Source organism: Taudactylus pleione, unplaced genomic scaffold (genome assembly GCF_031769625.1).
Source record: "Taudactylus pleione unplaced genomic scaffold, aTauple2 ptg000551l, whole genome shotgun sequence".
In the NCBI taxonomy this organism is placed as follows: Eukaryota; Metazoa; Chordata; class Amphibia; order Anura; family Myobatrachidae; genus Taudactylus; species Taudactylus pleione.
Genome location: NW_028284953.1, coordinates 1424609 through 1496697, shown reverse-complemented (window position 1 = coordinate 1496697; position 72089 = coordinate 1424609). Strand labels below are relative to the sequence as shown.

The 72089-nt window shown below is 44.9% G+C and overlaps 1 protein-coding gene across 1 annotated transcript; it reads left to right on the top strand.

The window, feature by feature from the left end:
* The first annotated feature begins 22171 nt into the window (after positions 1-22171).
* On the top strand, positions 22172-57799 carry DSN1 (DSN1 component of MIS12 kinetochore complex). Its single transcript, XM_088452492.1, has 9 exons — positions 22172-22650; positions 24205-24278; positions 25414-25486; positions 34758-34845; positions 38473-38532; positions 46685-46756; positions 48357-48504; positions 57330-57417; positions 57536-57799. Exons 1-9 carry the CDS (start codon positions 22416-22418, stop codon positions 57601-57603), a joined length of 906 nt encoding a protein of 301 aa, XP_088308618.1. The 5' UTR covers positions 22172-22415; the 3' UTR covers positions 57604-57799.
* The last annotated feature ends 14290 nt before the right edge of the window (positions 57800-72089 follow it).

The window sequence follows — 72089 nt, the reverse complement described above, 5'->3', positions numbered from 1 at the left end:
TGAGATGAGGGCTAAACAGGGTAATCCAGAAATGGTGTGACAAAGGCTGGAACTCAGGTGCAGGCTGGATAGGGTAATGGAAATAACAGGTTCAGGAAGGAATGGGTAGGTTTGGGATTTTAGGTTCAGGGAGGGAGTGGGTAGGTAGAAGGAGCAGAAGTTGATCCACAGGAGGAAGCACGATGCAGGTTTGCTGGGTGCCAGGGACCAACCAGGAGTAGGGCTAGCAGAGCGCAGGACTAAGGTCAGGAGCACAGGAACTCACTATTAGCTGATGCTAGCAGGATGTCTGGATTGATAGGTATTGCTGTAGCAGGTTTTCTGGATGCATCGGGGGTTGCAATAGCAGGTTTTCTGGATTGCACCAGGGGTTACTGTAGCAGGTTTTCTGGATTGCACCAGGGGTTGCTGTAGCAGGTTTTCTGGATTGCAACAGGGGTTGCTGTAGCAGGTTTTCTGGATTGCAACAGGGGTTGCTGTAGCAGGCTTTCGGGATACACTAGGATACAGAAACAGCACGAACCATACACCACAGAAGTAACAAGATGTTCAGGCCCAGAATGCTATCAGGGATGGATGTATATACCCTGGGTCTGGCAGCAATTGGAGGATATGGACAGGTGGTCTGGCAGTAGCATTCTGAGTGGTGGAAGGCACAACATGCAGAGGAAGTATTCTTCTCTGCAGCACTGAGTCAGGACTACACCTGTGATTCCAATCAGGGCTAGCAGTGTTCACAGACAGGAAATGACCCAGGTGAAACAATCACTGTGGAAGGAATGCACAGAGAAGTGCTGCAGCAGCATGATCAGAACAGATCCTCCAGGCAAATTACACACAGATCCATGGAGACAGCTGGCAGTGGTAAGTCAACAGGCAAAAGGTGAAAACTAGACATGGTCATGACAGTACCCCCCTCTTTATGGGTGGACTCCGGTCACTGAGAAAAAAAAACTTTCTTCCAAACATGACATTCCAGGAGCTTCAAACATAGGGACACCATAACTCTGAAAACATCTCTTCAGACATCTTCATCCTCAGAGTAAGTAGACCATTCTTCCTCACTACTGGTGGAACCTTCATCACCTAGGAAGTCTTTAATAAACCAAAAATGAGGACACTCGTTTGGAGGTGTAGTACACAAAGATTTGGTATGAGAAGATGTAGAACCGGCATTATTTCGCTGGTATCTTTTGGAGGGAAGATGATCGTCTCCCCCGGAAAACCGTAGCTCTCTCAGGCAACTCCTGAGGAAATACATGACTAGGAAGGACAGGGTGAAGTGATAGATGGTCTTCAGAGAATGGAGTATTATCGTGTGCATGTTCGAACTCAGATTCCGAGTCAGTGTCTAAAGATGAAATGCAAGAATTAGTATGGCTTGAAGACAGATAGGACACCTGGGAGGATCTAAGCGAAACTTGACCAGTTCTAATGGTGTTAGAAGGTTGGTTCCTAAGGGTCCTTCAAGACTTCTTCTCTCGGAGTGTTTCATTCTGTACCATACAAGCGGTATATGGGAGCATAACATCAGAGGGTGACAACCTCTTACTAGAAACTTTGTCAGAGTCTATATTTTGGGAGGTACAGTTGTATGAAGTAACAAGGAGGTGTGCGCACATCTCATGTTCAGGGATGCCGATTCTGTAGTACTACTTTCCTTGGATGCTTGGAATTCAGCACGCTGGCCCTTTAAAACTTGACCTTGTTCGGACTTCAGGGGAGTGGAGGACGAATTCTTGGTAGCACAAACAGACTGTTTGGACAATATTTTGGAACTGAGAACTTCGCTACAATTTTGGTTTACAGGGTAAAGACCAAATTCATTGACAACAGCTTCACTGAAAGTCTTTATATTTAGAAGCATTGGCTCATTGGAGGTGTAAATAGGGGCAACCCAGTCCCAAGCTTTACCTTGAAAAGATGGGATAATAAACTCTACAATAATAGTAGGCTTGACTCCACTTGGCAAACAAGAATTCATCATAGCAAAGAATTGTTTCAATAAAGCATAGTATTGAGATAAGTCCCCATCAAAATAAATGCATGGTGGAGTATCCAACGAATCCTGTGTGTTCAAGGACTGTGGAGCACATTCAGGTGCAGGGCTGGAAGAGACTAGAGGATGCTCCGATTGATGAGGAGTCAAAACAACTGAAGCTGACAGATTTTGGTATTCAGACCAACTGATGGGACTGGGAGGGGTCCAGAGAAGTTAGAGACAGTAGCATCAACAATCAAAGCTGAGAATAGACTACAGAGATTGTCATTTTCTGGAACGATATTTGTAGGAGATGGTGAACAGGAACCATGATCAGGATTAGTAGTACACGACACTCCTCTCTGGGGACTGGAATCTGAAACCCCCTCCAGGGGTGTGAGACTTAAGACCCCCTCCTGGGGTGCCAGACTTGAGACCCCTTGCTGGGGTGCCAGACTTGAGACCCCCTTCTGGGGAATGGGACTTGAAAACCCCTCTTGGAGTATGAGACTTGAGACCCCCTCCTGGGGTGCCAGACTTGAGACCTCTTGCTGGGGTATGAGGCTTGAAACCCCTCTTGGGTCTGAGTCTCTGGAGACCCCTCCTGGGGTTGCCAACTGGAGTCCCCTGCTGGGACAAGCAGAATCTGGGCTGGGACCGGAGCGGGCAGAATCCGGGCTGAGACCGGAGCAGGCAGAATCCGGGCTGGGACCTGAACGGGCAGAATCTGGGCTGGGACCGGAACGGGCAGAATCCAGGCTGGGACTGGAACGGGCAGAATCCGGGCTGGGACTGGAATGGGCAAAATCCGGGCTGAGACGTTGACACTTGGAACCACTGCTGGAGTAGCAAAGGGTACAGTCTTTAATGAAGTGGTCTGAACCCCCACAATAGAGACAGAGCTGTAAATCTTTGCACCGCTGGTGTTCAGCCACAGAGAACCTGGGGCGTGGGAGATGTCTGACATTACTTGGTTCAGAAGAATCCTTGTTTCTTAGGGATTCCAAAGCTGAGATTTTAGTTAAGACAGGGGTAGCTCTAAGAAACTCGAGAATGATCTGAAAAATTTTGATGAGTAAAGTCTGTAGCTGCTCCAGCAGTTGATGGAAGGTAGTTAAAGGTTCAGGTGTGATTTGAGTACCATCTAGCCGATTATTCAGGATTTGCAAAAGCTGTAGCACTTGATGCTGTATGGCCTCCTATGAATCCGAGCGAGTGACCAGGTTACGGAAATAATCTAGTCCCTTATTAGATGCTTGATCCGCTCTATTGCAAGATTTATGTAGCAGTGAGAACTGCCTTTGATGATGAATGACAGGAACTTGACTCTGGACTGGAATAACGTGGATTGAACTGAAGAACTTGGAACTTGACTAGGGACTGGAATAACGTGACACTGGCTGAAGGGAAATCAGGTAATGCTGAGATGAGGGCTAAACAGGATAATCCGGAAATGGTGTGACAAAGGCTGGAACTCAGGTGCAGGCTGGATAGGGTAATGGAAATAACAGGTTCAGGAAGGAATGGGTAGGTTTGGGATTTTAGGTTCAGGGAGGGAGTGGGTAGGTAGAAGGAGCAGGAGTTGATCCACAGCAGGAAGCATGATGCAGGTTTGCAGGGTGCCAGGGGCCAACCAGGAGTAGAGCTTGCAGAGCACAGGACTAAGGTCAGGAGCACAGGAACTCACTATTAGCTGATGCTAGCAGGACGTCTAGATTAACAGGTATTGCTGTAGCAGGTTTTCTGTATGCACCGGGGGTTGCTGTAGCAGGTTTTCTGGATTGCACCAGGGGTTGCTGTAGCAGGTTTTCTGGATTGCAACAGGGGTTGCTGTAGCAGGTTTTCTGGATTGCAATAGGGGTTGCTGTAGCAGGCTTTAGGGATACACTAGGATGCAGAAACAGCACGAACCATACACCACAGAAGTAACGAGATGTTCAGGCCCAGAATGCTATCAGGGGTGGATGTATATACCCTGGGTCTGGCAGCAATTGGAGGATATGGACAGGTGGTCTGGCAGTAGCATTCTGAGTGGTGGAAGGCACAACATGCAGAGGGAGTATTCATCTCTGCAGCACTGAGTCAGAACTACACCTGTGATTCCAATCAGGGCTAGCAGTGTTCACAGACAGGAAATGACCCAGGTGAAACAATCACTGTGGAAGGAATTCACAGAGAAGTGCTGCAGCAGCATGATCAGAACAGATCCTCCAGGCAAATTACACACACAGATCCATGGAGACAGCTGGCAGTGGTAAGTCAACAGGCAAAAGGTGAAAACTAGACATGGTTGTGACATCCGCTGTGCAGCTGGGTGTTTGCTGTCATACTTGTTTGCAAATGCAAAGGACTGTGTGACAGTCAATTGTTTGATTGAACTTCCCGAATTACTAAAAGTAGTCAACAGCAGCAGCAGCAGCACCAGGCGTAACTCTCAAGGATCCTTCTAAGGAAAAATGGATAGGAGAGGAGTCAGTCCTTATGATATTGGATGCAGGACTACTTCCGATCATGAATGAGGATGTTGATGATGATGCAGGTGTTGGTGGTGGATATTGCAGGCACTTGGATCCAGATAGAAGGGAGCAGCTTGGGGAGACTGGACTGATTGTTGTTTGTTTTTTCAGCCCAAAAGTTTCAATACCTTTTCCGATTTGATGAATGCGCTGCAAGTGATGTAACAGGGAGGTTCCAAAATGGTTAAGGTCCTTACCTCTACTCACTGTTACTTTGTAATGGTCACAAATGGCTTAGCAAAACTTGTCCGGATTTGGATGGAAATAATTCCACACATGAGAAGTGGATTCTTTGGTCTTTTGACCAGGCATGGCAACAATTGGATTTTTCCCACCATGGGCAACAACTGTTGCCTGATTTACAGTTTTTACATAAACATCCTTGCCATCAACATCATCAGCATCAACATCCTCATCATCCCTGTTGTTATCGCCAACTAGATAAATATCCTCCTCATCCCACTCGTGAAATTCCACAGAAGCATTCTCGATTTCTACATCAAAAGGCACACAAATGGTGGAAAGCGGATCCTCTTCAAGTACAGTATTACTAGAAAGGTCAGGCTCACACATGGCAACAGCGGACACACTTGGACTCTCAACGGGGATTTGTGATTTTTCAGAGCACACAGTTGGTTCCGGTGTCTTATTCGTCTTAACATTTTTTATTTTTTTTGTACCTCTCCTACAAGCAGAGGGGCTTAAATTATTATTACAACAATTAGTCATCATAAATATAGGCCAATGCCTTATACTTTCCTTGCCACTTCGTGTAGTGAATGGCATATTGCCAATTTTTTGTTTCTCTAAAGCTGACTTAGCTTTACATGTTTTTTTGCTTTAACAAGGTAAAAGTTGATTTTTTTAGCCTAACTTTTTGGCCTGACTTAAGCCCTGGTACATTGGCCTTCATAGATGACGTTGATGGCTTTGCACTGTCATCATAATTGTTGCCGGCAGCTACAAGACAGGTATGTGGATCCTGCTCTCTGGTCATGTGACTGCCCTCCATACTCTCTACGCACACAACCACACCCAAAATTGTTTTTCACTTTCTATGTGAACACCGGGGTGAACCCCTGAAAGAGGCAGCAGCCCCTTAACAGACAGCAGCTCAGCACCCCTGCGCACCTACGCCGATGACAGGTGAGGCTAACACACACACATATTTTTATTTTTTTTTGGCCAGCAGCCCCTTGACAGACAGCAGCACAACACCCCTGTGCACCTACGCCGATGACAGGTGTGGCTAACACTGGGGTGAACCCCTGAAAGAGGCAGCAGCCCCTTAACAGGCAGCAGCACTGTACCCCTGCGCTGATGACAAGTGTGGCTAACACAATTTTTATTTATTTTTTCACACTGGGGGTGTCAGAGTCTGTATTTGTTGTGGACCCGGGGTGGAAGCAGGAGCAGACACAGGTTTAAACTGAAAGGTGGGTTGTTTAATGTGACTGTTAGAAGACATGAATAATGATTAACTAAAGTCCAGTAATAAGCAAACTGATATATGTGGCTGAAGGGAGCTGTAGTAAATGGGAGTAACGAATGTCCAGATCAGTGACAGAGGTGAATCCAGATAAACTGTGAGAGTGAAGTGGGAATCCTGGTTTGCTGAATAGTGGCTGAAGGGGATATCCAGTAATGAGGTGATGCAGGCTGAAATGGAAATCCGGAAATGCTGTGATGGGTTGACTGAGGAAACAGGTTCAGGCAGGAGTGGGTTAACTGTTGAGACAGGTTCAGGCAGGAGTGAGTCTGGTGCAGGGCTGATCTCAGCAGTAAGCAAGGCAGAGTGGTGCAGGCTATGCAGGGAGCCAGTGGCCGACAAGGAGTTGGAGCTAGCACCGGAACACAAGTCTAGGTCTCAGGAGCGTAGAGAAGTCTCTCACAGCTACGCTGTGAACACGTTGCACTTACAACTACAGGGAGCTCCAAACACCCTTAAGTACCCATTAGCAGAACGTTATAGGCCAGAGAGAACAGGTGACTTACAGACGATTAGCCTGCTATGTCACATGGCCAAAGACAACATGGCGGTGCCCAGACACCTGTGACACAGAGATGCTGCTAGACTTACCCTTGCCAGGACCTCTGCATACAGCCAATGCCAGTCTCCACATGCCAGCTCCCCCGACAGAAGGACCCCGCCACAACGCCCTCACTGGTAAGGACCGCAAACCTCCACCCCACGAAACCCTGGTCGTGACAGGGGGTGGGTGAAGAGCACCCCTGAAGGACAGAGCACCCCCTGGACAACACAGCACTGAAGCCAGCCAGCCCCTATGGACAGGACAACAGCCAGCCCCTATGAACAGGACTACAGCCAGCCAGTTCCTCTATAGACAACAGCCAGCCAGCCCTTATGGACAAGACAGTAGCCAGTCCTTATGGACAGGACAACAGCCAGCCCTTATGGACAGGACAACAGCCAGCCCCTATATGGACAACAGTAGCCAGCCCCTATGCAAATCGTCAGTGTGCAACAACAACACAGATCACAGATCCCTGCTCCCTCCCTCTTCACTCTCCACAGCCGGAATGAAAAAATGGCGGTGATCATGGGATCTTTATAGAATCCAAAACCTGTTGGCACCCAACAGCGGGATGATGACGTTTTGCCTCATTTTCAGATCCGAGCCAGGCGGGAAAACCCAAGCCGACACGGATCTGCCTTGGATCCCCGTAGTTCGGGTGGGTTTGGTTCTCAGGGAACCGAACCAGCTCATCCCTACTTTCAAGTAGTTTAATAAATGGTATGACCTGACTTAGACTGGCAGTGTGTGAACTCTGCATGGGTTAGAATTTCAAATGGTTTTAGTACCTCCCAGAAAACTGATAGTATTCTCCTGTGTACTGCAGTAAAGTGGTAACATGTCCCCGCTCTCCCTAACTTATGGCTTGATGTGTACATCATGATAACTTGATTCTGTTCCTCCAGTCGCTAAAGCATATAAAGGGAGGAATTCCACCTGGTCACTACCTCTTGCTTCACTAGGTGGCACGGCAAATGGAATTCTTCTTGCAGCTGCTGCAGTCTTCAAAATGTGATTGCTGTATGCTGAAAATGCCCAGAATTTAAAGAGCCAAATCCAGCATGTCCTGCATGCCCCAGTCATTTTTTAAGAAATTCTGAACCAACAAGTTTATTATGCAGGCAAAACATGGTACATGTTCTGAACGAGCGCCCGCTCTGAATCAGGGCGTGGTTTTTCTTTTGCGAGGCTGCCTCGTGATCGCTCGTTACCACCCACAGCTTATGTGAGCATCCATGATGATGGTCGCGATGGTCAAGACCATCGCGACCATCGGGCTTGCGACGAGACCCTTGCGGTAGGGTCTCATCTGCCGCAAGCCATGGAGTGATTTTGGCTCTATCAGAGCCAAAAATCACTCCCACTGACATCACTAGTGATGTCAGTGGGGCCGGCCCCAGACGGTAGGCGTTCCCATTTTGATCATGGCCCTCTGTATTACAAACTCTTCAAAAACAGGATATGATTAGCATATTTGGATATCTTGCTTCTAGGTGGTTAATAACTGTCTATTTACCATATATATTTGTCTTAAAAGCAGTAGCATTATCAGAACAATTTATTTGAAGGTCTGACCATTTACCAGCAAGATGTAGATGGATATTTTAAAATAACATGATCGTTTTTTAGTTCCATAGTGCACAGTTTTGTAGTTTCTACTCTCTATGGGCCTGATTGAGGAATGGATCGCAATATTGCATATGCATGCAGCTCAACTGCGATAGCAAACTTATCCATTGCGATCGCAATGCAAACTCAGCACTACATAAGGACACCCAATTTACCTTATGCACATCCGTAATACTTAGCAGAATAGCAAAACCATTGGTACAATCGAGCACCATCGCAGCCTCATGTACACTTGCACAAGCCCTGACCTTACTCAGAAATTGATAGCAGCCACACACGCTATGAGACCTCACACTGCGTAGGCTATCGCAGTGGATAATTTACGTATGCCCCTGAAACTTCATGAGAACGCACTGGCACGCCTGCGTTTCCCTGACCACCCCCCTGTCACCACCCAAACGGCACTTCCTGTCAATCACTTTGTGATGGGTCTGCGTAGCAGTCCTAATTGCAGTGGCTGCTTCGCGCACGCTGGCATGCGTATTACCAATTGCGATCCTTGCTGAATCAGGCCCTATTCCTGTTAAACTAACATCTTGCCAAACATTTGGCAAATTAGACAAATGAGGTACCTGAAGGCATCATAAGTGAATCTAAAAAATTGTATCTTCTCATATATTTAATTAAACCTTCAGCTGTTATGTCATTTTGTTCAGTGGCCTCTTTCCAGTGCAGCAATGACACCCACCAAGAAATCTTTTACAGACTGTACAGAAAAGTCCAAAAAAAAGCCACCTATTGTCGATCGCCATTTCAAGTTCTGAGAACTATTGTGGATTTCAGGAAAACCAGCCATTCTAACTGGGGAATTTTGAAAAAGAGAACAACAGCTGTCTTAAGATATCGTTAAATTTTACTAAATTAGGCAGCTCAGCAGAGCACTAGAAAGAGCCAGGCGTTAGTTTATACTAGGGAGGGCCAGCGGCCAGCGGAGATCCAATGGTTCACCACCATCGATGGTACCGAGCCAAGTGATAGGTTTTTTTTTCCTCCATGTGCCAGGAAACTGAGTTGTCACCCTAAACAACCTGCAAAGCCCCACCCGACTCTCTGATTGGCCCACTGCACAGTCAGTATTAAAACAGGGATTCCCATTCATGGAAGAAAACATAAGTGGTTCACACCCGTTGGTTTCATACCATCAATGTCAACATCAATGGTACCATTGATGGTGACCATCAATGATTTACCTACCGATGGTCATCCCTAATTTAAACATTGACAGCTGACCATGACTCAGCCTGTTTAATTTTTTTATAATTTTGCTACTGCTTTGTACTTCCCAGTCATGACAGCTGTTTCATCAGAGCCTAGGCCCTTGGTGGCTAACCTTGACACTCCAGATGTTGTGGAACTACATATCCCAGCATGCACTGCTACCATTTTGCTATTAGGGCATGCTAAAACTGTGGCAAGGCATGCTGGGATATGTAGTTCCACAACATCTGGAGTGTCAAGGTTAGCCACCACTGGCCTAGGCCCACTGATTTTGTTCAACCCTATATTGGCAATTTTTTACAGTTTGTTATAGTTTCTGCTTTGTCATCAATGATTGTAAATGTTGCTATAAAACTAACAGTATTCTCTTTTTAAAGTTGACAAAAATTGTTACTGTATAGAATAAGCTGCTTCAAAACTGAGATGTCAGTCGTTTCATCACACAGAACACTGAAATAATCTTCAGAATGTAAATGTTTAGCTATTTCACATCTTATTTGTGAAGCTAAGATGCCAAGCAATTCTAGCGTTATTCTTTCCTGTGTCTTACCCAGATACTGAAAGATAAAGCAACCACAGATTCTGTTAGTATAATTAAAAATTACTCAAACCAGTAGCAACAATGTATATAATAAATGTATATAATAATATACTTATTAAGACAAAGCAGCCAATGTTTATAAATTCAATAAGAACAATAAAACAAACATGTAAATAATGAAATTGCATGTAAATAATGGTTCCTAAAATATATGAATATAGAGTCCCGGACTTTTGAACAACATTTGGTGAGACCCTCTGAGGAATGCCTCCATACACAAATATATTTTTTGAACTGATGTTGATTAGTTCATCATCCGGTAAAAAAATTCCAAAGTAATAGGTGTCAATATTACCTTCCGTATAGTTGGATCAGACCCAGATCTGGGTATATGACCACAATGTGGATGATGGTTACCGTGGCTGAAGATGGCAGACCTCCCGATCTCGACCCAGCTGACGATGGAGATGCAGAGGGGAGTGGGTGGTCACTCTAGTGCTCCAGGTCCGGCACAGGGGGGGGCGAAACAATGTACTCCGTGCTCTATGAGTGAATGGGTCGTCTGACCAAGATGCACGCGCTCTACCTGACCAGCGGGGAGACTTGGGAAGAATTGAATTACGCCGCTCTGAGGCTCCGTGTCAGGGGGAAGGGAACAGAGGTCTCTGTGTCCCGGATGGGTATGGAGGATATTCCACTGCAAGCTGATAGGATGGCTTGAAGCTTGCCAGGCACGGTGTGTAGACTTGCAGAGAGAGCCAGTGATGAGACTCCAGGAATCAAAAACCGGGTAGAAGTAGCAAAATCAAGCACCAACGCATTTCAACGTCCTTCTGACGCCTTTTTCAAGGTGAATGAGGCATTGCAAGTTTGAACAGTTTAAGTATCTTCAGCAATTAATCAGCATTAGATACATGTGAGTATAGTTAATTACTGGTTTGAGTGAAAAAGCAGTTTGATCCTATTAAAGGCACATGAATGGCTCATACAGCAGACACTTTATAAATGCACATACATATATTTACTAATAAGAACGGAAGACATAAGAACAATAATTCTAGAGGAGAACAGGCAGAATCATTTGTGTATATATACATATATACATGCAGATATGGGTGCACACCCATATACATATGTATATATACACATGTATAACGAATAAAAACAATAAGCGACAAATTAGTATGTACCTATGTGAGACCAATTCTATAAGTCTTATGTTAATAAGGATGAAAAAAAAAATATATATATATATATATATATATATATATAAGAATAGCACTAGGTGTAGTCAAATAATAGTATTTAACTCAATTTGTTCATTAAGACCGTCAGGATAGAGACTATTGCTTGGGAGCGTATATCACCCTTATGTTTATCGATAAAGTGTCGGGAGACACTATGTAAAACGTTTTTCTTCAGGATGTTTCTCCTATGTTCTAGGAATCTCTCTTTTAAACCTCTAATGGTTCTACCAACATATCTAACGTCACTACAACTGCACAATAACACATACACCACATATTTAGTATTGCAATTAATGAATTGCTTAATGGTGTAGCTCTTATCCATTCCCTCAAGGTTAATATTTTTTGTTTTATTTAATGCATGGTGACATGTGATACATCTAGTAGAACCGCATTTATAGAAACCGGGAGGTCTGGATGGAAGCCAATCTAATCTGGATTCTATGCAAACGAGAAGTTTACTGGATTTTTAATCTCAATAGTCTCTATCCTGACGGTCTTAACGAACAAATTGAGTTAAATACTATTATTTGACTACACCCAGTGCTATTCTTATATATATATTGTGACACAGTCAGGTTAGGGGGTCCCTCTCCTGGGTAGAGGACTCCTTCCTTTCCCACACAGCAGCTGGGAAACAGTACGCCAGACTGGATTCGAGTACAAGCTGGTCGGCGCCAGTCTTTATTGTACAATGTCAGACATAATATAAAGAAAACATAAACATTAATCCTAGCCCTGTCGGGGCACTAACTTCACAGGTGGTTCCCTCACTACCAGAGCCTGGCAGGGCCTAATGCCCTCACCAGCAACAAAAGCACAGCACAACACTCACGGATAGGTTTTCAAGTGTCTCTGAGCAAACTCCCTGTCTGCTCTCCCAGGTGAGACAATCAGCCCTCAACACACTAGGCTTATATTGGCCACTCTCAGGTGGAAACCCTAACAAGCCTGTTACCAGGCTGCGAGAACCAAAACCTGGAGTGGCCGTGGGTGGAGCCCTCCCTCTCCTCTCACCCACAACCCCCAGGTCCCAAACCGGCTTTTCAAAAAGCCGGAACTCAAGCCTGCTACACTGCAGACTTTCTCCTGGGGGTTTAAAACACATAAAACAGGAATCTGGGACAAATGTACCTGCCACATACCACTTTACCAATGATCCTATCACATATCCCCCCCTTTGTTTCGACCTGTGGGGCGGAACAACTGAAGCCCCCAAACAATGAACACGTGACACGCGTCAGCATTGGCCAGCTGGCTTCCTGGCCTGTGTTCCACTGAAAATTTAAAAGTTTGTAACGCCAAGAACCATCTCGTAATTCTCGCATTACTGTCCTTATTTTCGGACATCCACTTCAAAGGGGCATGGTCAGTGATCAATTTGAACTTTCTTCCAACCAAGTAGTACCTGAGAGCCTCTAATGCCCACTTTATGGCCAACGCCTCCTTCTCTACTGTGGCAACTTTCTACTCAGATAGAAAATAGGGTGTTCCTCACCCTCCTTGTTCTGGGACAGGACTGCTCCTATACCTACTTCTGATGCATCGGTTTGTACTATGAATTCCCTTTCAAAATTAGGAGTCATCAGGACTGGTTGGGAACACAACGCTACTTTCAACTCCTGAAAAGCCTTCTCTGCCTCAGGACTCCATTCTACCATGACTTTTTGTTTGCCTTTGGTCAGGTCAGTCAGTGGGACTGCCATGGTGGCAAAGTTGGGTATAAACCTCCTGTAGTACCCCGTAATTCCCAAGAAGGCTCTCACCTGCTTCTTATTCAGAGGCCGTGGCCAGTTTTGTATGGCATCAACTTTATTGAGCTGAGGCTTTATCAGGCCTCTGCCAATGGTGTATCCCAGATATTTTACTTCCTCCATGCCTAGACAACACTTTTTTGGGTTGGCTGTCAAACCTGCCTTATAGATGGAGTCCAACACTGCTTGTACCCTGGGTAAGTGAGACTGCCAATCAGGACTATGAATGACCACGTCATCCAGATAAGCAGCCGCATACCGTCTATGGGGCCTTAGAATCCTGTCCATCATTCTTTGGAAGGTAGCAGGTGCCCCATGTAGCCCGAAGGGCAACATCTTGTACTGAAACAAGCTCTCTGGCACTGAAAAAGCTGTCTTTTGTTTGGCGCTCTCGGTTAACGGTACTTGCCAATACCCTTTGGTTAGGTCAAGAGTGGTTAAATACCTTGCCGTCCCTAGTCTCTCAATCAGTTCATCCACTCTTGGCATCGGGTAGGCATCAAATTTTGAAACACTGTTCAACTTTCGGAAGTCATTGCAGAAACGCACACTCCCGTCGGGCTTTGGAATCAACACAATGGGACTTGACCATTCACTATGTGATTCTTCAATAACCCCTAACTCTAGCATATTTTTTATTTCTTTCGACACCGATTCTCTTTGTGCTTCTGGTAACCTATAGGGCTTTAGATTAACTTTAACCCCTGGGTCAGTGATGATGTCATGTTTAATGACCGAGGTTTTCCCAGGTACGTCAGAGAACAGCACCCTATTTCTGATCAGAAACTCCTTGACCTCTTGTTGTTGAATTGCCGACAGGGTTTTGCCACTGTCACTTCGGGAACTAAGGGCCCTGGATTTACTGGAGGGGCTCGGACGGCCGACAGTACCGTTCTATCTTTCCAGGGCTTTAACAGATTTATATGGTATATCTGTTCCGGCTTTCTTTTCGACGGCTGGTAAACTTTGTAATTGACCTGCCCCACTCTTTCTAAGATTTCAAAGGGCCCTTGCCATTTAGCCAAAAGTTTATTTTCCACAGTGGGAACCAACACTAACACTCTGTCCCCAGGAGCAAAGCTGCATAACCGAGCATTGCGGTTGTATACCCTCTGCTGTGCCTGTTGAGCCTGTTCCAGGTGCTCTCTCACTATCGGCACTACCGCAGCAATTCTCTCCTGCATTTGAGAAACATACTCAATCACCGTTTTGTAAGGACTAGACTGCCCCTCCCATGTCTCTTTGGCAATGTCTAGTAACCCCCTTGGGTGTCTCCCATACAACAAGTCGAAGGGTGAAAACCCGGGGGAGGACTGGGGAACCTCTCTTATGGCCAACAATAAATACGGCAATAAGTAATCCCAATCCCTACCATCCTTGTCGACCACTTTCCTAAGCATGTGTTTTAACGTCTTGTTAAACCTCTCGACCAGCCCATCGGTTTGGGGGTGATAAACCGAAGTTCTTAACTGTTCAATTTTGAACAGGCGGCATAACTCTTTCATGACTTTTGACATAAACGGTGTACCCTGGTCAGTTAGTATCTCCTTGGGTATACCCAGCCTGCTTAAGACATGAACTAGCTCTCTGGCAATGGTCTTGGTTGACGGGATCGCTTCCGGGTACCTGGTAGCGTAATCCATTATGATCAGAATATACTGGTGTTCCCTGGCAGACTTCATTAAGGGTCCAACCAAATCCATCGCTATTCTTTCAAACGGCACCTCTGTAATAGGCAATGGAACTAGTGGACCCTTAAAATGTGGCCTGGGAGCATGATACTGACACTCAGGGCAGGATGCGCCAAAGTCAGACACCTCTTTATGAAGCCCGGGCCAAAAAAAAATCTGCATTATTCGCTCAGTGGTTTTCTCTACTCCTAGATGGCCTGCCGTTATATGACCATGGGCCAGATCCAACACTGTTCTTCTGTAGGCTTTGGGAACTATTAGTTGTTCCACAATATCTTCCCCCTTCTTAGTCACCTGATATAACAAATCCTGACACATTGCCATGTGGGGATAGGACAAAGGACTATCAGGGTCTATGGGTTTACCATCAACTACTTTTACATTCTCCCTGGCTTTTACCAAAGTAGGGTCATTTAACTGCTCCACGGCAAAGACCTCTCTTCTGACCTCTAAATCAGGCAGACGATCACCTGGCGCAACAACACTTCCCACCTCAATGGGAGGCACATCAGTTGGCGGGCCACCGTCACGTTCCGCATTCTCTAGTTCGCCAACCATAGTAGAAAAAGGGAATAACTCTGACTCAGAAGAAACTCCCTCCTCCACTACATCGACAACCTTCTCAAATGGATCGGGGTTGTTCACCTCTGGAACAAAACGGCTTTCCCACAACTTCCAGAAGTGAGCAAAGTCTCTCCCCAATATTGCATCGTACACCAGACCATGCACCAAACCCACAGAAACTATAGCAGAGCCACATGGTGTCTCGATGTTCACCTCGGCCGTAACATAGTATCGAGTATCCCCATGTATGCAGGTCACACCAACAGTTTTGCCTGTATGCCTCAAGGGGTTCACCAGCTCAGCTTTTATAAGTGTCACCAAGCTACCAGAGTCTAACAGTGCCTCTACTCGGTTGCCATCTACAGTGAGTACACACATGTGTTTATCAGTCTCAGCCTGCCGGTCAGCCGTACAGGCTGTCTGTGCAAAGAAAGACCCCCTGCGGTAGACATGAGCAGTATCACATTGCATAGGTTCAGTTGTAAGTGAACAATTAGCGGCAATATGGCCGAAGCCACCACATCGGAAACACTGAGTCATATTAATGTCTAGTCGTTTACGGGATATGAACCTTCCTGGCCTGGCAGGCCTGTCTCCAGGTTCTACACCCTCAGTCTTAGGTACATTCCACCGCCCAGCACCCTTCTCCCCTGGAACAGTCTTACCAGAGTCTGTGGGAGTTCGCCGGTGCGCCATCGGGGCTCGGTGGGGCATACTCATCAGCTCCTCAGCCGCCACGTACCTCTCCACCAGCTCGACCAACTGGTCCGCGGACTTAGGGTCTGCATGGCTCACCCACTTGCGCAGAGTTGCAGGTAACGATCGCAGGTACCGGTCCATCACGACCCTTTCCACGATCTGTGGTCCCATCAGCGTCTCGGGCTGTAGCCATTTTGAGGACAGATGGACGAGGTCATGCATCTGTGAACGTGGAGGCTTGTCCATATGGAACTCCCAGCGGTGGACCCGTTGGGCACGAACAAAGGTGGTGACTCCCAAGCGAGTTAGAATCTCCTGTTTTAGTTTTTTATAGTCCTTGGCATCAGCCAGGCATAAGTCGAAATAGGCCTTTTGTGGCTCCCCAGACAAAAAGGTGCCACCAGACTTGCCCACTGCTACTTGGGCCAACTCTCCCTTTCGGCCGTTCTTTCAAATGCGGTGAGATAGGCCTCCACATCATCGCCCGAAGTCATCTTTTGGAGGAAGTGACTGGCTCGTACGGAGTGAGTGGTGGTGGGAGGACCAGTATTAACATCTCTGGGCCAGGCGACCAGGTGCTGTACCACCTCTCTTATGGCCTGGCTGTTTTCCGCTAAGGCCTGGCGGGTTTCCTCAATGGCGACCTGTTGAAGTCTGTTAGTCTCCTGCTGAGCTCTGGTAGATTCCTGCTGAGCTCTGGTAGATTCCTGCTGAGCTGCTGTAGCTTGGCGCAAGGCCTTAATAATTTCCTCCATTTTGTCCTGGGGTGTAGATTGGAAGCTGAACCTTGCCTCTCTGAGCATTGGCTGATGCCTCCTCTATGGGACTCCAAGGACACAGTGTTATTTCCACACTCACAAATTGGGTGTCTGTCCCTTTAATTTTTAAATGGAAAGTTTTCCTCTTGCTGCAACTTCAGTGTGTGTGGTTGCCCGCATTCTCCACCATATTGTGACACAGTCAGGTTAGGGGGTCCCTCTCCTGGGTAGAGGACTCCTTCCTTTCCCACACAGCAGCTGGGAAACAGTACGCCAGACTGGATTCGAGTACAAGCTGGTCGGCGCCAGTCTTTATTGTACAATGTCAGACATAATATAAAGAAAACATAAACATAAATCCTAGCCCTGTCGGGGCACTAACTTCACAGGTGGTTCCCTCACTACCAGAGCCTGGCAGGGCCTAATGCCCTCACCAGCATCAAAAGCACAGCACAACACTCACGGATAGGTTTTCAAGTGTCTCTGAGCAAACTCCCTGTCTGCTCTCCCAGGTGAGACAATCAGCCCTCAACACACTAGGCTTATATTGGCCACTCTCAGGTGGAAACCCTAACAAGCCTGTTACCAGGCTGCGAGAACCAAAACCTGGAGTGGCCGTGGGTGGAGCCCTCCCTCTCCTCTCACCCACAACCCCCAGGTCCCAAACCGGCTTTTCAAAAAGCCGAAACTCAAGCCTGCTACACTGCAGACTTTCTCCTGGGGGTTTAAAACACATAAGACAGGAATCTGGGACAAATGTACCTGCCACAGACCACTTTACCAATGATCCTATCACAATATATATATTTTTTTTTCATCCTTATTAACATAAGACTTATAGAATTGGTCACCAATTTGTCACTTATTGTTTTTATTCGTTATATGTGTGTATATATATATATATATGTGTATATGGGTGTGCACCCATATCTGCATGTATATATGTATATATACACAAATGATTCTGCCTGTTCTCCTCTAGAATTATTGTTCTTATGTCTTCCGTTCTTATTAGTAAATATATGTATGTGCATTTATAAAGTGTCTGCTCTATGAGCCATTCATGTGCCTTTAATAGGATCAAACTGCTTTTTCACTCAAACCAGTAATTAACTATACTCACATGTATCTAATGCTGATTAATTGCTGAAGGTACTTAAACTGTTCAAACTTGCAATGCCTCATTCACCTTGAAAAAGGCGTCAGAAGGACGATGAAATGCGTTGGTGCTTGATTTTGCTACTTCTACCCGGTTTTTGATTCCTGGAGTCTCATCACTGGCTCTCTCTGCAAGTCTACACACCGTGCCTGGCAAGCTTCAAGCCATCCTATCAGCTTGCAGTGGAATATCCTCCATACCCATCCGGGCCGCAGAGCCCTCTGTTCCCTTCCCCCTGACACGGAGCCTCAGAGCGGCGTCATTCAATTCTTCCCAAGTCTCCCTGCTGGTCGGGTAGAGCGCGTGCATCTTGGTCAGATGACCCATTCACTCATAGAGCATGAAGTACATTGTTTCGCCCCCCCTGTGCCGGACCTGGAGCACTAGAGTAACCACCCACTCCCCTCTGCATCTCCATCGTCAGCTGGGTCGAGATCAGGAGGTCTGCCATCTTCAGCCACGGTAACCATCATCCACATTGTGGTCATATACCCAGATCTGGGTCTGATCCAACTATACGGAAGGTAATATCGACACCTATTACTTTGGAATTTTTATACCGGATGATGAACTAATCAACATCAGTTCAAAAAATATATTTGTGTATGGAGGCATTCCTCAGAGGGTCTCACCAAATGTTGTTCAAAAGTCCGGGATTTTAGGAACCATTATTTACATGCAATTTCATTATTTACATGTGTGTTTTATTGTTCTTATTCAATTTATAAGCATTGGCTGCTTTGTCTTAATAAATATATAATTCATTTATTATATACATTGTTGCTACTGGTTTGAGTAATTTTTAATTATACTAATAGAATCTGTGGTTGCTTTATCTTTCAGTATCTGGGTAAGACACTGGAAAGAATAACGCTAGAATTGCTTGGCATCTTAGCTTCACAAATAAGATGTGAAATAGCTAAACATTTACATTCTGAAGATTATTTCAGTGTTCTGTGTGATGAAACGACTGACATCTCAGTTTTGAAGCAGCTTATTCTATACAGTAACATTTTTTGTCAACTTTTAAAAGAAAATACTGTTAGTTTTATAGCAACATTTACTATCATTGATGACAAAGCAGAAACTATAACAAACTGTAAAAAATTGCCAATATAGGGTTGAACAAAATCAGTGGGCCTAGGCCAGTGGTGGCTAACCTTGACACTCCAGATGTTGTGGAACTACATATCCCAGCATGCCTTGCCACAGTTTTAGCATGCCCTAATAGCAAAATGGTAGCAGTGCATGCTGGGATATGTAGTTCCACAACATCTGGAGTGTCAAGGTTAGCCACCAAGGGCCTAGGCTCTGATGAAACAGCTGTCATGACTGGGAAGTACAAAGCAGTAGCAAAATTATTAAAAAATTAAACAGGCTGAGTCATGGTCAGCTGTCAATGTTTAAATTAGGGATGACCATCGGTAGGTAAACCATCGATGGTCACCATCAATGGTACCATTGATGTTGACATTGATGGTATGAAACCATCGGCTGTGAACCACTTATGTTTTCTTCCATGAATGGGAATCCCTGTTTTAATACTGACTGTGCAGTGGGCCAATCAGAGAGTGGGGTGGGGCTTTGCAGGTTGTTTAGGGTGACAACTCAGTTTCCTGGCATATGGAGGAAAAAAAAACCTATCACTTGGCTCGGTACCATCGATGGTGGTGAACCATTGGATCTCCGCTGGCCGCTGGCCCTCCCTAGTATAAACTAACGCCTGGCTCTTTCTAGTGCTCTGCTGAGCTGCCTAATTTAGTAAAATTTAACGATATCTTAAGACACCTGTTGTTCTCTTTTTCAAAATTCCCCAGTTAGAACGGCTGGTTTTCCTGAAATCCACAATAGTTCTCAGAACTTGAAATGGCGATTGACAATAGGTACAAGGTACTTAAACTGTTCAAACTTGCAATGCCTCATTCACCTTGAAAAAGGCGTCAGAAGGATGTTGAAACGCGTTGGTGCTTGATTTTGTTACATCTACCCGGTTTTTGATTCCTGGAGTCTCATCACTGGCTCTCTCTGCACGTCTACACACCGTGCCTGGCAAGCTTCAAGCCATCCTATCAGCTTGCAGTGGAATATCCTCCATACCCTTCCGGGACGCAGAGCCCTCTGTTCCCTTCCCCCTAACACGGAGCCTCAGAACGGCGTCATTCAATTCTTCCCAAGTCTCCCCACTGGTCGGGTAGAGCGCGTGCATCTTGGTCAGACGACCCATTCACTCATAGAGCACGGAGTACATTGTTTTGCCCCCCCTGTGCCGGACCTGGAGCACTAGAGCGACCACCCACTCCCCTCTGCATCTCCATCGTCAGCTGGGTCGAGATCGGGAGGTCTGCCATCTTCAGCCACGGTAACCATCATCCACATTGTGGTCATATACCCAGATCTGGGTCTGATCCAACTATACGGAAGGTAATATCGACACCTATTACTTTGGAATTTTTATACCGGATGATGAATTAATCAACATCGGTTCAAAAAATATATTTGTGTATGGAGGCATTCCTCAGAGGGTCTCACCAAATGTTGTTCAAAAGTCCGGGACTCTATATTCATATATTTTAGGAACCATTATTTACATGCAATTTCATTATTTGCATGTGTGTTTTATTGTTCTTATTGAATTTATAAGCATTGGCTGCTTTGTCTTAATAAAGATATAATTAATTTATTATATACATTGTTGCTACTGGTTTGAGTAATTTTTAATTATACTAATAGAATCTGTGGTTGCTTTATCTTTCATGTACTTTTTATTGAGTGGGACTGACTACCCCACACAACCACATTGAATCTGTTCAGTAAATATCAACCCCTCAGCGCCTGGGCTATATCTTGTGTCTCTTACCCAGATACTGCACACTTGATGTTTGGACACAAATGTAGTTTTAAGAGCAGCCCAGATACTGTACACTTGTTGGACATCCCTTGTTGGCTGGATACAAGTGTATTTCTTTAGGCGCAGCCTAGATACTGCACAGTTGATATTTGGTCACAAATAAAGTTATAAGGAGCAGCCTAGATACAGTACTGCACACTTGCTGGTTAGACACAAATTTAATTTTAAAGTGTGGTCCAGAAACTGCGCACTTGATGGCTGGACGCAGATAGTCAGTGCTGCCCAGATACAGCCTCACTTGCTGGCTACACATAAGGACCAGAAAAAACACTTGGTAGGTGAAATGCAGAGTGGACACAGGGCCTGATTCAGAGCCGCTCGTAAGCGGCCGCTCGTTCGCTCCGAGCGATGTTTGCCCAAATGCGCATGCGTACGGATCGTTATTCACATGCGCGAACCAGTCCGTGCGGTCGAAATTCATGTGCTCGCAAAATAGCGAATGCCTGATAATTTGAGTGACAGGAGGAGGCGTATGTGGGTGGTAACGGGGGAAAGCGCTTGAAAGCGGGGAGTGGAGATCCAAACGCAGGCGTGCTTAAAGGTCAAAACGGGCGTTTTAAAGGTGTGCATAATTAAAACAGCAGCGTCATTGACCACGTCACTGGGTTATTTCATAGCCAGAACTGCTCGCAAAATTGTGGTAGCAAAAACCAACCACAAGAATAGCGAGTTCATGCACTGGTCGATGTACTCGATTAATCTAATAAATAGCGGACATGACGTGGGGTGCGAGCGGCCAGGGGGCGTATTTTTACAAAAAACGACCGCAAGTTTTGATCGCTCGTTCAGACCTAGAGGCGTGAACAGACCGCAAAGAGCGAATGGTTCATTTGAATAGCCACCCCTATTTTCTGGACGAGCGAGCGCTAATTGCGTCCGGCTCTGAATCAGGCTCACAGTGCAGTCCACTCTCTTCAATGTACGACACCGGCATCTGTTCCTATTACACTGGGGTTGCGGATAGATGCCCTTCAGTAGATTTACCCTGATGTCATCAGTTACTATCAATGTGGACATAGAGGGGTAATATAAACATGTGGCGAGCGAAGCGAGTGCATCTAGACACTACCATGGTAGGCTATATCTCCCCTTCATACAGAAGTGCCCTCACTACACGTCACATCTGGGTCCTTAAAGGCCATCAATAGAAGACATTTTTTCCCTCGCGGGCTCACTTCGGGCACGGTGCCTCGCTTCGCTCGCCACAGGTTTATATTCCCCCTCTATGTCCATGTGGATAGTAAGGAATGACGTTGAACAGCAACTGATGACGTCAGGGTCCGCTGGATGAAGGGCATCTAGACACAGGGTCCTCTCCATGAAGGGCATTTAGACACTAACATCATGTGGGTTATATTTCCCATTCATACAGGGAATGGAAGCGCATCTCCGGCCTTACTTTACGTCACGTCCGGTACATTCACTGAAAGGGATCTATATACAACTATTACACTGGGGGAGGGATCTCCTCCTCTGCCTCCAGCCTGATCCCGCCCACCATGTGACGCGACCAATACGTCACTCTGCGCTGACCTATCTGTATGAAAGTTTCAACGTTTGTACAGCGCGACTTTTGGCCGTATCACTTCGCCGGGCGGCGGGGGAATGAGTCTCGCTGGTCCCGACACACTCAGCGTATGGAGGACGCTCCCCGGATAGCACGGAATCCGTAACTCCCTCTCACTTTATATTGTCTATTATAGGGAGAGAAGCCATGGAGGGCGCACACGGCGTCACTCCCCCTAAACTGAGCCCGAAGAAGAAGAACAATGCCAGCCCTGCACAGGCCACTAAGGCGACCCCCAGCCCAGCCAGGAAGCAGAGAGCCAGCCCGAGCCTGTCCCTGAAGGAGGCTTCCCCCAGCCCGCGGGACAGGAGGAGGTCCTTGCGGAGATCTGTTGGAAAGAAGCATCGTAGGACTCTGCCTCCCATTTACCCCAATGCCACAGGTGAGAGAGGTGTTATTGCTGGCATCACACTACCCTAGGGGCGCTGGGCACACTACCCTGGAGTGTGGGGGATGCAGGGAACATTACCATATAGAGATGCATATTATAATATTGAGCTGATAAAGTGCTAGGCCTGTTCCTGCACTTATAATAATAATATCAGCCAGTATTTCAACATATTTACCTGTGACCCCACACATTTATTTATTACCAGTTATTTATATAGCGTGCACACATCCCGGTGCGCTTAGCTAAAGCTTGGTACTCACTGGTGCGACGGGCATTTTTTCCGACATCGGAACGAATACCCCTCAACAGTGATTGTGGCGCCCACACTGGACTACTTTAATCGATCACCGTTATGTCATTCATGAACAATGCCTTGGCTGCTAGTTCTATCGCTAGGTTTGATGTGGAGCACATCAAACCTGGCGATCATCGCTAGCGGCATGCAGAAGTGCGCAAACATACCTACACACTGAGCCATGTAGGCGATATGATGTTTTGAAATGGCATATCGTCCCGACATCGCTCCAGTGTGTACCTAGCCTAAGTCATGTTGCTATGGATGGTACCAGCCTGTGCCACACTCTTATAATAGATGTGCCCACACATTCTAGCTGGTACCCTACTCTGCTGCTTATTATACTAGCCCTACTACCCTCAAATATAATATACCACTTATCTACTATTTAAAACGGAAGGGTAATTGAAATTACTTTTATCACACTTACACGTGACACTTTGTCTACGGGCTACAGACTTCCACCACAGCGATGGGACAGACTGACATCCAGAGAACAGGACTGGGAACAGAAGATGGTTAGAAAGGGGTGGGGATGGCTGAGGTGACCCAGCAGATGCCGAATCCATTTACTAGTATGCTAAGAAGTTATTGTACCAGTCTGTTGAGGCACATATAACACATTGCCTTGGGAATGCATAACTGTTAGCAGGATGAGAGAGGTTCAGCAGGCATTCTAGAATTTAAAATGAAAACCGCCTTGTGTCATGGAGGAATACATGGAAACGTGATTGCAAATATTTATTATTTTAAAATGCAATGTCATACATACAGAGCAGCAGGACCAGTGTCACTCTGCACATTAATGACACACATTGTATTGCAGTAAAATACGCTTGTCCTTTACAGAGGACGCATCCCCACATAAGGATAGTGTCTAAACACATGTAGGGAAGGAGGGATGCATCCTCTGTAAAATTTCAGTTGTGGATGTTAAGTGATCATTTCAGGAAGTGGAAGGTTGCGGCAGTACTGACACCCCGGTGTCATCTTTAGTTTAGCAGTAAAATGAATGGCTTCTAGATGTGAAAGTGAAGTTACTGTACTGATCAGGAGAGAAGTACCTGCACATGGGTAAGCATGGCGGGGGCCGACTCTGACCTTTCATACAACGTGTACAAAACTACTAGTAAATCTATTTAAAAGGATAGAAGAAGCCGCTGAAGAGCTATATTGTGTATGTACAGGTGGTTTAACTCCAAGATTAATTTTATTTTTAATCATTACTTATTTATTTTTACATTTTATAGAGCTCAGCGAAAACATCAGCTTGACATTGCCAGAGACCGAGCGCCTCTCGGAGCTGCTACTGTCTTGCTTCCAGGTACTGTTTAAGCATAAATGATGCTATATCTGCTAACTATACCCCTGCAAACTAGCACTTAACATTAACATCTACTGTAGGATGAAGTTTAGGACAAGTTGTCATTGTGTGACATTCAGCTCTCTGTCCCACTGTCCACACATGAGAGCAAACAGCAGCACTACTTATGCCAATAAGATATATAAGTAGATGTATGTGTATAATATTGTGTTGCTTTTGTTGCCCCAAAATAAGCACAGTGCCAAATAATGATGAATACTAGTTGTTCCAGTCCTTACCTGTGAATCATGCTAAAGACCTGAGTGTAAGGTCTTTTGTGGTTTAGTCTTTTTAATTGCTCAACAAAGGGATACATTTTCCCCTATTTGGCCATCTACCTGTGCAGCCAATATGGATAATGGTGCTTATCCTCTGTGTAGCTTTGCTAAATGTTAACAATGAATATGAAGACAACTTCTTTAATTATTGTCTGTCAATGAATGTTTCCAGTTCCAAGTCGCCTCAAGGGACTGTTGCTGGAGTAGAAGGCAAAAACATTTCTACAAAGAGCAGACATATTTAGCCATAAAAATGATTATATTTTATAAGTGAACATGATGTTCCCCCCCCCTTGGCTTGCTCGTGTTCCCCCCCCTTGGCTTGCTCGTGTTCCCCCCCCTTGGCTTGCTCGTGTTCCCCCCCCCCCCCCCCCTGGCTTGCTCGTGTTCCCCCCCCCCCCCCTTGGCTTGCTCGTGTTCCCCCCCCCCCCCCCCCTTGGCTTGCTCATGTTCCCCCCCCCCCCCCCCCCCTTGGCTTGCTCGTGTTCCCCCCCCCCCCCCCCCCCCCTTGGCTTGCTCATGTTCCCCCCCCCCCCCCCCCCCTTGGCTTGCTCGTGTTCCCCCCCCCCCCCCCCCTTGGCTTGCTCGTGTTCCCCCCCCCCCCCCTTGGCTTGCTCGAGTCCCCCCCCCCCCCCTTTTGGCTTGCTCGTGTCCCCCCCCCCCCCCCCTTGGCTTGCTCGTGTTCCCCCCCCCCCCTTGGCTTGCTCGTGTTCCCCCCCCCTTGGCTGACTTTGGTATAGTAAACAAATTTTTTTTTCTTTGACACGGCCACTGTTGCTCTATATTTTTATACATTTGTTTCCTTTTTCCTTTTAAAGTACTCCCTTCGTAACGTAGAAAATACCCTGTCTCACACAAATGGTTTCAATTCAGAATCCTTCAACGCCAGTGGTGAGTCTTGTAATTCCAATTAAACCATTTCCCCTTCTCTTAAAGTTATCCTTGTCTGAATCAGTTGATAAGCGTTCTACTAACATGGCAGAGACCACTGTCCAGTCCAAATCTTTTTTTATTTATTTTTTTTACAGTGAGATCGGAAAGTATTCACAACGCTTCACTTTTTCCACATGTTATGTTACAGCCTTATTGCAAAATGGAATAAATAAATTTTTGTCCTCAAAATTCTACACACAATACCCCATAATGACAACGTGTAAAAAGTTTTTTTGCTTTTTTTTTTGTGATTTTTGCAAATGTAATTGAAAAAACTAAAATCACACGTACATAAGTATTCACAATCTTTGCTCAATACTTTGTTGATGAACCTTTGGCAGCAATTACAGCCTCAAGTCTTTTTGAATATGATGCCACAAGCTTGGCACACCTATCTTTGGGCAGTTTCGCCCATTACCTCTCCAGTTCCATCAGGTTGGATGGGAAGCGTCGGTGCACAGCCATTTTCAGATCTCTCCAGAGATGTTCAATTAGATTCAAGTCTGGGCTCTGGCTGGGCCACTCAAGGACATTCACAGAGTTGTCCTGAAGCTACTCCTTTGATATCTTGGCTGTGTGCTTAGGGTCGTTGTCCTGCTGAAAGATGAACAGTCGCCCTAGTCTGAGGTCAGACCGGATAATTTTGTTTCTCATGGTCTGAGAGTCCTTCAGGTGCATTTTGGCAAACTCCAGGTGGCCAACCATGTGCTTTTTACTAAGGAGTGGCTTAAGTCTGGCCACTCTACCATACAAGCCTGATTGGTGGATTGCTGCAGAGATGGTTGTCCTTCTGGAAGGTTCTCCTCTCTCCATAGAGGAATGCTGTAGCCATCGGATTCTTGGTCACCTCCCTGACTAGGGCCATTCTCCCCCTATCGCTCAGTTTAGACGGCCGGCCAACTCTAGGAAGAGTCCTGGTAGTTCCAAACTTCTTCCATGTACGGATGATGGATGCCACTGTGCTCATTGGGACCTTCAAAGCAGTAGATATTTTTCTGTACCCTTCCCCAGATTTGTGCCTCGAGACAATCCTGTCTCTGAGGTCTACAAACAATTCCTTGGACTTCATGCTTGGTTTGTGCTCTTACATGCTCTGTCAAGTGTCAGACCTTATATAGACAAGTGTATGCCTTTCAAAATCATGTCCAATCAACTGAATTTACCACAGGTGGACTCCAATTAAGTTGTAGGAACATCTCAAGGATGATCAGTGGAAACAGGATGCACCTGAGCTCAATTTTGAGCTTCATGGCAAAGGCTGTGAATACTTATGTACATGTGATGTCTTAGTGTTTTTTCTATTTATTTTTTTATTAAATTTGCAAAAATCTCAACTATTTACACGTTGTTATTAATGGGGTATTGTGTGTAAAATTTTGAGGACAAAAATGAATTTATTCCATTTTGAAATAAGGCTGTAACATAAAATGTAGAAAAAGTGAAGCGTTGTGAATACTTTCCGGGTGGTGGGTGTGTGTGTGTATATATTATAATTTTACAGGTTGAGTCTCCCATATCCAAATATTCCGAAATACGGAATAATTTTGGCATGACTGAGATAATGAAAACTTTGATTTTTGATGCTTCAATGTACACAAACTTGGTCTAAGGCACAAATTATTACAAATATTTTATAAAATAATATAAAAATAAAAAGGTATATATGAAACATAAATTAATTTAGTTTCTGTATACAAACTTTGCTTGAGCCACAAAATTATTGAAAATATTGTATAAAATTACCTGCAGGCTGTGTGTATAAGGTGTACATAACACACAAATACATTCTGTGTGTATATTTGGGTCCCATTCCCAAGATATCTCATTATGAAATGCAAATATTCCAAAATACGGAATATTCCATTATCCAAAATACCCCTGGTCCCAAGCATTTTGGATATGGGAGACTCAACGTGTGTGTGTGTATATATACATATGTGTGTGTGTGTATATATACATATGTGTGTGTGTGTGTATATATACATTGTGTGTGTGTATATATACATATGTGTGTGTGTGTATATAGACATGTGTGTGTATATATACGTGTGTGTGTGTGTGTGTGTATATATACATACGTGTGTGTGTGTGTATATATACGTGTGTGTGTGTGTGTGTGTGTGTATATATATACGTGTGTGTGTGTGTGTGTGTGTATATATAAATGTATATGTGTGTATATATATATATATATATATATATATATATATATATATATATATATATATATATATATATATATATATATATATATATATATATATATTCGCAAAAGTGCGTCACTCGGCGGACATCAAACATACAATGAACATAGATTACCTTAAATACCCGTAGGGTCTCCAGTGCCACACCGGATGCCTCCGGCCACTTCCCCCACCGCATGAAGAGCTTCTGGCAAAACCGGAACTTACCTCACTGTTGTTCGGGTCGTAACCACGGTAACTCAGGCGCGTGTATTGGAGAAAATCACCAACACCGCACCTGTCATCCTCGGTTAACTCCCCCACAACATGAGGGACCTCCGGTGATGTCAGAATCCATCCCCCTGCTGTCAGGCCGTAACCATGGCACCCCAGTAGCTTAAATGGAGACACACAAAAATACATAAACAAACATACAAAAATATCTGAAAACAAAAATATGTGAAATGACAAACATTTAAAATCCATACATTGCACTATATAATTGCAGGGATTAATACTCAAGATTACAATCAACCTCAGCATAATCGTTATTCTAGAATGGCAAATTTCCTGTAGGCTAATATCCCAAAATATAGATTACATATATCACCAAGAGCTAGAATTAAATCTATCCTAACAAGAATCTACACAAAGACCCCATAGTTTAATACATCATTAAGACCTCTAGGTCTAACGGTATCCAAAAGATGTATCCACTTAGCCTCTAGTCTTAGCAATTTTTTATTTCTATCACCTCCTCTGCCATCATCAGGCACCTGGTCAATGACCATAAGCCTAAAGCTTGACAGATTGTGTTTGGATTCAGCAAAGTGGCGGGCTATAGGTTGATCAGACCCTTTGCCACTCAATGCAGATCTGATCGCAGATCTATGCAAAGCCATGCGTTCTTTAAAAGAATGCATGGTTTTGCCCACATAACAAAGTCCACAGGGACATTTCACCAAATAAACCACATACGTGCTGGTACAGGACAATCTAAATCTAATTTCATATTTCCGTCCTGAATGTGGGTGCAAAAAATATTTTCCCACGATCATGTGGCTACACGTTAGACAGCCAGTACATTTGTAGCATCCATAATTGGGTCTGCAAGTAATTCCCAGTGCTTTCGAATATCCCGTAACGTCGGAATGTACTAACCAGTCTTGTACGTTATTTCCTCTTTTGAAGCAGGATCTGATCTTGGTTTTCTTTAAACTCAGGAGGTCATGGTCATTCTGTATAACAGGCCAAAGGTTTTTACTAGTTTGACGGATCAGGCTATGAGCTGTATTGTAAGTATGGACCCAATTTAAAGTATCGGTTTGTGCTGTTTTCTTCTTTTGTGTCAAAGTTGTTTCCCTTGGAATAAGCTCAACCTTCTGACGGGCCTTCTTAAGAGATCTCTCTGTATAACCTCTCTGTCTGAACTTGTACATCATTCTATCAAGTTCTTCATTCAGGATTTTAGGTTCACTCGTTATCCTTTTAACTCTCAATAACTGAGAGTATGGTAAGCTGTTAATCATAGGTTGCTGGTGAAAGCTGTCCGCTCGTAAGAAGGTGTTTCTATCCGTCGGTTTTGTATAGATCTTATTGGATAGCTTATTATCTATAACTGTAATCTGAACATCCAAGAAGGCGATCTCATCCTTACTGGTCTGGTGTGTAAATTTGATAGGGTGATCTAAGTTGTTAATACCCTCCACCAACTCCATTAGCTCTTCATATCTGCCACTCCAGAAGAGGATTACATCGTCGATGTATCTCTTTTAAAAGATAGTTTTATCTCTAGATTCTCTATTAAAGAAGAACTCTCTCTCAACTTTTGCCATATAGGCATTGGCGTATGTAGGTGCCACATGTGATCCCATGGCACAACCACTTTTCTGGGCATAGTAGTGGCCGTCAAAGTAGAAATAGTTCCTCCTGAGAGTCAGCTCAAGTAGCCACACAAAAAATTTTACTGGTGGACCATCATATAACATATTACCGGTATTCGTAATCAGCTCTCGTACCGCTTGTAAACCTCCTTCATGGGGTATGTTCGTATACAAGCTTGATCTGTCCAACGTGCATAACCAAATGTTGGAGGGAATATCTCCCAACTCCATCAGACAGTTCAACAAATCTGTTGTATCTTTCAAATACGTATTCCCAGATTGTACGCATGGTTGGAAAAAATGATCTAAAAATGTTTGTCATTTCACATATTTTTGTTTTCAGATAATTTTGTATGTTTATGTATTTTTTTGTGTCTCCATTTAAGCTACTGGGGTGCCATGGTTACGGCCTGACAGCAGGGGGATGGATTCTGACATCACCGGAGGTCCCTCATGTTGTGGGGGAGTTTACCCGAGGATGACAGGTGCGGTGTTGGTGATTTTCTCCAATGCACACGCCTGAGTTACCGTGGTTACGACCCGAACAACAGTGAGGTAAGTTCCGGTTTTGCCGGAAGCTCTTCATGCGGTGGGGAAGTGGCCGGAGGCATCCGGTGTGGCACTGGAGACCCTACGGGTATTTAAGGTAATCTATGTTCATTGTATGTTTGATGTCTGTAGCCTGAGGACGGGCCATTAAAGCCCGAAAGCTTGCCAAGGAACTTTGCATTGCATGTTATTAGACCGCCGAGTGCCGCACTTTTGCGATTATACATTGATGTGGTAGCGGGCACCGCGGCATACAAATGTTTGGAAGGAGAGTGCGGGTATCTGGAAATATATATATATATTTTGTTCCATTTGCTTAGTCCCTTTGTCCGGAACGCAATTTGAATATCTCAGACTAATTAAGATATTAATGTGATTATTTGACGACGGATTTCAATCAGCAATAAATTACAGAATTTGGAATGAAACTGTATAAAATTTGATGAAAAAAAGACAAAATCCATAATAAATGCTGTTATTAGCTAAAATTAAAATGTCAAGAAAAACTACCAGAGCACAGAGCCGGCACAGTGACCCAGTAGAAGCGGGATAGGGGTGACCGCGGCTGGCTGCTGTTCTCATGCACTACTGGTGGTCTGTACTCTCACATGGACCTGGCGCCCTCACCATGTGCGGACACTGTTTACTTTCTGCCCAGTCCGACTCATGATTGCCCACCTGGCTGCGTGACGTAGCTATTACATAATGAGGGATGGCACAACACGTGAGGCTGCTGCCATAGGGGGCGCTTTGCCCTCACCTACTTTCTCCAACATGTTGATTTGAGGCTCGCAACCCCAGCCAATCAGCATCGGTTTGGCGCCTCGAAAGCAACTCCTCTTTTCTCTGCTTTCCACAAGAGCTGCCGGCAACCGCTGATTGGCGGGAGGTTGGGAGATGATGAGGCAGAGTAACAGTGCATTATCACTTGCATCTATAAGGGCTCGGCTTTCAGTACCTCCATTTTGCTTCAGAGTCCATGGCCAAATATATCATTACAGTTACAAATTAGCAAAATGTTACGATAAAAAAAAATCCCCGAAAACCGTAAAAAGCTTAGCTGGTTATGTTTCACATGCAGCTTTTATTACCCGATTCCGTCGTATTAACGTATGATCTAGCAAAGCATTTTCCATACGTTTCTTCTGGGTTCGAATTGGCAGCCTGGCCAAAGGGGCAACCGATGGTTGTGATGGTGATCCGAGGCAGCGTCAGCGGACACTGCACTCTGATCTCTCAGATGCAGCAAGGAGCTGTCTGTCTCCTCAGGACACCACCTACTGCACTTCCATTTTGTTGGATGGTATTGCACAGACACTTTTGTGTGACTGTGCTATATATTGTCCATCTCTGAATCAGGACCTCATTAGGAGTCTGCTCATAACCAGAATTCATGGGGCACAGATGCATTATCATATTCATACAGCAACATGAACGTCTCCACTGTGTAAGTTATTACCAATTATTTGTATAGCGCACACATATTCCGCAGTGCTTTACAGAGAATATTTGGCCACTCACATCAGTCCCTGCCCCAGTGGAGCTTACACTCTATATTCCCTATCATATGCGCGCACACATACACACGAGGGTTCACTTGTGTTGGGAGCCAATTAACCTACCATATATTTTTGGAATGTGGGAGGAAACCGGAGTACCTGGAGGAAACCCGCGCAAGCACAGGGAGAATATACAAACTCCGCACAGTTAGGGCCATGGTGGGAATCGAACCCATGACCTCAGTGCTGTGAGGCAGTAATGCTAACATCACACAGTCTGTGCTGCCCGATGCCTGTAAGTTGCTTTGCGATGCTCTTCAGTGAATGCACTTAGCGTTCCTGTCTGTGTGTATGACATTATCACTAAGCAACAGTAATTATTTACTTATTCCCAGGTCATCAGATCAGTAACCACTTTCCAAAGGAATTATACAAGGGTAAATGAGTATGGATGGGGCTTCACAAGTCTCCGAAACATTAATCAGACTGTTTTCATTAACCAGTTGAAATGAAGCACTCCCTCGAGCAGAAGAGTATGCCAGACTGTGCAGTGCTTTGTTATCGGATGTATTTATTATGAGTGACTAAGGTGACTTGTGTGGCTGCCCACATTCTCCTAAGCCAATCGAGTGCTGGAAGTAGATCACAGCACATAGGGCATGAGTCAGAGACGGGCGCTAATGTCTCCGCAGATGTGAATTTCTATGCAGGGCTGTGCGAAAATATGTGGCTATGCAAATTCAACCGACTGCGTAGAAAGACAGCACAGACTGTGTAATGGTTAGCACTACTGCATCACAGCACTGAGGTTGTTGGTTCAATTCCCACTACAGCCCCAACTGTGTGCAGTTTTTATATTCTCCCTGTGCTTGCATGGGTTTCTTCTGGGTGCTCCGAAAATATACTGGTAGGTTAATTGGCTCGAAACAAATATAACCTGTGTGCGCATGTGATAGGGAATATAGATTGTAAGCGCCACTGGGGCAGGGACTGATGTGAATGGCCAAACATTTATATTGTTAAGCGTTGCAAAATATGTGTGCGCTATATAAGTAACCGGTAATAAATGATAAAGACGCAGCAATGTTTATGGTGCATACACACGGTCAGATTTTCCTTCAGATCTAAACTATAACTGTTTTAAAAATCGTTCAATCGTTCATATCTGAAGGAAAACCTGACGTGAGGCTTCAACGATGAACGATGCGCGTTTCCGATTTGTCAGATAACTATATCTGACATCTGATGTGTTTGCAGTCAGATTTGATCGATTTCAGTCACTTTAATGCAGTCAAAAATCGTTCCTCTGACCATGTGTATACACCATAGAGATCAGTCAGCCCTATGGTCACGCAGAACTGAAATGCTGGAGCCATGTTTACTTCATACTGGATTTAAGACGCGCCCCAAAAACTGTCGCTTCATTCCCACGTTTCAGTCGCCACCACCCCTGTAGCCGCCCACGTATGGTCCCTGTCTGTCAATCACTTTGCAAATATATCCTCACTGTGAGAAACAATAGTAATGACAAATGATCCATGCGCAGATCACTGGTTATCGCTCAGCTGCGTAAACATCGGCATTATGCCCATCCCTGAGTCAGGCCCATAGTGGGGAATGTAACCACTGTTAGCAAAAAGAGCTAATAAGTCGCTGAGAAGGAGAGAGAGACACCGTGGAGCTGATTAATAGTTACATTTCCACCACCGATTATAGGCCAAACCTACTTGATCTTCTAGTGCAGTGATTTTCAACATGCAGCCCTCCAGCCTCTGTGGAACTACATATCCCAGTATACCCTGTCACAGTTTTGCTATTAGGGCATGCAGGGATGTGTATTCCTGCAGTAGCTGGAGAGCTGCATATTGAATACTCGTGTTCTAGTGCAACTAATTAATATTCAATATTGGCTATGGGAAAAGGGGCGTGTGTTTAAGATGCCCCCCCTTTTCTTCACTCTTCGGGGCGTGCCCCCCACACTTACGGACATGCCATGCTACCCCCAAGCTCGCATCTCTCTCTGTGAATAAATAATAAGCGCATGTATATGCCATCTAATCACCGGAGGTGATTGCTGCACCGCTATTTTTCCCACCCGTGGGACACTGCGGATGGGGACGGCACCCGCCATATTTTAGGCCGTCACCAAAAGGGCAGGGCGCTTTCTGCCCTTTTGAAATTGGGCAGGGCGTGGCGCTAGGCTAAAACAGCCTAGCGGGAACGCTACAAATGCTGGGTACACACTTTTCGATATATCGTTTGTGCTGTCGAAGAGTGATAGAACTCTAGTGCATGGCGAGTTTGTACACCGAATATGTCTGTGAACGAATTCGGTCACAGACATATCGGGTCGGCCCTGCAGCACAGCCAGTGCCAATATGTCTGAGAGATGTACGGGCCAACTTTCTGCAGGGACCGCCGATACTGACAACTCAACTGTGTTGGCAAAATTATATGCCCGTCCAGTTGTGATTGCAGGCCAGACACCTCCAGAGGCCGATTGGTAGTGTGTATAGCTTATCAATTGCTGCTCAGGTGGCAGACCGGTCTGCTGAGTAGTGTGTACCCAGCATAAGGAACACATGGTGAATTTGTTGGCCAACTTGACAGTTTTCGACAAACTGCTCTGACATCACCATGCATATGACAGCCTATGATCAGCGAGCTCTGACATCACCATGCATATGACAGCCTATGATCAGCGAGCTCTGACATCACCATGCATATGACAGCCTATGATCAGCGAGCTCTGACATCACCATGCATATGACAGCCTATGATCAGCGAGCTCTGACATCACCATGCATATGACAGCCTATGATCAGCGAGCTCTGACATCATCATGCATATGACAGCCTATGGTCAGCGAGCTCTGACATCACCATGCATATGACAGCCTATGGTCAGCAAGCTCTGACATCACCATGCATATGACAGCCTATGATCAGCGAGCTCTGTCATCAAAATCTGGCCAAGAGAAGCTGACAACAGATGGAACGAGCTGGCATCTTTTCAGGTAGAAAGAACCCCTAAAATAAAGAAATGGAGGGTTAATATGTGTTTTTTTTTTCAACCATGCCACAAATGACTGATGACTTTCCATCTGTCTGCACAGTGTTGTCAGCGAAAGAAAAGTTGAAGCGTTTGGCTGAACGATTTTCTCGTGACGGAACATTTAAAATATGCATTGAGAATGAGAGCAGGTGAGGATCTGTATGACTACTGATGATTACATGTATAGTTAGAGTTAGAATTACAGTTTGGGGATGCAGGAAGACAAGCATTACCCCTATTGCACCGATCACTCTGACCTATTCCGCTGGGCAGCACCACTGTGCAGCTGTACATTGTTGTACAGGAATGACCTCCAGTGTTGCTTGGCCAGAAGTTTAAAAGAAAAACTGGAGCATGGACTATAGTTTCTGTATTTGGCCAAGAGAGAAGCAGTAGCTTGGAGCTGGCAATGTCTGTTCATGCATCACATTGTGTACAGTGATCACGCAGAGCGAAAAAAGTGTGGGTTCCAGAGACCCCACACTTTAAATAAATTGGGGTCCTACTTCACTGTTTCTGGGTCCCATTACATATAATGGTGGGTGAGCGCAGGCAGCAGTTAGGACAGTGCAGGGGAGAGGTAGCAGTTGGGTTAGAGAGGATTAAGGGCAAGCAGCAGTTGTGGTAGAGCTGGGGGTAAAGACAGGGAGAAGTTGGGGAAGAGCTTAGAGAGTAGTAAGGGCAGGTAGTGCTGGGGGTATGGAGGGGGCAAGTGCAGACAGAATTTGTGACAGTGCTAGGAGAAGGCTAGGGGCAGGCAGTGCTGGGGGTAGGGAGAGGGCAAGGGTAAATAGCAGTATGTATGTGTGCAGTATGTATGTGTGCAGTGGACATTTAGTGTTCCCTCTAGCTCCGGCGGCAGGCAGGGCGCCGGAGCTAGAGAGGGCAACCTTGTGCGCGCGCGTCCGAAAAGGGGGCGTGGTCATGAAAAAGGGGGCGTGTCTATAAGACGCATCCCCTTTTCGTCATACTTGGGGGCGTGCCCGGCGCTTACGGACATGCCGGGCAGCCCCCAAGCGCTGCAGAAAGGGAGAATAGATGCCGGGCGCATGCGTCCGGGGTCTATTCTCTGGCGGTGACCGGGTCACCGCATGTTTCTACACCCGCGGGACACTGCGTCCCGCGGGTGAGAACAGTTCCCGCAGGCTGTTAGGGCAGGGCGCTTTTTGCCCTCCAGAAGGAGGGCAGGGCGCCGCGCCCCGCTAAAACAGCCTAGCGGGAATGCTAGACATTTGTGCAGTATGTATGTGTGCAGTGGACATTTGTGCAGTATGTATGTGTGAAGAGCTCTGACAGTGAGGGGGTTAGTACTGCAGCAGAGAGTGCTCGCTGTCCGGGTGTCACAGGGGAAGAGATATGGTGCGATGAAGTCCATTTAGATGGGTATACAGGCTTTCTGCAAATACCAGGACAGCAGGCTTGGGACTAAAGCTGGGTACACACAGAACAGATATATCTACAGATGATGGTCGTTCATATACACTGAACGGCCACCATCTGTGTAATGGGTGCTGGTCCTGCTGGCCAGGGGGCGTGTCCCGCCCACCCGTACACACTGCACGATGGACGGATATATCTGCCATTGGCTGTGCAGCAAAGCCGACGCGATATGTCTGAACGACGTTCACAGACATATCGCTGGTACACACTGGTCAACGGGCTCCTGATATTTTGGCCGATCAATTGATATGTCATCGTGTACCCGGCATTATGCAAAGATGTGCTACAGGTGGGGGTTGGGAGAAAAGAGAGTTACTGAGGTTAGGGGAGGGAGAAGTGTGGTAAGTAAAGGGGCATTTGTGAGGAGAGAGTGAAATGTGTTCTCCATGAGAAGACCTAATGCGCTAAAGGGGAGGAGCATAACATGCCCCAAGACCACATGATCTGACCATATGCCCTACGTGACATGGACACACTTCCTCGTCTGACTCCTTGCTGCAAATGCTTTTATGCACACACAACTTTAGCAATATTGGGATATATACTATAACTGCAGATCTTCCCCTTTTCCTACGGTAATCTACCAATTTTAATTGTTAATTTCTTTCCCCATCAAACAAGTACAATCTGAAATACAAGTAAATAAGCACAATTTCACTTTCCTGCATACAACATAAAGAACATTGTTGAGGTTAGTGTCCCATTAATGTTGTGGAAAGATAAAGGAAGCTTTCAACTCACATTTTTAGGTCCACAACTGATCAACATGGTGAATGATCTAATATCGTATTGGCAATCATTATAAGTCACTAGGTCCGATTATTAATCTACCATGCAGAATTACAACAAAGGAATAAGAATGGATTCATTTAAAGACTGCCTCAAATATTTATTTCAAATGGATACATATTCCAGAGCAATAATGCTTACATGCACTCTGCAAAACTAAGTGAAGCATGTCCTGGACTTACCTCTTCTAATGGCACAGTCTGATATGCCACTCTATCAAGGAGGGCAGCGCTGCAACCTGCTGTCACAGGATACCGCACGTTGCTGAGGCGGCAAGTACAAGTCATGGCCCCCTGCCCTTCTCCCTCCCGCGGGTCTTGACTTGTACTTGCCGAGAGCTGCCTCAGCAATGTGCGGTATCCCGTGACAGTAGGCGGCAGTGCTGCCCTCCTGGATCCGGCGTCCAGAGGAGCAGCAGTAGCCGGGGAGAGAGGCAGATCTGCGCACCCAGCAGCCGCGCAGACCTCATAGTCCCGCCCCTGCCTCATGTAGTCAGATTACAGCATCAGTCAGGCTCGATCCGTGAAGAGACAGGAGAGAGAACCCGGCGGCCTCACGTGATCAGGAGGCGGAGGTCTTAAGCGGTCATTGGATGATGAGACTCTGCCGTCCCCACGTGATTGTTTGGGGACAAGGGAAGACGCTGAGGAGGATTGACACGGCTGTTACACAGCGCGTCCTGCAGGACTCGCTCATTTTTTAAGAGTGACTCCCTCACTGCCTCTATAGCGCGTATTTTGCGAACACTGGTGCACATGCTGTAAATGTATTGCTATAGGTCAGAGGTTCGAAAACTTGGCACCTTTTAACAGTCCAGGTTTTAAGGATATCCTTGCTTGACCACAGGTGGCTTAATTAGTACCTCAGTCAATTTGATATAACCACCTGTGCTCAACCATGGCTATCTCTAAAACCTGAACTGTTGGGGTGCCTTGGGAACCTCTGCTATAGGAAGTTTTATTCTGATATTGTTGTTGCCCAAAGCAGTGTAGTGGAGGATGGGGGCCTGAGCTGTTTTCTAACCAGCTGAATGTCTCATCCTTGCTTTATCCAACATCCATAAATTCTTGGAGATTTGAAAATATCTTAATTGTGTCCTGAACCACAATGGGGCCTATAGCATCTGTGAATGTGAAGCAATCCTCATATTCTGTAAGTTTTGGGAAACCACACCCTCATTAAAATGATGCAGGTAGAACTATATAAAAGAACCTATTGATTAGGGTTATGATTGGCCTGCCTCATGCCCCCCCTGTTTACCGTCATTTAAAATTGGTGAACTAAATTGTCTTCTCGGCATGTGCCTGGGGAAAACCTGATGTCTCTGCCTGTCCCTCGCAGAGCTAGCTCTGACACATTGTTGGTAGTGTGCCTTTACACTTTGCTTTCACCCCAGGATTCATTTTGTTCCCATGGACAGGGTTTGTACATTTCTTAGAACCAGCCTGTGCATTATGGACAAACACCAAGGAAGATTAAACTGTGGTGGGGACACTTTGATCTCTTGTTTATTTACATTTATTTATTTTTGTCATTTTCTTACAAAGTTTAACAGACAATGAAGAATCAGAGGCTGCTCAGGCACAAATCAGAGATTGTATTACAAAGTAAGTTACCATTTCATTTAACAGTCGAATATGTAAATGTATATTATTTATAAGGATTATAATGTGAATAAATTCCTTCATTACACAATATTATGCCTATATTATTTATACACTTTTTTTTAAATTTAATTTTTACTTATTGTGGACACTGCAGTTTTTTTTTTTTTTTTCTGACTACTTATATGTAGAGTAGAGATGGAGGCACTTGTCTGGTGCTTTGCTTGCTGGTCAGATTTTGGGACTAGTGAATGACTAGGGCAGTGGTTCCCATACTTTTTTTTGAATCCCAGCACCCTAGTGCATCAGCATTGTTTTCATGGCACCTTTAAGCCAAACGTTTTGTTAAGAAATTCAGAAAAAAATGTAGTGAAGTAGTACAGTGATATAAATTGTGCTTACTGTCATCCTTAGGTTTGGTTATATAGTGGTGGACAGGTTTGTGCACATATTTACATTACATTGAACATAAAGAATTTGATTTGGTGCTGGATCACCAACCTGAGGCATCCCTGCAAGTGTCCCGAGGCACCCCAGGGTGCCGCTGCGCACAGTTTGGGAACCACCGGACTAGGGGGTATATTCTACTAGGTAATGAATTCATTACTTTTCTCGATGGGTTTGACCATGACATTTTAAAACTAAATTCCTATTAAAACGAAATACCCAAATAAAACTGATCACCGCAACTTAGGATTGTAGTATTTGTAATTAAATGGAAAAACAAAAAAAGCTGTTTTTGGTCAGATTTTGGTCAAATGTACTGCAGAAGAGATCTACAAATCCTTTGACATGGTGCCCACGAGAGAGCATAGATCAGTGTGCGGCTCAACATACTAACGCTGCCTTTTGCACTATGTTAAAATGAAAATGGTTTATTTTACTAAAAGGACAGGTTCTCTATAGAGAACCTCAAAACTAATTTTTTTATCTATGGACGTTAGACACTGTTATAGGTGTTATCTGGATATTCTACTGCAATTTGTAAGAATTAGGAGTATTCCCACCTGCAACAACATTAGGAGAGTGCCCTGGCATCTAATACAGACACTAAGGGCGGAATTCAATTGATTTTGCGGCCCGCATCTCCCGTCTAAAGTGACAGGAGTTTGCGGGCCGCTATGCAATTGTTTCAGATTTTCGTGCTGATCGCGCCCAAAGTGGCCGGGTTTAGCCGCGTAAAGCAGCTAAACCAGACCAAAGTGCTGGGCGCGATCGCGAAAAGTGATGTTTGGGCGCCCAAACATGTCACTTTTCGCACATTTCAGCTCTCACCCCCCTGGGGCTGCGAGCTGAAATGTAGCGCTGGCAGCTGTTCGTGCCCGACAAGAGTAAGAATTGAATAGCTCCGTCGGGCGCGATATGGGCAGGAATCAATTGAATTCCGCCCTAAGAGCCATATTCAATTAGAGGCAAAGTTTTCGCCTGTCCTACTGTTCGCTTTATTCGCCTGTTTCAGAGGCGAATTTATTCCATGCTCGTCCCCGCTTTTCACCTAATTCAATTGCAAACCAGGCGAAAACGGAAATAGGCGAATGCGGAACAGGTGAAAAGTACTGAAATAATTGGGGAAATCAGTCTGTACCCCAGAAAAAGATGCACTAACATAGGAAATCAATATAGATGTGTACTAATAGCCCTAATAAAACAATTTTGCATACTTAAGTTGTGTAAATTGCTTGCTATTAGCGTCTTTGTAAAAGTGGTGAAGAATGGCATAAAACTGTAATTTTTGGTGAAAATAAGTAGTCCTGTCAAATTTGGGGTGCTTGAAAATTGGTGCTAGTATATTTTTATGTCTCTAAAGTGAATTTTTAAAAAACGTGAAAAATCCACCTGCTGCATGCACTTGCAATCCCCAAAACACCTGACCCATACTTGGGGACCCCCAAGAAGTCTTTTTCGCTACTTTTAATGTTTATCCCCCCACTTTTTAAATTTTCACCCCAAAAATTACGTGGTTTTTTGGGGTGTTCTTAGGTTTTAGTTTGTTTTTTTTGCATATTTGTCCTTTGGGGGGCTGTCCCAAGGGGTCTGAGTTGTTTCCCCATGTTTGCACCCCAAAATAAAGATTTTGCATTTCTTTTCACCAGCTATTGATTGGAGAATAATTTTTGGAGAATTGTTTCCACTTAGGCGAAATTGTCCTGGAATTCAATTTGGCGAATTTTTTTTTAGGCAAATTTTTCACAAAAAAACAGGCGAATATGGCTTTTTGCCTCTAATTGAATTCCCCTCTAAGTTTAGGTTTCAGTCAGATAAGCAGCTGTGACATCACTGGCACTGCACTACCAGTAGACGCAGTGCATTTCTGCAAGCCTGCCAAGCGTGTGCCTATAGTGTAGACAGAGAAGCACCCTTTTCCCAATATACAGTCTTTAGGAATTGGATTTACAAGAAGCTTGATGGGGCTACAATTTCAGACCCAAAAACGGTCTATAAAAGGTCTAATTTTGAATGTACTCCAGTGCCATAATCATTCTCCCAGTCCAATGAATAAGCCAAGATATATATCCGTCACAAACGCTAGAATGTTCCTGTCAGAAATTGAGAAAGGTAGATGATTCCCATTTATGTTATAGAAAGTGTTAGTTGGAAAGGTGATGAATTACTCACTGACTAGATCTATCTATTTTTATTTGTTCATTTACAGGTTGAGACTCCCATATCCAAATATTCCGAAATACAGAATTTTTTTTTCTTTACATGACTATTGCTGCCCATCCACTAGGCGATTATACCGAGCGATAACGACAGTCGTTATTGCTCCATCGCTTGGTAATCGCCCGCAAATCGGGTAGTAAAAGGTTAAAAACTACCAGCGATGTGCGCGCCCGCTGGTCGTTTTTAACATCAATGATCTACCCGGACACGACGGGCAACCTGATGACTGCCTTCAGGTTGCCATGTTTAGGGATGATTGATCTGCATACACTGGACGTTCAGTGTATACAGTTCACCCCGCGGGAGACGACTGTGTCGTAAGCGTGCCGTCGTACCCCACATCGTTAAATGGATGGGCAGCATAAGATAGTGAGATCTTTTGCTTTTTGATGGTTTAATGTAAACAAACTTTGTTAAAGGCACAAAATTTTTAAAAATATTGTATAAAATTACCTTCAGGCTTTGTGTATAAGGTGTATATGAAACATAAATTAATGTCATGTATGTACATAAACTTTGTATATATTTTTATATTATACACACTATATATATTATATGGAACTCATTATGCTAAGAGAGTTCTTTTTTTTTTTTTTTTTTTTTTGTTAACGGTTTGAGGTGCCAGTGATTACAGATAAGAGGATGAGACGGCAGCAAGTCCCCAAGTAAATCCCACATTTTCTAACAACATTTTCGGAAGTACGTTACCCTTATACCCACAGCTTCCTTCTTAGTTCCTACAATAGCATAATAATAGCATAATATACACAGTAAATAACAATAATTTTTAAGTTATTTTCAGTTAATATAGAGGTAGCTTACCTTTAGACTGTGCAGTGTCAAATCTAATAGACATAAGCAGGACATATACACAGCGCCCACAGCCTCGCACTGACTGCTCTGTGCCAATCACTGACACTGATGCCCAGGCTGAATGACATAACAGAAGCTGTTTTGTGATGCAAGTCAGTCACATGATCAGACCAACCAGAGCTAAATATCAGCCTGTCTGCTACTTCCAACGCATTACTGGGCTCTATTACTACTGCTTCTAGAGCATTACCGAGCGCTATTACTATTAGCACATTACAAGGCACTATTACAGCAAACTACGCCTACATTACTGGGTACTATTACTACTGGCCTGTTACTGCGCACCATTATTTGTATTCAATAGAATAATTATTTTTTTTTCCCTTTAAATAGCAAGTTAAATACATTTTTGAAGCATGCTGATCATATTTCTTAGCTATTCTCCTACAAATCATTTTCTCCTTTCAAGATGTGTTTTATGTCGATAACAAAATTGTCTGCCGGAGATATAGTTTGTCTGTGCAAGCTCACAGTGCCCAGCATGTCATGTGATGGGAGAAGCAGGAGGATGTCACAATATAGACAGAGCTCAGAGGGGTGTTCCCAAGTGCCACTGTTCACTGCATCATGTGCCTTGTGACTGTTTGTCATGCTTCTTAGTCACAAAGTATTATTTGGAGCCTGAAGAGCTAAAACTGCCTTCCACAGTCATTTACATAAAACAAACTTAATAGCATTGTTTATTTAGTACACTTTAATAATTATCCTGTATTTAGCCATTTACTATTTATTTTTTTAATACAAAGTGAATTTAAAGACCTAATGTGTGGTCCTTGGGAAGAATAGGATGTATATAATATAGTAACTACTAGAAGGTAATAACAGCTACCAATGGAACACTGTCAGGAATGTTTTCTCAAATAACAATGGAGCATCTGGAAAAACAGGGATGGTCAATCCCTCCACAAAATGGAGAAACAATGCAATATACCAACGCTCAAAATAAGGTAAATGCAATCAACATGTATAATAAGCATACATTTTAATCATACAGACAAATACTAAATATTAAAATATGCATATATATGCGCAGTTCTTGGTGGTATCTTAATACACAGTAAATCACAATAAAATGTCACAATATGATCCACCATGTACTGCTGAAATCGCAGTTCATAAACCAATCTGGAGCAATTGTCCCATGTCATTTCCAAGTCCAAAATATCTCCTATGGTGAATAGGGATGTGCACTCCCATATAGCTATATTTACCAGTTGCCGTGTCCAAATAGAATGCAGGGTCTTAATTAGCAAAGCTTGCATAAAGCTGTGACTCCACACAGCGAAACCGGTCAGGGACTGGCTTTTATATGACCACCACCAACTATTAGGAGCCCATCCATCTCTCCATTTATTGGTGACACTTTTTACTGCACAAAACTGCTAATTGGACCAAACCGTGCCCAAGGGACTATTATCCATGCGACAGCTCTGCAAGCTTTGCTAATTAACCCCTGCATTCTATTTGGACACTGGAACTGGTAAATATAGCTATATGGGAGTGCACATCCCTATTCACCATAGGAGATATTTTGGACTTGGAAATGACATGGGACAATTGCTCCAGATTGGTTTATGAACTGCGATTTCAGCAGTACATAGTGGATCATATTGTGACATTTTATTGTGGTTTACTGTGTATTCAGATGCCACCAAGAACTGCGCATATATATGCATATTTTAATATTTAGTATTTATTTGTATGATTAAAATGTATGCTTATTATACATGTTGATTGCATGTACCTTATATTGAGCGTTGGTCTATTGCATTGTTTTTGTATATAATATAGTGCGTTGTCCCCACTACTTTAATAGATTTCTTCTACATGTGAATAATACCTTTAATTTATGTGGCTCTAATAATCACTATACCCCAGTTTTCTATCCAGGTTACACTGGTCCAAATTGTTTTGGTGTCACAGCTGTGCAGACCAAGCCAATATATATAGGCATCAGGCGGTCATAACCTCACCAAACCGTTTTTAATTATAAAGGGATATCAATGTGTGTTCTGTGTAAAACTATCACCCTGGCAGTGCTGTCTAGCTGTTCATCTAACCCAGTGATTCCCAACCTCGGTCCTCAAGGCACACTAACAGTCCTGGTTTTAGTGATATCCAGGCTTGAGCACAGATGGTTAAATCAAAATAACTGAGGTACTAATTAAGTCACCTGTGCTCTAGTATGGCTATCCTCAAAGCCTGGACTGTTAGTGTGCCTTGGGAACCCCCGATCTAACTTCTGTTCTGTTCAGAATAGCTGGCAACTTTAGTGCTGTCTTTGTGTTCATAAGCTTCATGTGCAACATAATTTGAAGACCAAGCCAAAATTGTGTGGTATATTGAGTGGTAAAAAAAAAAAAACTCCACGAATAGGAAAGTGGGAAGGTCCTAAAAGTTTCCAACTTTATGGATTAATTCCTTATTTTAAGTTTACTTAATAAGCAAGAGATTGTTTTCCTAGCCCTGTCTGCATTGTAGATGAAGGATGCCAGCTTGGATATACGTGCATAAATATGCAGGATCTCAACAGAGGATTCTCCTGACTTCTCTTAATGACACAGCCCAGTTAGTGTTACACATTTCATTGCCATGAATCTTTTTTTGGTGTCATTTGCAAGCTAGTGCTTCTCCCTGCTGCGGCATTTTGGTATGACGGGATTATGTGTGTTTACTTTCACCGTAATCTTCTCATTCAGTGCGAATGAGAAGATTACGGCCAAAGTAAAAACACATAATCCTGTGCATGCTCTTATCTTACTGTACACATCCGTGGCACAAGGATATCACAATTGCAGGCTGTTCAGCTTTTCCTCCTACAAATTGACTGCTTTACAAAATATTGCTGGAGGGCAGATTATACGGCGGCCTATCACACACCTGCTGAAAATGTCATGTGAAGGCAGATGGGAAAGGAAGAGGGCTGGTTTTTACAGTGTAGGTAGAGCTCAGATGTGACCAAAAGCCCCTCTGCTCATGTACCATGTGAGTGGTAATGCTTCATAATTTTATATATCATTCATAGCAACCTGAAGAAACAAACTAAGGGGAAATGGTAATTGCCAAGTCCATATTTAGAACCTGTTAGTGATTTATCTTAAGGAAAAATAAAAATTGTTTTTTGATTGCTGCGTTAAGACATAACTTTTTATGTGATTTGACTGGCATCTGAAAAGAATAACACATTTAATACATTGTTTATGTAAAATGAGCTAGAGCAGGCTACAAACTTTGGTCCTAATTGAGTCGCACGCAAAGCGACAACGGTTGTATTTAGTGCTTGGAAATAAATGCGGGTCTAGGTCTGTATTTGCAGCTGGACGCGCCTATGCGGTAACACCGCTCCCGTGCATCCGCTTGTCTAAGTGGCAGTCAGTACACCCTTGACTCAGCCCTATCCTTTGACAGTGATTCCCAACCTCTGTCCTCAAGGCATACTAACAGTCCTGGTATTAGTGATATACATGGTTAAGCATGGATAGTGAAGTCAAAATAACTTGGGTACTAATTAAGTCAGCTGTGCTCAAGTATGGTTATCCTTAAAACCTGGACTGTTAGTGTGCCTTGAGGACTGTGGTTGGGAACGCCTGCTTTATGGAAACGATAAAACTGAAATCAGCCAGATCTCTGCGTACACTTCACTTTGATTAGCTCGCAATTCTATCTCCAGGCCCACGGCACACTTATCCAACATGCAATGACCCAGTTAAGCCACAAGTGGCCGAGTTGCAAACCGCTCTGAACTGCCATTAGCTGCTCAATGTTGTGTATGCAAGCTCTGGCGCAAGCACCGTTGCCAAATATCGCAAGATCCATCCACAGCTCGGACCTGTCTGTGACTCTGAACAGGCTCTCTGTGTGGTTGGTGATGGGTACGCTTTAAACATTGCTTTCCTTCTATTAATAATCCATACAGGACATTATTGGGTCCTTAAGCTGCTATGAGCTTTCCCTATGTCTAGAAAATTACCAGCATTGTGCAAAAAAGCTTTGTGTCAGTAGATGTAATGGAAATATTGTCGCCAGTTTTAGCGCTATTTATCCTTTGTTATAACTCTCAGCCATATATGTATAATGTGTAAGACTGTGTGTAGGCGTCTCTGGAGTAACGTACAGGTGCTGCCCTCTGCACAGCATCAACCATCAGGATAAATGAGGGTAATTATTCACATTTCCGTTTGTTTGACTATTGCTTCAAAAGGCATCGAACAGAAGAACATCAAAGACTTTCTGGTGTAATTAATGTGATGTGAGTTTTCAGCAGGAAGGTGTCTGAACTGAGCATGAAGAACCAACGACTGCTCTGGCGGCTGCAGCAAGACTTTCAGAGGAAATAGAGATAGAAAAGTCCTATTAGTTTTATATCTAAGCCAGACCTTACAGCAAGGATGGGTGACCTCCTGCTCTGCAGCTGTCACTGTGCTCTATCACCTGGATGAGTAATATACTCATTCCCTTTCTAACAGTATATATTATAGTGGGAGCAGCAGGCATCCTTTAGAAGTTTAAGCTTTTAGCCACAGGAAGAGCCCTTTGATGTTGTGTTTGATCAGTCTGCTAATTCCAGATGATGGACTCTTATTAAAGAGCCGTGGGCTAAGTCTCTTTGTATCCTTAGGTTTTCTGCCGAGGGCCATCAGTGGGAGGAGCTCCTGGAAGATTACAAGAAGAAAGCAGAGGTGTTATCCAGGTTAGCTCCTGTTTCACCTCCACAACTCCGCATGAACCAGTGATTGAAGCGCTAAGTAGAGTGTTTTCACTACGTATTTTGTTTGACTGTAGTGTCATTATACGGAAGAGTGGCTTTTTATATACATATAGTAGCAGGAGTGGGCACTGGTAGAGTATCATCCAAATATTACACAGGCACTGTGACCATGGTAGGTAAATCATGATAAATGTGTTTTCAGTATATGTATTTAAGTACACCGTGGCCTGCATTGTGTGAGCTGGAGCAACGTGCCTGAGGCTGTAGCCTATCCGTTCACTCGGAACCAGTGACATCACTGACACAATCATTCCTATTGAATCGGTAGGCTGTATTTTCTTTAGAAAAGGGTCTGCCCACAACATGGCTGCCTCCATTGGTCGCAGTTTCATTCATTATTGATACTGTAGTTGCAAGATGAAGACATTGGCTGACTGATTAAGGCATCTGCTGCCCTTTATATTAATAGGAGCATTATAAGAAAATCAACAGGATATTTATTATTATATTTTCTCCTGCCATGGGGTCACATTTTTGGGATCTAAGCACTATCATGATACCAGAGTACCCCAAACTATTCTGCCCTGGCTAACCAGTGAGAGTATGCCTTGGGGGTAACAAGCAGGAAATCCCACACCTAGATAGCACTTACCCAGGCTACTTTCTGCCCCTTTCCAGTCGATGTCATGGCTGCGGGAATGCCCAGATAAATATGTAGTAGTATATTACATTCATTGTTAATCTGGATACACCAATAGATGGATACACCAATAGATTGTGGTTAATGGAGCAATTATGTCACTTTTAGAAAAGGATAAATTCCTGCAGAGAATGTAACCATAACATAGAAGACCTACATGCACAGCACTATATCATGCCTGCTCTTTTGGTGGAGCCTGAACGGCAGCTGCGTAATGCGCGTATGTATAATATTGTCGTTTTTAACGCCTAATTGTATTCTTCACCATTTGGTAATTTTCACAGAAGAATCTGAATAATACAGGAAAGCCTCTGTTGTGCATTCAAGCTAGAAATGTTGTGGTGAGGTTGACACCATCCCCTGCATCGCTGAGACATGTGATTATATATGTACAAGCTGTCTCAAAAACACCAGTAGCTCATATAGTTACAGCATTTACAATACACCACGCACTGGTTTTAAAGCCTCTTCATAATGCATGCATGGGTTTAAAACCTAACGGGCTATCTTAGTGATAAAATGTATTCTGACCAGTGTCTAGAAATGGAGCGCATCAGTGATATTGACAAGATAATCACTTGTTTTCTCCCCAGTACCACCTCACAGCATGCAGGACAGCGTGTTCTGTCTTCTTTTAAGCAATTCCCACTTTACTGCAGAACTCTGTATTTTCAGTGAGCAGGAGGTCCAGGCCTGATATACAGTATTGTTAGATTACTTTAAGGCATGTTAAATGTATCAGATTTGTCTTTTTGAGAATACCTTGTGGCACTCAAGTTTTGTCAAGCAACAAGTTGGTTTAATATTTTTGTATTTACATTTGCACTGCAGCTTTCTAGATGCTTTCTCAATATAACATAAGGAATATTTACTCTTTCATAGCCAGCTTGAAGAAGTTAAAGAGAGAGACACTCCAGAAGCTAGCGTTCCTGACCTGCCAACTTCCCAAGATCATGTTCTTCAGAGCAAGCCGGACTACAATGCTATATTGCGCCAGCAGGGGGCAGTGTTTAGCAGCATGGAGATTGTGGTATATAACATGCTCTAGAAATGAGCTGATTTTATTTTTAACGCAGTTCATGGTATATTTCTACAGCAGCAATGATAATATAAAAGCAATATATTTTACATAATTATTTTTAAGTGGTAATGCATTGTGGAGTTTCAGGAAAGATGATAAATATTTTTATTGGGGTTGATAGAGATTAATAGCAGCTTTTTTTTTTTTTTTTTCCGTTATTTTACACACATTTAGGCTTATTTAGAGTTGCTCGTAAATCAATTATGCTTGCACTGCGTGCATAGAGCTAAATGTGGATATTCACTGAGTTGTATGCATCAATGCAACCACACCAGCTCTGTCTATATAGTTCTTCAAATAGGCGTTGCTAGGATACTGTATTTATAATGGCTTTCCTGCATCGTTTGGCCGGACCCGCCTTCATAGAGGCATATGTTTGTGGCGGCTGGTGTACCCCTGATACTTTTTACAATTAGATCACACAAGTAAAGACAATAGCATGTATACAATGTATCTTTATTGCATAGCACACCGGGAGATTATGTAATACAGTAAAGCTGGGTACACACTGGCCGATATATTGATCGGCCAATATTTCTACTTCAGGGTCCATAGGGTATCCACACGATACCTTGGGGGGTATAGGTGATGACGTCAGGCATCGGGCACCATAGAGTTAAAGCTTTCAGCCTCCCAGGATGCACTAGGGTCCCCCTCCTATACCCCGCCCCCGAGCCAAGGCATCCCAGTTTAGTTTGGTGCCCGGCCGGAGTCTGATGCACCTGTTAGAGGGGGGCTTAGAAGAGCCCCTGAAGCTTTCTACAATGCAGCTGTGGCTGCACATCTGGAAGTACAGCATGGACAGTCAGTGCTGACGTCCATGCTGTCTTCCCTACACCCCCGCCAGTACCAGAACGCCGGTACCGATCCGGGGATGCTGGTAAGCGTCTGGGGTCACAGCTAGCGGTGACCCCAGATGTTTTGGGACCATGGTCGGATCTAAGGGGGACAGTAAGGTAAGCAGCGGGGCCCCGCGTTGGGACCCTGCTGAATATGGTCCACAGTCCCCAGGCAGGGGGCTCCCTGGGGACTGGCTGCAGCGTGGAGCCAGGTACTAACCTGTGCTTCCACTACCCCCCTGGGACAGCAGGACCGCGGCTGAGCGGTAGCGCTGCGGCGTCCCAGGGGTTAAATGCATGCCAGGGGAGCGCGCCTCCCCTGTCTCACAGCCGGCGCCTCCCCCGCTGCACACAGCCCTCTCTGCACACGCCGACTGGCCCTGTGGCAGCGCTCCTCCCCCAGGCCGGCCTCCTCTATGCTCCTCGGTGGCCATCTTCTCTGAACGCATGGTGAGCGCTGCTGGAAGCCTGGAAAGGTGGCATCGCGGTCTGGATACCCCGGCATACCTCTCCTCTGTTAAGGTTCAGGTCAGTGTATGCAGCGCTGTGTCCAACCAGGCTCCTTGTCTGCGTAGTTGAGTAACAGCGCTGATAGTGCAGGAATTAATTTTCTTTGCATTGTATGTGACTTCTGCTAGCGCTGCTGCCTGTACTTTCATTTCTGTCAGCCTTTTCACTGTCCCTGATCTTTTTCTGCTAAAGCCCTTGTGGTGCGGTGATTGCAGGGTGGTCTCACGCTATACTAAAAGTATTAGTGTGAGGAGTCACATACTTACCATCATGTCTGAAAGTGACTTTCCTCTCCAGCTTCGGTGTACTACATGTAAGGTACCAGTAGTGGAGGGGGAGGGTAGCGCGGAGGGGCTATTTCGTCAGTGTTATTTATTGGCGCGGCCAATTACTGTCACGGCCTCGGTACAGGAGCCGCCCTGGGCTTGTTTCGCCAAAGCACTTACAACCCTGGTGGGCCAGTTAGCTCCGCAGCCTGCGCTCTCACAGATGGGATTGTCACAGAGATGGGATTGTCACAGCAGTCAGTGGTGTCGTCACCCATGCAGGTTTTCCCGAGGCAATTGATGGTACCCCACAGTCTCCCTAATACCCCTCCCCAAGTCTCTCAGGAGCCTGCGTGGGTTAATTCGCTGACAAGTTCTGTACAGCACTTGTCGGACGTGTTACAAGGGGAGTCTGTGTTGCGGCCACATAAGCGGCTGGTGGCGTCTCTGTCTGCTCCTTATGAGGATGACAACGTGACGTCTGATGATTGGGAGATTCTAGATCTTTCCGATCAGGAACCTCTCCGTACTAAGGAGGCGGACGCTAGGTCCAAGGTATATATTCCTGGACTTATTCGGGCAGTCCGCACAGATTTAGTGATTGAGGATGAAGATCCTCCGGTGTCCAAGTCTAAATATGCCTTTTTTAAGGATATATTAAGGGTGACGCCACAGTGTTTCCTCTTTCGGGTCAGTTAGAGGACCATTTAGAGGAGGCGTGGAAACAGCCTGGCAAACGGTATCCGCCTCAGAGGCGCTTGCCGGTGGCTTATCCGTTTGCGGATAATTATTTTTCTAAGTGGGAGTCACCTCCACAGGTGGATTCTCATGTGACACGCCTGGTCCGTAGTGCTACGTTGCCCATGCCCTCCATGTCTTCCTTGAAGGATGCTACGGACCGTAAGGTAGAGATCTGCCTAAAGTCCGTTTATTCCCTTGCGGGGGGGCAGCTAGGCCGGCTATGGCCATTTGTTGGGTAGCCAGAGCTATGGAGCGCTGGGCTGATACATTGGAGGACTCTCTCGATTCCGACTGTTCGGCTGAACAGACCGAGTTGATAGGCAATATCCGGGATTCGGCCACTTATATCAATGAAGCGGCTTTGGATGTCAGTACCCCGGCGTCTCGGATTTCTTCGGCTGCGGTAGCTGCTCGACGCACCTTATGGTTGCGATTTTGGAAGGCGGACGCTGATTCCAAGAAGGGTTTGGAAGCTCTGCCGTTTAATGGAGAAGTCCTATTTGGTCCGGATCTGGACAAAATCATAGCCACACTGGCGGCAGCCAAGTCGGCATGTCTTCCGTCTGCTGCCGTCCCTTCCAGTTCTGGTAGGTCGGCCTTACAGGGCCCAGGGTAGGCCTAAGACTCAAGGCCCCCATACATCAGAGATGGATTGCAGCAATCGTGCAATTTGCAATCGATTGTGTATAAAAATCTGCAATGTATGGGCTTCACAGATCGCAGATTTCAACCAAAAAGTGATTGGAATTGTTTAATCAGATTGTCCAACATGTTGGATTTCACAGATCGATTGGGGCTGTAGATTGCTAGTGTATGGACATGATCAGCAGATTTGCAGACCGTTACTAGTAAAATGATGGGCCTTTCAAGATTGCCAGATCTGTGTTTGCTGCAATCGATCTGCAAATCACTGATAAAGATCTGTAGTGTATGGGCGCAGATTGCTCGATTGTGAAATCCTAAAATCGGGCAATAAATCTTCAAATTGTTCAATTGTGGTTTTCAGATTGCTGATGTATGGGGGCCTTTAGTCCTTTCCCAGACAGGCTGGCCCCAAAAAATCGTCCAACCCCCGGAAACAGGCCTGGAGTACCAGACATCCGGCCCCTAAGCCGGATGACAAGCCTGCAGCCTGAAGGTCCAGGCCTCCCTTTGGGGGATCCCAAAGTGGGAGGCCGCCTGCTGCAGTTCGCCCAGTGTTGGTCAGTTACCACGACAGACACTTGGGTTCACAAGGTGGTTTCTCACGGGTATGCCCTCTCCTTTCGGCACAGGCCCCCGTCCTGATTCTTCACCACGGGTCTTCCATCAGACCGGAACAAAGCAGTGGAACTGCGGAAAGTCTTGCACACTATGCTCCAGGCTGGAGTTATAGTGCCTGTTCCATTCTCCCAGAGGAGCCAGGGTTTCTATTCCAATCTGTTTTTGGTGCAGAAACCCAATGGGTCGTATCGTCCGATCCTCAACCTCAAAGCACTCAAGTTTTTGCGGGTGCCGATGTTTCGGATAGAGACCCTACGGTCCATCATTCTGGCGCTGGAACCTGGGGATTACATGGTGTCGTTGGACATACAGGACGCTTACCTGCATGTCCCTATTCTTTTACGCCATCAACAGTTTCTCAGGTTTGCAATCCGCAACGACCACTTTCAGTTCCGGGCATTACCTTTTGGGCTGGCGACAGCACCACGTGTATTCACCAAGATGATGGCGGTTATGGCGGCTTCTCTGCGGCTGCAGGGAGTCCGCATGTTACCGTACTTGGACGACCTTCTGTTGGTGGCAGGATCTCCAGAGCTCCTTCTACGTCATTTGGACCTGACCATTTCGGTACTGCAACGGTACGGCTGGTTGATAAACTGGCAGAAGTCCACCCTGATCCCATCCCAGAGGATTCTGCACCTCAGGGCCTTATTGGACTCCGGACAGCAAAGGATATTTGTGACGGGGGAAAAGATCTCGGTCTTGCAGTCGAGGGTGCGCAGTTGTCTGCAGAGTCGCCGTGTGTCTTTACACTCGGTGATGAGGTTACTGGGCTCCATGGTCTCAGTATTCGACATGGTGGAATATGCCCAGTTTCTCTCCAGACCTCTGCAGCAGTTGATCCTGTCCAAATGGAATGGACTGCCTCAGACTCTAAAGTCACAGACAATAGTGCTCACTCCGGAGGTTCGCCTGTCTCTAACCTGGTGGTTGCAGACGACCCATCTCAACAAGGGTCGTACGTTCTGGGTGGCGAATTGGGTCCTGTTGACAACGGACGCCAGTCTTCGGGGCTGGGGAGCAGTCACGGGTCCACACTTGTTCCAGGGCAGGTGGACTCGGGCGGAAACAGAGCTTCCAATAAACATCTTGGAACTCCGAGCGGTTTTCAATGCTCTCCAGCAGGCACATCGGGTCCTCCAAGGTCACCCAGTGCAGGTCCAGTCGGACAACGCTACCACCGTGGCCTACATAAATCAGCAAGGAGGAACCCAAAGTCGGGGGGCTCTAGTGGAGGTGTCCCGGATCCTGGTTTGGGCGGAGCGCAATCTTCCGGCCATATCAGCAGTCTTCATCCCGGGAGTCCTAAACTGGGAGGCGGACTTTCTCAGTCGCCAGGACGTTCATCCGGGGGAATGGTCTCTGCACCAGGACGTCTTTCAACTTCTGGTGGACAGGTGGGATCTTCCAGAGATCGACCTCATGGCGTCACGGCACAACAACAAGTTGCCGGTGTACGGGTCTCGCACAAGAGACGAAAAGGCGTCTCTGGTGGATGCTCTGTCCGTCCAGTGGACGTTCCGGTTTGCTTATCTGTTTCTTTTGGTTTCCCTTCCACGGGTAATCCGGAAATTCAAACAGGAAGGAGGGACGCTCCTGTTGATAGCTCCCGCGTGGCCCCGGATGCACTGGTTCTCAGACCTCCAGGGACTGTCCGTGGACATTCCTCTGCGGTTGCCGTTACGACCGGACCTCCTGTCACAGGGTCCTTGTCTTCACCCGGACCTGACTCGGCTGTCTTTGACGGCATGGCTGTTGAGACGGCCATGTTAAGGTCCAGGGGGTTTTCCAGCTCTGTAGTGCAAACAATGCTACGGGCTCGGAAACCATCCTCTGCAAGGATATACCATCGAGTGTGGCATACGTTCTTCCAGTGATGTCGACCGAGAGGTTATGCCCTTCGGGAGTTCCGTCTGTCTAGAGTGTTAGCCTTCCTGCAGGCGGGACTGGACCATGGGCTTCGCCTTGCGTCTCTGAAGGTGCAGGTGTCTGCCCTGTCCGTCTGGTTCCATCGTAGGATTGCTGCAATCCCTGATGTGCGCACCTTTTATGCAAGGTGTTCTCAGAATTCAGCCACCTTTTGTTCCACCGGTGGCGCCTTGGGATTTCGCTGTGGTCCTGAGGGCTCTCCAGGGACCGCCGTTTGAACCACTGGGCTCAGTGGACCTCAAATGGCTGACAGCTAAAACAATTTTCCTTCTGGCCATTGCTTCGGCCAGACGTGTTTCTGACTTAGGGGCTCTCTCCTGTAGACCCCCTTTTCTAATTTTTCATAGGAACAGGGCGGTGCTGCGCACTCGTCCTGGTTTCCTTCCTAAAGTTGTCTCAAGTTTTCACATCAACGAGGAAATCGTTGTGTCTGCTTTTAACTCACCTGATCTTTCAGTGGGTGAGGCCCCTTTGGACGTTGTGCGGGCCTTGAGGATTTATGTTGACCGCACTTCTTAGTTTAGGAAGTCGGACACCTTGTTTGTCCTCTATGGCTTCCGTAAAAAGGGTTGGCCTGCTTCAAAGCAGACTTTGGCAGGCTGGATTCGTATGGCCATTTCAGAAGCTTATCTTCATGAAGGCCTTCCGGTTCCTTCCTCTGTGAGGGCTCATTCCACTAGGTCTGTGGGTCCTTCGTGGGCTGCTCGACGTGGTGCCTCTGCAGTCCAGATCTGCAAGGCTGCCACATGGTCCTCGGTCCATACCTTTTGTGAGGTGTTACGCGTTTGAGACCTTTGCCTCTCAGGATGCTTCCTTCGGGCGGCGGATTCTCCTTTCAGCACAGGAGCGTCCCCACCCTTAAAGGATACTGCTTTGGGACATCCCCAAGGTATCCTGTGGATACCCTATGGATCCTGAAGTAGAAAATATGAGATATGGTAAGACCTTACCTTTGTTATCTCTATTTCTACGAAGTCCATAGGGTTCCACAGGACTCCCGCCCTGTCGCACCTGTGCTGCAGATGGGCTTTGCTCTGGTCACTGGTTTTTCCGTCTCCCTCTGGTGAGAATGTGATTCTTGTGTGTGTCCAGATCTTTTTTTCTCTCTCTTCCTTCTCCTCCGGCCTATGGCTTGGTACGTAACTGAGATGCCTTGGCTCGGGGGCGGGGTATAGGAGGGGGACCCTAGTGCATCCTGTGAGGCTGAAAGCTTTAACTCTATGGTGCCCGATGCCTGACGTCATCACCCATACCCCCCAATGTATCCTGTGGAACCCTATGGACTTCGTAGAAATAGAGATAACAAAGGTAAGGTCTTACCATATCTCATATTATCGTGCCCCCGTCGGCCAGTGTGTACAAACGATCTGTCTGTGAACAACGTCGTTCAGACATATCGCACTGGCTGTGCTGCACAACCAATGAACAGATAGGGGGGGGGAGCTGCGAGTGGGTACTACTTACCCGGGTCTGGCACAGCTCCCCTTCCACAGCAGCCCAGCACACACTGCTGTGTGCTGGGCTTCTGCACTTGGAGACTGTCCGAGGCTGCTGAAGTGGCAGCCCGGGCAGTCTCCTATGCCAAAGGGGGGAGCGATCATGCTGATCTCGCCCCCCATTGGCTGTGCGCCGTGCTGAGGGGCACACAGCGCCCCCCTACCCAGCGTACAGCACCGCCTCACATGTTTTGTTTTTTTCCCAGAAGGGGGTGTGGCCATGCCTTCCGCGATTAGGCCTCGCCCCCTACACGCCCCAGTCCGGCCCGAGCTGCTGCAGCATGTCCTTGTCCTATTTTGTACTGTAAGTCGTCAAATTATTTATGTACTTTATAAGGCACTGCGGAACACTTGTGGCGCCATATAAATAAAGGATAATAATAATGATGGTCGTTCAGTGTGTATGAACGACCATCATCTGCAGATATATCTGTCAGGTGTGTACCCACCTTAACAGGACTATAAAGAGATATGTACGACATACAACATATGCTATCAACTCCCCTCGGTCACCCTTCTCCACCCTGTACTACCTTAATGCTAACAGAGCAAGTCCCTACTCCTGTTTTCCCTGCAATACTCCTTTGTGGGTGTCCTTGAGAGGTTCTGGTGCTTGCTTATCCCAGCTGCTTTAGCTACTGTACCTGATACCAGTCCCCCCACTCCATTGGCTTACTGGGCTCACTGATCAGTGAGCTTCTCCTGGTGTAGATGGTATAGTAGGTCTGAAGCCGAGCAATGCATAAATGACAGTCCCACCCCCGACAGCTTTCCTTGATCACTTCTCCTGGAGCTAACCTGGTAGGTTCTGAGATTCCTCCTCCCAGGTTAACCAAGAAATGAGTAGAAAGTCCCACGCTCCTTCTTTTAAAACTTGTGATATTCCCACAGGCAATGGTGACATTCCAGGGTGTATGTTCAACTCCTAGCTGCTGTTATTGGGTGGTTTGCGGGGTGCCGCGCCGGAGGGCAGGGTGCTTTCTGCCATTTAGAAATAGGACAGGGCGTGGCGCCTCGCTGAAACAGCCTAGCGGGAACGCTACATATGCACTCATGATGGGTGGATGTGACGATAATGCGGTTCCCATACATCTGAACATAGTAGCAGTATCATGGAAATGCCTTATTGTCATTTTTAAACACATCGCAATTCCCTTAGTATAGCACATTACAGGATAAAGCATTCTTGTGTTTAAAGCTAGCAGGCACATATGTCAGATAATCCTTTTATTACTAGGTTTAGTCACAGTACAGCTACTCAGCACTTCTTTTGATTTTGAACAAAGAATTTCTCAGCTTTGTACCAAGGGCCACTGTGTGACCCTGCAAGTAAAACATACGGCTGGGCTATGTAGTTCCATGGACGGCAGCACTTAGTTACTATAATATACTGCTAGCACTTCTTGACACGTACATTAATTCCATGTGTTTGACTTTTAACAAACCCCTTCACGTATAATCACACATGCCCTTATGCATAACATGGAGAATCTGGGGAACAGGAGAATGAAAGTGATTATATAAAGGCAGAAATGTGTCCTAGTCATTGAGGGGCAAAGTACTTTCTGTCATGAAAGGGTTATTGTGTTAAGAAACGTAGTATAGCATATGTTATTAACACCAACTCCACTACAGATAGCAAAGCTTATAATGTTTTAATTGGAATTAGTTCACAATCGTGTTTTATGTAAAAATAAATACAAACCTATTTAATTTGTCATGAATTGCAGGTGGATGAACTGCAGCAATCAATCCAGTTTATAAATTCCTCCTTAGATGAGAAATCGTCGCACCTACAGCAGCTGTCACAACAACTAAGTAAGTTTCAAGTTAATAACTGCATTCATATTCTGCAATACCCTACTTGCTTGTCAACGTCTGTGTTGTGCTTGTTCCCTGTACTGTAAAAAAATATATATATTCTTTTTAATTGCAGAATCTCGATCTTTCACTCCAATGGACGAATCGCCTGTCCGAACATTTCTGAGAGTTTTTCAAAACTAAAAAAAGACTTTCAAAGTTTCATTTTCAGAGAGATGTTATTTTGATGTATTTGGAGTTATGGAAATTTGTCGTAGGGATTTGCCCTTAATATTTAAATGACTTGAAACTAAGGTAACATAAATATTGGGTTTAAAGGAATATGTTCCTTTTTGTTTGTTTTTTTGATTAAAGTTTATAATAAATGGGGATAATCGTCTGATTACATGTGTTTGGCTGGTGAGTTGCCTGTTTTAAGTCCTATGATTTCCTTATTATTTCTCACACAAGTGATAGAGTTTGTTACCGCCTCAGTCCAACTAGTGGTTTTTTTTTTTCACAGTTTTTCCCACTCTGGAAGTTTGGTTACATTTTTAGCTGGATGCTGTCAATATCCCGACCGCAGGGATTCAGGCAGTTGGAAAGCCGGCGCCGAAACCCCGACACCTGTCAGAATCCCGGCGCCGCATTCCTGACTGCCAGAACCCCGAAGGTATGTAGTGGGGTGGGTTAGGCACAAGGTTCAGGGTGCGGGGAGGGGGAGGTTAGGTTTAGGCACTGGGTGGGGGAGTGTTAGGGTAGGGAGAGAGAGGGAGGGTTAGGATACCTACTGACAGGTGTCTGTAACCTAAATCTGTCGGGATTCTGACTGCCAGCATTCCGTACCCATCCCATTTATAGCATAATGTTACTTTGGTTCATTGTTTCTAACTGGAGTAATTTCCACATCTTCAAATTGTGACTGTTGGCCAGGTGGACACATCTGCATCTGCTGCTGGAGTCACTGCTGAGATAATATGCAGATGCCAGCATCAGCCTTTCCCTGATGTAGTAGCCTGCGTCTGAATGACCAAGCACTGAAACGCTCACTTCTACGTGTCTGCACGCTGTACCACCGCCGGTGATCAAGGACACCACCATCGCATGCACCATGAACACTTGCACCATCTCTATAATAGATGCGGTTTCTCCATCTGAACATGGCCTTTCTTTAAATGACAGACGAGAGCATTTTGGCCAGCCTTCAGGTCAGCATATAAACAAATGATTTCCTCTTCCTCCTCCATGGCCGTTACACCACCCTTCCTGCTGAAGGGTCATAGCAGGAAAGTAGACACCTGAGGGCTATATGGGGCTACACTTCCCTCCTGCTTAGCCTTTCTTCTGTCCGTGAGTCAGATTAGGCAGGTTTTATTATTTTTAGCTTCTGGGGTTTACCTGAAGCAGGATGAATACAGGTGCCCTTTATGAAGTCCTGTTTTACATTCCTGGGTGATGTTGTGGAACCACCTTGTTTGAAGAGATGCATACTTTTGGATCTGTATCGTGCAGTATTCTAGTCCTGAATGGCCGCTGCGCACATTTAGAAGATGGGAAAGATGCTCATATTGCCATTGTTTGGTAAAGAGTGTAGGTAAGGTGGCACTTGGTGAGAGAATCCAATGCGGAAGCTGTTTGTGACAGTGGACTGGGAGTGACACTGATGGGTATATGTAATAGGGGGAATGGCTATGATATGCCGCATGGCCGGCGGTTCGACTCCAGTCAGCGGCAGCCCGACACGAGCAGAGTTAGAAGCAGCGGAAGCCCGACAGCGCTGGAAATCCCGATCGTGGATAGCTAAGTATACACTAACCTAACCCTCCTTAGGGGTGCCTACCCCTAACTTCCCCTCTAAGTGCCTAACCACCCCCTCCCCGCTGCCTAAACCTAAGTCCCCCGGGGGGGTGCCTAACCCTCCCTCCCCCTAGCCTAACCCTCCCGGGGGGTGTCTAACCCTAAGTCGTCCCCCCCCCCCCGGGAGCCCTAAACCTATCCCTCCAAAGCCCCCCCCCCCCCCCCCCGCAGCTGTCCGCACGCGGTGCCCGGCATCACTACGATTGTGATTCCGGGCGCCGGTCTCCTGGCGTCGGGGAAACGCCCGGCATTTCACCCATGACGGGATAAGACAGTCGGGAAGCCGGCTGCCGGTATTTAGGCAGTCGGCTTCCCGATTGTTTCCCGTAATAGGGTTTGATTTCTGAGAATCGGCACAATTTTGCAGATTTAAAGCCGCCATAATTTAGAAGGCTTTTTTTTTTAATTGCCACTTTAAATGTACAGGCTAAATTTCCAAAACCGTGCTAATTCATTGAAATCGCACCCTATTGCATATACCCCATAGTAACTGTCTGCAGATGCTCCTCAAATTTGCTGAGAGGGGTAAGAAACTGGAGATGGATCTTGTTAACTAAAGCTGTCTACACTCTATGGGGGGGAATGCAATGCGATGATGAATAGCCGCTGGAGGGAGCCCATGAAGCTATTCAATTCACCGTGCTGTTTGGGTTGTCTAAAGGATTATTTCTTGCAGAAATTCATCAAAAGTGCTGGGCGCACAGCTGTTTGCCGGCTTAGCGATGCGCTAACAGCCCTGCGGATGGCACTTTAGTCGCGAGAACTGCCATTCTCCGACTAAACACCCAGGTTAAGTCGTGAGAACAGGCAGTCTCTGACTTAACCAATTTCCGGCCAGGCAAACGGCGTAGTGTATTGAATAGCTCTGTGAGCTCCCACCCGCGGCTATTCATCATCGCACTGAATTGAATTCCCGCCCTATATGATACATTGGCCATCTTGGAATCGTTGATTGATCGCAACGACCATCGTATAGTGTGTACCTCCCAATTCATTGTTTGATGATAACATTATTAATCCTGTAACATCGTATTACAGATCGTGCAGTGTGTACACAGACATGATATCATTACATCGTATCGGACTGTTGCAAGATCACCGGGTCATTCAAGTGCGTGCCTAGCTTCAGTTTTAAAATCGTAAGAAACCAATATAGAGTGCTGTTAAAACGACCAAGACACGCTCTTTCGATTATCTGATCATTCAGAATTTCTGCTATATCGGCCAGAATGTCACAGTATTGTGTAGTGTGTCCGGATTCAAGATAATACGGCCATAAATCCTCTGGGTTTTTTTGTTTACTTCATTTTTGTGAGCGCAATATGCAAATTATTGATCCATGCGCTTGAAAATTGCAGTTTTTTTTTTTTGTCTTTCAATTGTTTTAGTGTGTACAGCCGATAGCAGGAGCTTCCACCAGCAGTAAGATCGTTTTGTTTCTCGGGTCAGTGGAATTGTTTTAGTGTGTACCCAGCATCAGTTTAGAGCCTTCTACAACTAGTAAAACCAAGGGAATTGTGAGGGGAGAGATCCCATGTACTGGAACTTACTGATTACACTGGGGAACAGTCAATCTGTTACCAGGGATTTAAGAGTCGATTTCGATTCATTTTGTGCTCCTGATCATGAATATACCATGCTTATTTTTCAATTGGCTCTAGTTTTTGAGATATGCATACAGTATGTTTTTAATATTTATGAAAAATTAGATTAAACAATGTTAAAAATAGTTCAAACAATATTTTTTTTTATTCTGATTTAAATTTTGATTCGTAAAATGTTTTAAAAAGACACAGGATAATTGCATACATAAGTGTTAGGGAGCTATTTGTAGGATTTTCTTTTGTATTCTTGTTGCGGGCAGTCCCTCTGCAGACTCCAACAGTAATCGTCCATCATGTGACGATCCCACCTTCCTTGATATCTTTCGTCCATTACCTGAAAATCCTGGTGGAACTGTTCACCCTGTTCTTCCCATCCAATCTAGGAGATTTAAGTGAAGTGATCTAAATAGCTGCACGAAAAAATGTACTTTAATACTCATGTTGGCACCTACTTTCTCGAAACATTTTAGCATGTTGTGGACTAATTCTTGATAGTTGTCTGCGTTGTGATTGCCTAAAAAATTTTGAATGACAGACACATAACTCAGCCATGCTTCTGATTCGGTTTCAGTCATAGATGTGGTAAAATTTGGATCCTTCACCAGTTTCCGTATCTACGGGCCGTTAAATATTCCTGCCTTTAATTTTTCAATACTAAGAGATGGAAATGTTGGACAAATATATGTGAAACAATCGCCTGACTTGTCCAATCCTTTTACAAATTGTTTCATTAAACCCAGTTTGATATGGAGAGGCGGCAGTATGATTTTTTTCCTGTCAATTAAGGGTTCACGAATGATGTTGGCTTCTCCTACAGTTATAACTTCTCCTGGAGGCCGTACGGTTTGCTGCCAGTGCTTTTGTTTTGCACAACTATCCCATAAGCGTATGTGACAAGGATACTTAGTATATCCACTTTGCTGCCCAAGAAGAAAGTTTTACCAATTTTAAATCGACACTAACAGACCACTGATGCTGAGAATAAGCAATTTTTTCTAAGACTAACATGATATTTTCATACTGTTTAAGTTTTGTTGAATGACCAATAGGAATTGACACAAGTTATTCCCATTGTGAAGTAATATGCATTTTAACCACTTGACTGACTTTTTTTTTTTTTTTTTTCCCAAAAACCGCTCCAAAATTGTCGGTTTGTTTTATGAGTGAATTAGGTGAGGAACATCCATTTTAACTTATCCAAAATGGTTTCATAAAATTATTTTTTTTTTTTTTTCAAGATTTGTAAAAAAAAAAATAAAATTTTTTTTTTAAAATAACTGAACATCGGAAACGTTGCGACGTTCAATTTGAGACCGGATACAGGAACCAGGTATGTCAGAGGGGGGAGGTTAACTTACTTTTCCGCAGCGGCTGCTCAGTTCTGCAGGCGCTGGGTAGGGGGTCCTGCTTTGCTGACCGGCAGCACAGCAGACAGAGGGGGAGAGGGTGCTGGCAAGCAGAGGGACTGGAAGATCTGAGAGCAGCAGCTGCGGGAAGATTCTCTTCCTGCAGCCCCCGTCATGTTTATCTGTCTGGACAAAATTTTACGTCCCGTACAGATAAAGAACTGCCTTGTGTGGACAGAAAATTACATCCATGCCAGGCAAGTGGTAACGCTCCTTTTTAGAACTATCCAAAAAGAGCCGCCTTTCTTCTGCTTGATATTCTGGTAAGCCCATTATCCGGAGACATTACGGAATATTGTTGTAATATACAAGATTGTTATCTTTGCTAAAGGACGGCAGTATGGCTTCCTCTATATTTTGATACGATGTTATAGTAACATCCGGCTCAAGACAGTGCTTTGCTTGAAGTCTGGATGCTAAAACCGCAGCTCCTTTTTTCGATAAATTCAAGCCACGAATTAAATAATTTAGTTCCTTTTGAGAAGATTTGTTTGGAGTAGAGGAACTTTCTTCAAACTCACTTTCATCTGTGTTGTCACTTGCACTGGATGAAATTAACATTTCCACATCATCACATTCAACTATGCACAAAGAACTAAATGATGGTACAGGTAAATCTTCGCTATGTGGTATCGGTTGTTTTGCAGAATTCATACTTGGGTATTCTCATTTGCGTTTCTTAAATCAATTCATACCCTTCACATTTACAGCACAAAAATAGTCATCACTCAAGTGATCTTTTGGCTCACACCACATCATAGATATGCTGAAATTAAATCCTTTTCGATCACCTTTAGTCCAATTGCAGAGTGATTCCACGCAGGTTTTAAAACGTCGTGAGGCACCCAAATCTTGTCTTGCTGGCTTATGTGATGTCCAAAATCAGCCTGATAGGCTTGTTTTACGAATACAGTTATAGTGTTGTAAAAGAAAAAAAAAATATATATATTTGCCACAAATATAACAAAAAACATCAGGGTTGTTAGTACACCGTCTCCGAGAAGAACTAATTTTTACGACGAAAACGTTTTGTTTCACACATGCAGTGCTAACTCCCAACAAAAGCCGAGGACGTACTGAACAAAACAAGCCCAAATGGCGGGAAATTGTTTGTGGTGGGACAGAGAGAGAGAGCTGAAGAAAGGAACAGGAGGTGTGCTAACTGCACCACTCTGTCCTCTCCATTGCTCCTCTCTGTATGCTGGGAGGAGTCGTGGCTGTGGTCTAAGGATATCCCAGCAGGCTTAGCAGTGCACTGCCACGCCTCCTCCCAGCGTTAGTGAGGAGATTTGAATGTTATGTGTCTCAAATGTGACTACCAGCTACGTTATCACAAATAAAACAAATTCTAGTTATTGTCGAAAGAGGGTAGTTGTTAACAGAATCGACTTAGTTTTTTTTTTTTTTTTTTTAAGTAAAGCAAGCCTAGACTAGTAAGGTACTTCAAATGGAGAAAATAATTGAATTTTAGAATTTTTCATTAATTTGAAAACTGGAGCCAATTCATCTATAGCGAAGATCTAATGTGAAAATAGGCCCTGAGCGTACTCTCAAACTGATCTTAAATCTTTGGCAAGACGTACACCTATTGTACCACAAAAGGAAAAGAAATAGTGTGTGGAGCTGCTCCCTTCAGAGTTTTTAGTTTGTATGAGCAAACAAAGAGAAGTTCTCTTGAAGTCTTAAGCTGCATACAAACACAACGATTTTGTGAACAATTTTCTGTCAGATTATTTAAAGTGTAATGAACGATTTTTTGAACTACAAACGATTTTTGTAACTTCCCTTAATGAAAATCGTTCAGTTGGTCAGTCAGAATGAACTACAAACGGGAACGTGCATGAACGATAATCGTTCATCGTTATAACTCAAAAACTGAACGATTTTTTCAATAGTTGAACGATAACGACGTCGTTATAGTTAAATCGTTCAAAAAATCGTTACATGTGTATGCACCTTTACAAACAAAATAGCATGTATAAGTGGTCATTAATACACTAAACTTAAACCTAAAACATAAATATGTCTCCAGATGTATAACTGGAGGACAAGGTTGAGAATGAGGTCACTCAAGAGTAATGCTGACCTAAGATGAAAGTAATATTGAGATTTAGGAAATACAGTAAATAGTCCCTATCATCGGAGGTGATTTCAGTTGGGCTCGAGGTAAAAAAAAAAAAAACCCTTGTGCCCAGTTTTGGATTACCGCAGGTATGTGCGCTCCTGATACCTGTGCTATCCAAATAAAAAAAAAGTGGTTGCAGGGTTTTCAGAGCTGAAAACCCCGTAGACCATTAAAAAAAAAAAAAAATACCCTCCTGTCTGGGGGCGTCTCAGGCGGTTTCCGTGGCTCCTTATTGCCTCCCCTCCATCTTGTCACTGGGGAGGGGGCTGCTGGGAGCTCTGGGGACTACTGGAAGATGTAGTTCTCTCAGTGCTGGATACAGGAGGGGGGATACACTCACATGGGGGGGTCACACATACACGCACAGGCATACACACATCAGCCAGTAAGTCTCAGCTTATGCAACCTGGCCAAAGTAGCAACTGGTTGCAATGATGATCCAAGACAGCGTCTACAGTTGCTGAACTTTGGGGCTGCGCGTGCACAGAACCTGTTCTGTGAGGCTTACTCGGCTGTCTGGCGGCCCGGAGCCGTTCACTATCGCGAGCTATGATTGCAATGGTGATCCTAGCCTACGACCTTGGTCGCGCAGTGCTGGCATCGCAAATGCAGCAGGGGGTGTCATATACCTCCTGCTATACTTGCAAGGACAGAATTGCAAAGCTGCCTGCGTATAGCTTTGCAATTCCGTCCACTGCTGAATCACCCCCTCTGATTGTAGATGCAGCTAGGAGGTGTCTTTTTTTTCCTACAAACACCTTCTGCTGCATTTACATTTGGTTGCACGGTATTTCACAACCGTTATCCTATTCATAGAAGTGGGAGGCAGACTTTATATATTCTGAAGGTTGAACCTCACTTCTACAGATTAATGGGTGTTAGCAGAAATAACAGGATATACTGTATGTTAGTGTTTCTAGATCTGCTGCTAGGAAATCAATAACCGAGAACTCTAATACCAGCATTCAGGGAAGGAGAAGCAGCCGTGAAAGAAAACTTGAAAATACTGTTGGAGAAAAAGCTAACGTGTAAATTGCCAACAACCTAAAGAGGAACGAGAGTGTATTCCAAAATAGCCACACTGTAGAAAAAGATTGGTGGAGGCTTTCATATTATTCGGTATTTAAGGGAGATCAAACTTTACACAAGGAATTTTAAAACGGGTCACATTCTGAGCACCATGCAATTGGAATAGATTGTTTGCTAGCCTTTGTGGATATCATATAGTAAATGTCTATCTCCATGTACTAAGTCATGGGGCTCATCAAGAATTTCTTAATTTTCAATTAAAATGTTTTCCCTTTGGATCTTCATAATGGTCCCCTTGTTGTGGTCATTGCAAAATGCAGGTAAAAAATTAAATCCCTATAGTCTTGCCTGGATGATATTTACATAATGGCAGCTTCCAGCGTGTGTCCTGCACATGTATGTATCATAAATGCTAGATAGAGCCATTAGTGTTTTACAAAGTACTTAGATTTTCTAGAAATGTTTTTTAAACACCGTAATCTGTTCCTGATGGTAGAAAGAGAACAAGTTAAAACACAAACTTTTTGCCCTCAGAAAGATCCTTTGTGCAATGGCAGAAATGTGCCTTAAAATGGTTGGTCCTTTATGGTGGCCATTGTAGAAGTTATTATAGTGGACAGACTGCATATGAGAAACCTGGAATTATGCTTTCAAGGAAGCTGGAGCAAAGATCCAGAGGGTCAGAGCCAACTGAAGCCTTTGACAAAAGAACTAAGAAATGATGTATAGTAGGGATTCTCAACTGCAGTCCTCAAGTACCACCAACAGGCCATGTTTTGTGGATTTTATTAATCACGCACAGGTAAATTAATCTATTTTGGTGGGTCAGTAATTATCTCACCGGTTTCCACAGAAACCCTTACAATATGACTTGTTGGGAAACTTTGAGGTTGAGAACCACGGTCTATAGTGGCGGTCAACCATCATACATGTTATAGGAGGCAGGTAATTTATAGATCACAAATCCATCAATATTCCGACATGTCAGTAAGCAAGGATGGGATGGAACCTAACATTTAATAGCACAGGATCAGTGGTAAGCAGTGTGGAGGGCCTGTTAATATTTCCAGGAAAGACTTTGGGGTCACCTTGTCTTAGTTCACTTGGACAAGCAGATTGTGCTTTAAATCAGCAATTAAAGTGGCACAATAAATCCTGGGATTTGTAGCACCACAGCATCTTAGATAAACCATGATTCCTTCCACTTTAACGAGACCTAAACCAACTATTTTGTTCTACACTAACAATAAACTATTATAACGGAACCTGTTGCTGCAAAGCTGCTTTCACTGGGCGGGATGTACTGTACTTCTTGCCTCTCATCTGGTACACACAGCAGTTGATTACCGTGGTATGTACATAGAATATCACAAAGGACAACTCTCCCGATAACAGCTGTCCTTTGCGATGTCCCCAGATTTAGGGACTTCCGGGTTTAACACCCAGAAGTCCTGCGCATGACGTAGGGGGAGATAGGAGGGATCCGATCAGCTCTCCCCTTGATCTCTCAGGGGAGGTGTCCTGAAAAGAAGCCCATAGGCCCATCGTCAGGTGGCGTTACCCACCAGAACAAAACATTCCGGAGTTTTGTACATATGGAAAATGGCATTTTCAGGGGTTTTACCGTATTTTCCTCATTAGTACATCCCGCCCCTTAACTCCACCATTGCAGTTTGCTGCTCTCCATACATTATATGATTAAGATACCCTACAGGTTGGGGAGAAGCAAAAGACACAGGAAGAAGAGGTTTTGGCAGTTTGGTGGATTAATCCTATTGCTGCAATGGAGGAGTGAAGGAAACCAGGTTAGAAGGTAGTAATCTCTAATTTGCAGTATAACATTATTTAGTTCAATATTATTCCATAAATGTTAATAATGAACAGCTGACATTTGGCATTCAGTACACTTTAAAAGGTCACTGAATTTAAAATGCAAGTTGATCAAATATGTTCAAATTTTTTTTTAAATAAAGTCCCATTATTGTGACCTACATATTAACATTAAGGGGCATATTCAGTTAGGTTTGGGCGGAAAAGATCACGTGGACCTTGCAACCAATTTTGAATTACCTCCTGATACCCGCGGTATTCAATTAACAAAAAAACAAAATTGTTAATTTTTGCAGCAAACTATCCCCGTGGGGAAAAAAGATGGTGGTTACGGGACACCCGAGCACTTACCCATGTGTTCTACTCATGTGTCGGCGTACAACACATGACACCAGACTGGAAGACATTACTTCAACATATTTTGGGACGTGGAGGAGGAGGACAGCACTGCAGAAGCAAAGCAATTTTGGACTAAGCTAATTGTAAACTTCCAATTGCCTATTTAGTCATTAAGGGGGTGTCCAAAGGGTTCCGGAGCAAAGTGCCTACAAATTTTCTTAAAAATAACAATTTAAGACTTGCTCTGGGGCTGCGAGAAAAAAGACGCAGTGATTTGTAAAGAAATCACGAGGCTCATTTTATCTCCTGCAATTGAATAGGAAAAACCCCGCAGCTGCGGGAAAAGCCCAGCACCGCGCGATTTTCCTATTATTTTGCCCTAAGCGCCTGATCTGAATGGCAAATGTATGCAGCCGCAGCAAACGATTTTTAGCAAACTGCGCTGCAGCGAACACATGCATCTCGGCTGCTCAGTGCGCGAAGTGCAAGCTTCTAAGTATCAGCTAGGCAGCAGCTGGTCATTCGCATAGAAAAGAACAGTCTCATGGGAGTGTCACAGGCATGTAGCCATAGAGCCTGCTATTCTGAGCGAGTTATGTGTATGCTGAGAGGATGACTATTTCAGATGGGTGTCTTGCACCCAGCATAGGCCAGGGAGTAAATCCAGACACTAGCTAAAATAGCTGCAGTGGGCAGCGCGATACATGAAGATGCGCAAATAGTCACATTTAACATTTCCATCTAGGCCATGTATGGCTCTGCTAGCGAGTCAGAATGCGTCAGGTGACCGCTACTACCATTTCCCACCAATGGGAAGTGATGGATAATGACTAACTGGTTACCTACTGTAAATGCTGTGGTAAGAGAGATGCAGGCGTGTCTGACCGTTTATACGCTGTTTCATGGGCGGGCATAAATTAGCCATTGCGTTCTCCTACACAGCATGAGAGCCCTCTGCGTGGCAGGAGAGCTGCCGTGTTTGCGGCTGGTCAGATTGGCCTTACATGCTGCCTAACTCCCCGATGTTCGTCGATAGTACCGATATTTGCACTGTTCTATGTCGTTGAACAGATATGAGAAGGAAGCAGTGGGTGTCCCTATGCTCGGCTATACTTAGCATATTTCCGCAGCTGCAATTTCGTACGGAACGCATTAGTGTAAATGTGTGAATCTGCCCCTTGGCTCACAACAGTAAAGTTCCGTACACAGCAGCGTTACATTTGTCATTATAAACTAAACACTGCAGTTATAACTTAAGGGGTTGCAGAACAAATGTACGGTAGCACCTGAGGCTAGATGTCTTGTTTTTACTGTATTGGAGTTCATAGGAAGCTGCTTTCCCCCAGGTGGAGAAGCGTAGAGCGAGCATCTCATTCCTGCTGCCAAGGTTGTTTAAAACGACAAATCTTCTAGAATACAAAGTACTGTTGCTCATGAAAGTCTAATTGACGTAGAGCTCGGGTTCACGCTATTTTATTTATGAATATTATTGAACTTGTGTTTCCCCAGAGAGAGCTCTAGTCATATTGCCAATAAGCAAACTGTGTTATCATATGTGCCTTTAATAGCAATCCTGTTTGTTTGAATCAAATGCTTCTGGTGCCAATAGTTCTTTAAGCTACATGTATTGCACACCGCTGCAGAGGGAACGGATTGCATTACGTTTATCACTCAAATGCCTGTAGGCAAAGCAAAGTGTACTAAGCTCTGTACATTAAGAAATGGAAAGCAATGCATGTATTCCAGATATTCTGTATGATATGGACGAATTCGGACAAGGTAATGTTATACACATAAGAGAAATACTCAGGGCTAATTCTGGGTAGGACTCATAAACAGGCCCTCAGATCTCATCGGTTCTTGTTTCTGAATATGGATGTCACTTTGGGTCTAACATTTTTGGCAGTTAAATTCTCCATTGCTATTGGTGCACCACCTAGGCAAACTCTAAAGGGCCTTAACTGCGCGCGCATAGCGTCACGGAACTGCATGCAGATATTCAACCGCATGCTGAGCTGTATGCCTCTCGGTCCGCACAACCTAAGCTTAGGTCATTACAGAGTTCTGTCCCTGGTGCAAAAGATCTATTTGTAAATCGGCATATTCACATGTACGCACTACTCTGCGTGACATTTTTATTGACACCCCCTCACTAAACGTAGCCTGTATGTGAGTGCGTCATTACCACCCAGTTATAGTTATGCCCCTTCAGCCGCAAGTAAAGATTAAATTGAGTTACGTACATCTTTGCATTACCTGAGCTTATGTGTGCTCTGTCCTGGCGGTATGCAGTCGGGAAGCCGGCGGACCTAATCCCGACAGCCGGCTTCCTGACTGCTTAATCCCGGCGAGGGTTAAATGACAGGCGTCTAAATCTAGACCTCTGTCATTTTTCCCGACACTGGGATCGAAGGGGCGCCGAGTGTGGATAGCCGCGCGGGGGGGGGGGAGGGGGGTTTTGGACTTAGGGTTAGGCTAGGGGAAGGGAGTGGTTAGCATAAGGCACCCCCCCGGGGGGCTTAGGTTTAAGCACTTAGAGGGGGGATTAGGGGTAGAATTAGGTTAGAGAGTACTTACCGTGGACGATTGGGATTTCCTCCTCTGCCGCGATGCCACTGTTGGGATTCCAACCGCCGGGCATGGGTCTGGCGGTAAATCATATCGATTCCATCCTGGTGCATGTGCAGCGCAAAAATGGTTTAAATTGTTTTTACATCATTTTTATAAGTCATATATACAGAACATGACATATTAGGCTTATAGTTACATTGTAAGTTTGGAAACAGATAATGGGGCAATGTAATAGATCTTTAAGCGATTTTGCCGCAGGATTTAAAGTCCAAACCAGGTTTGATCCAATCGTGGCTTTAAATCCTGCTGCACAATTGTTCAAATTGGAACCTATTACATTTGCCCCAATGTCTATATTATCCAACCTAACGTGTTCTAGTTGTATTGAACCGGTTAAGGCAAAAATAAGAATTAATTTGCTAGTTTGAATTCTAATGTTTGAGCTTTGCCATACAGGACTGTGGCATGCTGCAGGAGAGGACCGTGGCATGCTGCAGGAGAGGACCGTGACATGCTGCAGGAGAGGACCGTGGCATGCTGCAGGAGAGGACCGTGACATGCTGCAGGAGAGGACCGTGGCATGCTGCAGGAGAGGACCGTGGCATGCTGCAGGAGAGGACCGTGGCATGCTGCAGGAGAGGACCGTGGCATGCTGCAGGAGAGGACCGTGGCATGCTGCAGGAGAGGACCGTGGCATGCTGCAGGAGAGGAGAGCTGTTACGTTGGCCGTTCCATGTGCTTATGAGGCACTAGACTACCCCAACCCCCCAAAATACCACTGCATTGCTGCACGCAGCTCTTTATTACTGAGGGACTAATAGTGTGACAAGTAGGCTAAGGACCATTTCATAGCTATAGCTAATATCATTAACTACTTGCGAAAGGATAATCCAGTGTTACCAAGTAATATGAAACTATATTTATATATCATTCATTTTTAGTAAAGATTGTGGTAAAAATTTATAGGAATATATATAACTTAATGAATTATTAAATAGTAATTATTAAATAGTAATGAAGTGTATCTGCAAGCATGGTCAGCTCCATTTTGTTTCTCCGAAAACTCAATTTTGTTCAAAGTGTACACATATGTAATCAAATGGAGACATTATTGTTTGTACCAATGCTTCAAGACCCATGGGGATCTGACATACTGATACATTTATGCAGGGGCGCCGAGAGGGGAGGGGAGCGGGTACAAAATACCCAGGCCCGGTGTTGCTGGAGGGGCCCACATCCGATACCCCTCCCTCTTACCTGATAGCACACCGATCTCATCCCCCCCTGGATTTGTGCTGGGATGGGGGGCTCACAGCGCCCCAGCGAGCATATTGGTTTCTTTTTTCCCTACAGGGGTGTGGCCACGCCTTGTGTGACTAGGCCACACCTCTGGGCCAGCTCTCTACGGTCCTGCATATATGTAGTATTACTTTTATCTCAACTATTCTTCCTAGCATTCCATTATGTACAGTACTAAAAAAAAAACTCCCTAGTTCCTTTTCTTTTCCTAAATGCACAGTAAAACCTCAGCTGCTCACATAGGAGGCCGGCACCTGTCATAGGGCTAAAGACGTACCCATCGGTATATCAGCGACTGCAGACGCTGACAGGGGGCATCTCAGCCCTTGCACATTTGGACGCACAGATGTGCACCAAGGAAGGGTTTTGTAGTGGCATTTACAGATCGGCGACCACCAGAAGACACGGACACTGATGCAGCTATGTTCAACTTAGAATCAGCACCCAAGGGTCTGATTCAGATTTCACGCCTGTCGGCCACATTGCTAGCACTGAAATTAATGCAGATCTTTGCCCACAGAAACTGTACGTGCAACATTATTGCAGTTTCAAGAGCTCATACCTACCGAAACAAATTCTGAGAATTCTGTCCTATTGTTTAAACGTTCAAGGCACAAAAAGGTTGAAGTT

Bases quoted from the DNA above. Each gene is read 5' to 3' on its own strand.
- DSN1 (XM_088452492.1), top strand. From the start codon at position 22,416: ATGGAGGGCGCACACGGCGTCACTCCCCCTAAACTGAGCCCGAAGAAG. The intron at 38,533-46,684 runs GTAAGTTACCAT...TTGTATCCTTAG, and splicing joins ATCAGAGATTGTATTACAAA to GTTTTCTGCCGAGGGCCATC. The intron at 57,418-57,535 runs GTAAGTTTCAAG...TTTTAATTGCAG, and splicing joins GCAGCTGTCACAACAACTAA to AATCTCGATCTTTCACTCCA.